General features: G+C 37.6%; 1 protein-coding gene across 1 annotated transcript; it reads right to left on the bottom strand.

Annotated features, from left to right (window-relative positions):
* Positions 1 to 21579: 21579 nt before the first annotated feature.
* TMEM47 (transmembrane protein 47) lies at positions 21580 to 50714 on the bottom strand. Its single transcript, XM_020887817.2, has 3 exons — positions 50394 to 50714; positions 35084 to 35224; positions 21580 to 24925 (listed from the first exon to the last, which is right to left on the bottom strand). Exons 1-3 carry the CDS (start codon positions 50617 to 50619, stop codon positions 24747 to 24749), a joined length of 546 nt encoding a protein of 181 aa, XP_020743476.1. The 5' UTR covers positions 50620 to 50714; the 3' UTR covers positions 21580 to 24746.
* Between the last annotated feature and the right edge of the window lie 21375 nt (positions 50715 to 72089).

The following is a 72089-nucleotide window of genomic DNA, read 5'->3' as shown; positions in this document are numbered from 1 at the left end:
TACTGCTTTTTGGGGGCAGGGGAAGATTTTTAAATTTATTTTAATCAAGGAGAATAAACCATTCAGGTTATTGAATAATGCTCCCTAAGATACCTGTAATCTGCAGTGTTGAATAAATATCAGAGAAAAATCCTTGAACTATGTTAGTGGTTTGGGTAAAATGAATTCAAACCTTTAAGTTACTTGGAGAGGGAATTTTCTGGCGGTCCAGTGGTTAGGACTTGGCGCTTTCACTGCTATCACCTGGATTCAATTTCTGGACAGAGAACTAAGATCTCACAAGCCACGTGGCATGGCCAAAATAATAATAATAATAATAAAATTCCTTGTAGCATTAGCCCACGCCTCTACATTTAACATCTCTTGAATAAGATATGATCATTTGCAAATGTGCTATTTCTGGAGGAAACACCAACTATTAGCAACTACTTGCAGTACTTAGAGACAGCAGATCAGAGGATTCTGACACAAATTATACGACTAGGCATGACATCAGTAATTCAGCATGGCAAGCTGCTGAAAACGTAGAGGAGATACTTTTTTTGTCCTGACTAGAATGTTAATCTCAACAAGGAAAGGTACGGGGAAATTCAGATGTCTGCAGCTTTCAGGAATTGGTTCATCCGTTTCTAAGCTAAGTGAAGTATTTATCAGTGACTCAGCACATCACTGGTGTTTGAAGGCATATTGCACAAATTTAAAAGTAGATTTTATTTATTTCTGCAGCCAAGAAACAAATCCAATTAAAATAAATAGTTTGGAAAGATTTTTATTTCTGAAAGTTAAAAATAATTTCTTCAGTATAAAAATTTAGTGTCTTCATTTTATGAACCACTTTGTACTTAGACTCCAATGCATTTTCAGTACTCATCTCTTCACATGCTAAATGACATGAACTACTATTAAATGCCCATGTGGTGTACATAAAAGTCTCCAAGACATTATTATTTTATTATTATTATTATTATTTTAAATTTTGGCTGCACCGTGTAGCTTTCAGGATCTTGCTGACCAGGGATTGAACTCAGGCCATGGCAGAGAGAGTGCTGAGGCCTAACCACTCAGGACCACCAGGGAACTCCCTTGAAAATAATAGAAAATAGAATGGAAAGCAGTTGAAGCCACACTTTCTCTTTCCTAACAGAACCTCAGTTTTGTTTAGGTATCTACTCTATTTCTAGCTCCACAAGGGGTTCCTATTTGCCAATGGAATAAGAGCAAAGAATTTCTCTTGCTCCATATAGTGGCGCAATGGTAAAAAATCCACCTGCCAATGCAGGAGACACAAGAGATGCAGGTTCAATCCCTGGGCCAGGAAGATCCCCTGGAGAAGGAAATGGCAACCCACTCCAGTATTCTTGCCTGGAAAATGCCAAGGACAAAGGAGTCTGGTGGGCTACAGTCCATGGGGTCACAAAGAGTCAGACAAGACTGAGAGATTGAGCACACATACGTACACATATAGCCATGTGACCTAAGTTGGACTCATCAGAATAAATTTTATTCCATGTTTCGTGGAAAAGTTACTTTCTTTTATTTTAGTGAACAAGAAAATAATCACCCTTAGTTGCCATTGGCATTCTCTTGAAAAGAGGTTGTTGTTAAGGAGGGCAAACTAGTGATAGATATTTTACTGAATCATTAAATCACTGATGTTTCAGTACTTGACTCTGTACTACCTCTAGTCTTCCTGGTATGCAAGGAAATGCATTTCCTTATTGTTTAGGAAAGTTTAGTTTTTCTTACCTGCCCCCCCCCCAATTTTTTTTCTTCTAAGCAACTTGGAAGCATCTCATTATCTGTACTTAGGCCTTGACTCATAGTAAAATACTTTGTCATTCCACTGAGTTTCAGGCTAAAGTAAGATATGCATAGTTCATGCTTGTCTACATACAAGCAACAGAAAATAAGTGACTATGTTTTATTTTATATGCTGTAGTCCAACTCTGAAGTAGTTTATCAAACCATCTCCAAGAATATCAGAAGATAGCATTTTTGGTAACTGAAAGACTCCAAAATCCTCTAAATTATGGAAAACTTCAGGACTTAAAAAAGCCTCAAATATTAAAATCTCTCACAAGATCCAGAGAAGCAAGCAACTATGGATTGAATCCGAGAGGACTGGACTGAAGGATAACAATTTTAGAACATTGAGATTCAAGGAGAAGTAATTCCTATTATATCTACCTTGTGATTTTTGAATGGTCATAGAAAGTAATGGCTTTATTGAAGTTTTCTGTGCTGTTAGGAAATTGTGATTAAATCCCATTGTGGAGCATGAGATGCTGATGAGAAACAGAATGGATATTATTTCTCTCAAATGTGAGAAGTAGGAAAAATATAACCTGTGCTTAAATTATCATCAATGCAGAGATAATTTTACAATGCAAACTTAACCCTCCAAGTTAAGAAGATGAAAATCAGTCATTACTAAGTAGGAAAGGATTTAGACTACTATAAGATGAACAGAAGAAAAGAAAATTGGAAAGAAAATCCTGAGGGAAAAAAAAGCAGAATCTTTATGATCCATGTAGCAGAATATCAAGCTTATTAAAGCCATTAAAAGGGTTCCAGTACAAGATGGAGACGTAGGAGTCTCCTGAACTCCCCTCCTCCCATGGATATTGGACATACTCATCTATAGCTACACACCAAGGAATTCTCTCTGCAAGAGATCTTGAAACTAGTTGAGCAATGCCTACACACTGGTAAATGATAAAATACCCATATCACCCACACTGAAATGTATAGGAAAGGCTGAGACACTCTTACACAATAAATCCCACCCCTTAGCACAAAGCCATATAATCTGGAAGGAACTTTCAGCTCCCAGCATCTCCCTGGGGAGTGAAGAGTGTGGCTCCCACATCTAGTGCCCCAACTTCTGAGACTCCTAACTGTGGAACAGGCCCCCAAAACACCTAACCCTGAACCTGTAGGGCTTGCACCCACAAGACCCAAGAGACTATAGCCAAAAAGAAACATTTCTTGACAGGCTTTTGTGAACTTGCCATTGCTTTTCCCCAGGGCTCAGCACAGAGGGAGCAGGCAATTAAAAAAAAAATCCATTTCCCAATCTTTCCCTGAGAGAAACCTATTTGTATTCCCTGAGAGAAACCTATTTGTATACTTTAATAACTGCCCCCTGAGGATCAGGCTTTATAATTTAACACATATCTAGAGGCTGACTACAGTTCTCCCTGTTGATCAGGAAGGCCAGAGACATCACCTTTGCCTTCTCACTTGAGCTGATATCCCCCTGGAAGGAGCTTGTATACAGATCTGGTGTACCAGCTTTTGTGGCTGCTCCTGAAGACTCAGGCCCCTGGGTCACCTATCACTGATACCCGCTGGGACTTGCATTCACGTCTCCCGCAGAACTGTAGCAGACAAAAAATGAATGGGTGCAAGAGTACCCCCTCCCACAGCTGCACACCTGGGCCTGGCACAGAGGGAGTAGGCAAAAAAGGCTATTTCCCAGTTTCTCCTTGGACTTCATGATAGAGAAACCTGACAAACACTGGTTCAGGCAGGTGTGCAAAATTAACCTCAACAGTGATAAGTCTTGTTAACAGTATGTACCCTGGCTGTGAGGTGATGAAAGTTGGAACTTAATCTCTGTGGTCATCCTTTCAAACCTAAATAACCCTAGCCCTGTCACGAGAAAAACACAAGATAAACCCCAAATGAGAAAAATTCGCTGAAATACCTGATTTCTCCTCACACTGCCAGGATCATGGAAAACTAGGAAAATATGAGAAATTCTAACAGACTCAAGGAGCCTAAGGAGACATGATGACTAAATGTAACATGGTATCCTGAATGTGGTCCTGAAACAGAAAAAGGACATTAACAAAAGTCTGAGGGAATCTGAATAAATTATGGACATTAGTTAATAATAATGCATCAATACTAGATCATTAATTATAATGAATGTTTTATATTAATGTAAGATTTTAATAAGGGAAACATTTTGTGGTATATGGAAACTCTGCTCTCTTTACAGATTTTTATAAATCTAAACCTATTCTAAAATAAGTTTATTCAAAATCAGTGAGAGTAGTAGAAAGAAGAAAATAAGACAGAAGAAATAAATGAAAAGAAAATAGGACAGGAGAGAAAGACTGTGTACTGACACCCCACAAGAAAGTCATTTAAGTACTACAAAAAGTAAGTTGTACCCTTTTAAAAACATTTCAAACATTTGCTTTTAAGTAACTTTAGGTATCAAAAGCCAGGATACCTTTTTTTTTTTTTTTAGTTCAACCTTGAAATCATGGATTCATTCATTCATTAGCTATTTTCTTCATGTCTTTGGTCACATTTATGTCCCTCTTACACCCAAATTCTTAAAATCCTTAAAAGTCCTATTGAAGAATTCCTTTGCTTTCTTCTGCCTTCCAGTTCAATTTTAAAACTCTCCGTAGCACACTGATCATTCTCCCATCTTTTCTGCATTCTTTGCCTTCACCCATTATCTTCTCTTCAATCCAGAAATAAACAACTATTTTCCTCTGTCCAAGTCTATCTTAAGACTTAGTCCTCATCGTGCTTCAAAATGAATTGAATATAATGCTACTAAGCAATTCTATTTGCAACCCCGTGGACTAGAGAGTCCATGGAATTCTCCAGGCCAGAATACTGGAGTGGGTAGCCTTTCCCTTCTCCAGGGGATCTTCCTAATCCAGGAATCGAACCCAGGTCTCCCACTTTGCAGGTGGATTCTTTACCAACTGAGCTACCAGGGAAGCCCAGGAATACTGGAGTGGGTAGCCTATCCCTTCTCCAGCAGATCTTCAAACTGGGATCTCCTGCATTGTAGGTGGATTCTTTACCAACAGCTTTCAGGGAAGCTGAAGACTTAGTCCTCATTGTGCTTCAAAAGGAATTGAATATAATACTACTAAGCAATTCAAAGCAGCAAGCTAGTGACAAATGTAACAAAATGGATGAATCTCACCAACAGTATGTTGAGCAAAAAGAGTCAAATCCAAATTGGCTGTGTCATTCCATTTATATTAAGTTCTTGAAAAGGCCAGTTTAAGTTATGGTGATTAGAATCAGAGCCACTGTTCCCTCCAAGGGAGGGGAATTGACTGAAACTGAGAATAAGACAACTTTTTAGGGGGTAATGAAAACATTCTGTAACTTGTTTGGAAAAAGTTATATGAGTGTATACACTTATCAAAATTTATTAAGTTGCATATTTTAAATATATATAACATATGTAAATTGCATCTTATAACTTTGAAGGAATGAGGGCTCAAAAGCCAACAAAAATTATTATAAATGAATGTTTAAGTGATTTTTTAAAATAGCAGCCCACATTTTCAATTTAGAGATCTGTGATTCTGACTTTTTATTGAAAATGGGAAAACCTAGAAACATTGTATCCACCTTCATACATAAGCCTAGACTCCATGACTCTGGTCTTAATCCCTTTCATTCATTTATGTTTTTTGTTGTTGTTGTTAGGTCCTTTGGTCTAAATTATAGTCCTTACTCCCAATGTGACTATCGTCCTTGTATTCAGACAAACTGACAGTACCCTAAGATTACAAAGTTTACCTGACAAAATATGCCATGGACCTAAGCAAAGTCACATCCTCACCATTGACCCAGAGACACTGGAACTAGATGCCTTTTATAAAGGTACAAAGATGCAATAAAATAATAAAAAAATACACATGGCCTGTGTATAATGAAGACACTACGTTATGAATGATTAACTTTTCCTGATCATTTCTGAGTTTAAACTTATAAGGATATCAAAACCTAAAGTCTATGTCATTAAAATATCTGAGTATATCTCATTCCACAGTGACACTATTCTCCAAAGGGCTTGCAATTAAACACAGAGCGTGTAAGTGATTTTATTAATGAGATTTTCTGCTAATTTCAAGTTATTCCATTTTTAAGACTGCCTGAACTTTTATAGGTCACAAAAATTTTTTTTCAAAGATTCCTTAATGGAAAAATGACTAAAATAGGTTAGATCAAGATAAACTTCACCTTCCATCAGAGACTAGGCATGAAATATTTTCATTCCAAAGGAGGATTTGGGGGGCTTAGGTTGACCTGATGAATGAGATATAAAAGACAGATTTCTACCTTTGCTGGGGAATTTTATTTAAGAGACCATATTCCTCTCATTTCTATTTAGTAGCATACCCAGTGAAAACAGAAACACTACAATTAAGTAATCATCAAGTTTCCCCATAAAACACACTGTGTTTCAGATAGTATCAAAAAAACATGATAAACAATCCCCAGGACATAGTCCCCAGGACTACCAGCAGAATGTTTTGAAACCCACTGTCAACAATATTTACTAGGCATGACTTAAAAGACAGAGAAGAAAAGCAGTAATGACTAAAAAGGTCTTTAGGCAAACACCTGTAGATTGCAATTTGAAAAGGAATTTTCTTAGAATCAAAAAGAAATTTTAAGTAAGTATGTTAATTTCCTCCCTGTAAACATCTCCACTGATCCACTTCTCTGGGTTGCTAGCCAACAGGGTCCCAGTTGCATTGGGCTTTATAGCATCTACAGTGCAGAAGATAATAATTTGCATTGCTAAATTAGGAGAAAATACAAATTAAATTAAGCTAAATTTCTGCTTCTCACACTAGTAATAAACAGATTGAGGTATGGTTTGAGATATGAGTTTTGATTTTGGTCGAGTATCCTAAGCCCACAGGGACGTAAAGGTCTAAGAACGATACAATTTGTTAGACACACTTGGAAGGTTCAGATAAATTTAAACTTTGATGCCTGTTAGGGAAATGAAGTAGGGTGAGTAGGGAAAAAAGAGAAGGAACAAAGTAACATTGCAATGAGTCCTGCACTGGTGTTTACAAATGTTGGCCTGGATTTTTAGAGCTTTTGGAAACAGAGTTAAATTATACTAGGCCAGGGCCCTGAAAGGTTTTGTGCAGTCAGGGCAGGCACTTGTCAAGTTCCAGAATGATGCTTGCAAGGCATTCATGGCCTTTCTCACCAAACTAAATCAATGGTGTTTGGACATTAAGTTTATTTTTTCATAGATATTAGACATCCTAAAATAATCTTTTATTTCTCTCTACATGAAGTAGTAAAGGGAGAAATAAATAAATTTAAGAATCTGAATTGTCCAGATCATTATCTAACTTTTCCGAATTTGATATAATGCAGTCAAATATGTTTTTCAAACTTTTATCTCTAATGCAATTAAAGATAGTGATTTGAAACCCCTAAGTAATGAGCATCTAGTGTACTTTGTGCTTTATATTAATTATCTGATATAGTCTTCACTATGTCTCTATGAAATAATGCTTATTTCTATTATAATTCCCGTTTTACATATGAGGAAACTGGGATTTTAATTTGTTCACAGTCTCTATGCAAGTAAGTGCATGATTTGGGGTTTAAATTTGGATCTGTTTTACTTCAAAGTATTTTAAAGCCTATGTTGTGACACATTGTTGCTGGGATACTGATTAAACTTTTTAAAAGTAAAATAATTACAATAGAACGAGGCAGAGTAGAAAATACTAGACAGCAACAGAGGTAGCAATAGTTCATGAAACTTTTATTTCAGGTGTGTGTGTATGTGTGCAGCATGTGTATTAATATGAGCTAAAATTAAAATAAATTTACTCTATCACAGTAAAAATAGTCTGAAAAATAATGAAGTCTATAGTCTTGAATCAAAATAATCTGTGGCAATTATAATATGCAAAAAAAGAAAAACCCTAAAATATAGTGCTATAATTGGAAGATGTGATTGGTAACTTTCTCAGCTTTAGAGGCTGTGTGGGCTATTTTTCATTTTTTCCTCCACTAGATATGTAAGCAGATATCTCTGAGATAGTTCTCTGGATTCTTAATGCAAATCAGAGCTTGACCAACAACTGTGTGGCATTTCAGTGTACACACTATCTCATCTGACGACAAGTAACTAACTGTGAGTTAAAGTTAGAGCGAAAGTACTCAGCTGTGTCTGACTTTTTGTGACCCCATGAACTGTAGCCCGCCAGGCTCCTCTGTCCATGGGATTCTCCAGGCAAAGAATACTGGAGTGGGTAGCCATTTCCTTCTCCAGGGGATCTTCCCGACCCAGGGATCAAACCCAGGTCTCCCACACTGCAGGCAGATTCTTTACCATCTGAGCCACCAGGTCATAGGTTAACAGTGTCAGCTAGGGTTTATACAAATATTAGATACAAGGACCCTGAACTTTTTAATAGATACCTTTCCCAAAGTCATCCAACTAGTACATAACAGAAATAGGAATCAATTTTGGACTCTCTGGTGCCATGTCCCCTTCCTTTAGGGGTCCTTCCATGTCACACTTCTCTTTAGATGGCATATGGAAGGTGTTAATTATACACACAGCTTTCAGGTTCAGAGCAGATACAGGATGCTTAAGAAGTGTGAGTCCTTAGGATGCCACTGGTATTGGTAAGATGCTATGGCTTTTTATACTACTAATAAACATACGTCCTTCCTGATTTGACAGCACCAACAAAATAAATCAGTGCAATCATTTAATTTCAAAAGTATTTAGTAACAGAGTTCTGCAGTTTTAAAATTATCAGTTTTTTGGAGAGTGAAGAATCCTTTGGTACTCCTGACCTTAGTGGCAACAGGTAGGGAGGATGCAACTGGGTCTACTGTAACTAAGATACTAACAGATAAGGAAACGATTTAGCAGCAAGACATGACTGATAATAAGCCATTTCTATAGCTTACTGCTCTTTATAAATATTCTCTCCTTCTGAGTTGTATGAAATATTATTTGTAATTGGAAGAATAATTTAATTTCGATGTTCATTTAATTGACTCATCTGAATCCATACATAGGGAAATCAGTTGTATCATAACTGGCTACTTACTAATGTAGTCAATAGACTGAGTAGAGACCATCCCAAAGATAATACATGGAACATCTCTATAAACATCATGATGCACAGTTTAGTGTTAAATATGTAATAGGCACATATGTAAGATTAATCCAAATGTATATTTACACATAATAGATCTGTTTAATTGGCTCAAATATAATGATATACAGGTATAAAATATATTTGGAAAAAGCACCACAGCCACTGTGGTTAGGGAAATACAAGCAAGATGAGCATGAAATAATGTATTTTGCTATAACTCACAAATTCTCAAGTGCTTTTGAGATGGCTTTTCTGAGAGTACTGATATAGCATTTAGCTACTACCAGCTTCATTTCTATTTCTAGAAGCTAGTAACCAGGAGATGGAATGCTACGGGGGTTATTGTTGGCAGAATACCAGGCTTTTCAGATATCAGTACTCATTGGCAGTGCATGAGTTTTATGAGGATAAAGAGTTGGGAAACTATGTTTCTGTGTTATATACAAAGCTGTGTTATAGTTAGAATTATTTATCTATCACCAAGCATCTCAAAATGCAGCTATAATATAAAAGAAGACAACTGAATTTAGAGTCAGAAGACTACATTGAAATAAAAAGCTAAAATTTACTAGCTGATTAACTTTGAAAATTAATTAGGCTTCAGTTTCTTCCACTGAAAATTATAGATGATAATTCCCTTTTACAGGATGTTGTAATAGTAATTTGGGGTTGAATCATATAAAATTGCTGATACTTGATCATTTTTATCTACAAAAATGACAGTTGCATTTAGATAAGCCTACTAGTAATAGCTTCACATTTATTGAATCCTCTCTCTTATATGCACTTTGCTATGCTTTACATGTTATAGTAGATTATAATGATGGCTTCGATTTTTTACCCATCCCTGTATTTATGTGCTTTGCAATATACATCTTTAGGATCTTCTCATCAAGAGTGGGCTGACCTTCCCTATCTCTGGAGTCTGGACCCAATGACTTTACTTATTTTGTTGGTGGAGTATCAGCATGGGTAAGCAGACAAAAGCGTGTGATTAACTTTAGCAACAGGGCCTCCTTCTTGTGCCGAGAGAATATGTCCAGGACAGACTGCTGGAGAATGAGACACATCTAGAACAGAGTCAAGGACACCCAGTCCATTCCAGCCTAGACTATCCTAGGTTAACTGACACAAAGCCAATTCCCAGACTTGCTCAGGAGACCAGGTGTGATTAGTATAATCAAACTCTAGCCAAACTCCAGCTATCAACTTACACTTGTATACCACTAAGGATGTGTATCCGTGCACATAACTAACAGATACAGAGAATGATCTCATCTCATTCACACAACAAATCCATAGGCACTATTATCATCTCACTGAACAAAAGAAGACACTGTAACCTAGAAAAGAGTCCAGCAAACTGTCCTGGGTCATATTAACAGATGTAAATGACAAAAGAAGGGTCTGAAATTAGGGAACCTCAGTCCAGAGGCCACATTCTAACCAGTACACAGAATGGCTTTGTTCTTATAAAGATGAAATGAGATTATTTTTTGTGAGATTATTTTTTGAAAATGCTTTGTCAATGTTAAAGCACACCAAAAATATGTCATTATTATGAAGCTGCAACTCCTTTTCAAAGATGCTGTAAAATTCCAGCTAAGTTTTCCTTCAACTCATAAAAAAAAAAATTAAAACCCCAGGCAAGCACTAGATGATTTAAAAATGCACTGTTCTTTGATATGCCAGTTACACAGGGAAAACTGATAAATGGAGAAATTTAACATGCCACCTTCCTTCTGAATCAGTGATAGACTGCTGCTATTTGCTAGGCAACTACCAAGTAAACAGAAAGAATAAAGCCACCGTTTTCTTGGCAAGTGTCATTAATAATAGATTAAGTTTACAGTAAATGTAATCTGTAGAATAGATCATACAGACAAAAAAAAACCTGACAGGGAAATGAAGGCATTAATAAGATAGTTCTTAATTTTATGAAGCGTTATACACATCAGACCACTGAACCAAAATAACCTGGGGAAATAGCAATGAAACAGGGCATTTATTCCTCAGCTTCGAGGAGGCATGCAAGTACAAATGGTGCAAAACAAGAAGCTGATTATGCCTGGAAATTGGAATAAACATAAAAAAGAAAAGTCTGGTGATGCTAATAGGCATTAAGTTCATGAGGTGTGACTTTATTTACATGGACTATTTTCTACAGGCATGAATTTTTAAAATTCCATTGAATTTTTCATTTTTACATATACTGAACCCCCCAAATTATTATTTTCTTGAAAAATAAAACAGAACTAGAATGCTGCACTGGGTGGAATGAATAATGGGGAGAACTGAAGGCAAACAGGACTCTGCGTGGAAGTGTGCACTGAAGTGGAGCCAGGCATAGCCAGAAGAGGGACTTCTTGATTTGGAAGGTTTTTGTCTGCAGGAGTCCTCTTTTTATAAAACAGAGAGATGACTTTTAAATAAGTAGAAATTTTAAAAATGAACTTAACAGAAGAAAAGAGGAAAAAAAAAGAAAAAGAAGCTCCAAAGAAATGCATTAAACAGAATAGGAAAACAGTTCTGTTTTGGAAAGCATATCCAAGATTGAAATGATTTATACGAAACCTGTTGTTTCATAAAGATCTCCCGCAAATCCTAGGTTTGATTTAACTGGCTCTTATTTTAATCATTTGCTTCTCCTTTGATGATTGTCATCTAATTTTCTTGGTCTTTCTTTGAATAAAAAGGAAATTTAGAGGGAAAAGAGAGAGAATACTCGAGTTTTATTCTTATTGTCACTTTCTCTAGTATTCTGCTTTGAAAACAAACTATTCATTCTTTCATTCATTCACATATTCATTCACCAACAAACATCTAGGGAGAAAAATGATAATTCCTTGTTAGGCAAACACAAGTCCTGCTGAGAGAAAGCCGATTGCACCACTTGATGTACGTTTAGATAACACTTATTTTTTCCTGACAACTACACCTTCAAATGGAGAAGGAAATGCCAACCCACTCCAGTATTCTTGCCTGGAGAATCCCATGGGCAGAGGAGCCTGGCGGGCTGCAGTCCATAGGGTCACAAACAGTCGGACACGACTGAGCAACTAAACCACCAAATCACACCTTCATAAGATCCCACTATCTTTTCCATGTGCAGTTCTGTGATACTTAGACTTCTTATACTGTACTTGCTCAGAAGATGTAGTTTTGTATAGTCCCCTGCTGAATTTTACCTTATTGTCATTGCTTCATTGTCCTAGCCTGTCAATAGTTCTTAACCCTGACAGCATAATCCTATAATGCTATTTGCAAATTTTTATGTATTCTTAAAAATCATTGAAAAATTTTTCTACAGGCCAGATGACTAAAAACAATCTGAAAAAGAAAATTGGCACTGTATTTATTACATGGCACCTGGGCATGCAAATTGATACCACTGCCCTGGAAAACTGCTTGAAAATACTTATTAAGTTGAACATGTGAATTCCCTACAACCTATCAATTATGTTCTAAGTATACAACAGAATTATGTGCACAGTTTTATCAAGGGGCTTGTACAAGAATAATCATACTAAAATATTTGTAATAGTCCAAACTGAAAGAAAACTATATGTCCAGCTTTAGTATAATGGATAAATACTGGTATCTTCATATAATGGAATGTTATACAGTTATGAGATGAACAAAGAATGACTTATATGCAACAATTTGAACAAATATCAAGAACATAATGTTGAGCAAAATAAGACAGAAACAAAACAAATACTCCATGAGTTCACTTTCCTGAGTTTAAAAGTCAGACTAAATGAAACTAATGGATAGCAATGAGTAGCTAGATGCTCAAGCTACTTTTAAAAAGGGCACAAGGAAATGATTATCTCTAGGGTGGAGGAACTCAGGGAACAGTGATGAGTGGAGAGTGAAAAATCTCTGAAATGCTGGCAATTTCTGTTTTTTGATCTTGGCTATAATTATACGGTTGTTTGCTCCATGATAAATGACTGAGGTCTATATATTTGTACATTTTTGTGTGCATTTTATTTCATAATAGAAAAAGATTAAACAAACAAACAAGTAACTATAATTAGAATGTCATGTTTGGAAGCATCTCTATAAGATCATCTGGTTCATCTCCATTTTAGCCTAAGTTTCTATTAAGCATCATACTTTTTTAATGAGTGCTTTTTTATGGAGCAAATCTTTCAAATAAATTACTCAAGGTCTTCTCTAATATTTTTCACCATTATTATTTTGTAAATAAATGATGTATTAGCTTGGAATTGCTAGGCTGGAAACATTTCAGAATATATACAGATGAGTCTCCCCAAATTAAAGAAATGAAAAAATAGTGACTGATATATGACAATTAAGTCTTCATAAAACTCAAAATATTTAAATCATAACTAAGAGCTAATTCTGAAGTGAAAATCTTTTGGTGGTGGTGTGGTTTAGTCGCTAAGTCATGTCCGACTCTTGCGACCCCATGGACTGTAGCCTGCCAGGCTTCTCTGTCCATAGGATTCTCCAGGCAAGAATACTGGAGTGGGTTGCCATTTCCTTCACTTACAAATAAGTAATAGCCATATTTCATTAATCCTAAAACTTATTTTCTCACATCTATGAAATCAGGATCCATCTTATAATCAACTGCATCCTCAATCTTTGTCAGCCTAAATCAAAGTTAAGGTCTTTCAGAGAGATTTTTCACTTACTTTTGCCAACCAACTTCAGGCACTACCCATCTGAGACCATTTTAAATTAAATTCTCTGCTTGAAGCTTTTTGGACCACACTGGAATTGTGAATTCAGACCTCAAACTTGCATGAGTACCAGCTAGTCGTTCAAATTCTCTACCCAATGCCAAGTTTGAGATATTAAGCTTCCCTTGCTGTTCTTTTCTCTGTGGCCACTCTATTGAATTGCTTAGTCTTAAACTGAAACTAATACAGCTTTTGGTGACCCAGTTTTATCCAAACAACTCCTGTTAACCATGTCTCCACCCAATCTTGGTGTGTTTTTTCCTTTCTTATTGGTACATGAATTCTTGCAATCCCTGGTATCTTAGATTATACAGGTAGAGATTTGCTTTTTTTCTTTTTTCCAAAAGAAAATATTTAGCCTAAGAGTGCCCAGAAAAACCCAGACTGATTCTTCTGTGTATCTGTTTAACCATTTTAATTTTGGTCAAAATCTTGCTACATACTCTGTATTGTTAATAAAATATTAGGTTGCAATTAACATTAGTGAACTTACTTTGAGAACTGCAAATCATATCACCATGTGAGGCAGAATTATTGTTTCTATGTGCACATTTTGTGTTTCCTACTTGAATTATAAGATCCAACCAAGGAAGTCTCAGATTATACCTTTATTAACGTCTCATTGCCTTGCACGTTATTGAGCCCATATTAAAGACAATAAAACTTAGTTTGGAGGGCTGAAAAACAACACGAGGTTTGCAAGAAACAAACACAACTTTCATAAATAGGCTGTGTGTTTGTCTGTGTGTCCGTGCCCGTGTGTGTATGTGTCTCTGTGTGTGTCTGTGTGTGTCTGTGTACACCTGAATGCAAAGTAAAAGTCAACATCTGGGCACAGAATCAAAGAAAGCTTGCTTGTTGGTCTTCATTATGAAAATATTTCAACTTTGCCAAGATTAGATATTATGGAAAAGTGCTTGGGAGGGGATTGGGAATCCTATCTACAATACTTGCTCCAACAGATTCAATTCACAGCCTTAGCAGGTAATAAAAGAAGCCTCTGGACCATGTAAGGGATTGCCCAGGCATAGCTAGGTGCATTGGTCACTTTATATATTAATGCCAATCTCAAATAAATCACTTTTCTGGTCTGCTGTGGAAGGAAAGAGGATATTTCTGTCAGTAAGTGAATGGAGGATTACTGACTTGCTGACCTTTCCTGACTGTGATAAAAGATGACTTCGTTCCTTTTAGCAATACTTCAAAAGTGGAAATTGCTCTTTTAAGTGTACAATGTGAGAATGAAGTAGGGAGCCCGCTACAATTCCATAAATAGATCTTGGCAGAGGGCACCCCTTGGGAAAGGGAGAAATTCTCATTAGGGTTATTTTCCTGAGAGCTGTCAATATGCATGTGTTTGCATTTAAAGAATGGAGAAAGGAGGAAGTGAGTCCTGACCGGATGTATTTTTAAGACTCTATTCTTATTTCTGCAGCATTTAAATATAGTGTGTAAAATACAGCACTCCTAAATGCCTCATGCTATGTTTGTTCTGAGGATTCTTATGTCATTTTCCTGATGAAGGAATCAGGAATGCAAAATTATTTTGCCTTAAATTGTTAGATCCAAATAAGAATAGAAAACAAGGCATGCGTTTTACCTTAACCCAGGATATGTGACAGTTGCCTGGTATTTCAAAAACAAATTGCTTTTGTTGCTCAGGCCACAGGAAAAAAGAATGTGTTAAAGGATTGGACTTGGTGTTAAATGTGTTTAAGGGTCTTTAAAGGCCTGAAAAATTTAACAAGTGAGAAAATGATGATGCAGAATATTTAGTGATGTCAAATACTGAAACAACTAAAATGACCCAGAAATCACACCATATCTCTGGAGTGTTCTACTCATTAAGTCTTAAGTGACCTTTCTTTCAGTAGTACCAATTGTCAGAACTAGTTTTTTGTTTTATGTTCTCTGTGCATCTGACTTCTTTGGACAATATGAAGGTATTGTTCACAAAGAGTGAGGATCCTGTGTTATACCAGTAGATGCTTCTGGTGATGAATCGGTTTTTCTTAAGGGCTCAAGGCCATCTGCTGTCATACAGAATCACAGAAAAATGTGAAAGCTAAAATCCACATCAATCAATAAAACTTTGTTTTGAAATTAAAAAGGAAAAAAAAAACCTTCTGAAAGTGAGTGACTTAGATGACTTAGCCCCAAGATGAAAGCTGTGTAGATGACAGGTAATTTGATTGCCTTCAATACTTAGCTCTAAGAAATAAAAAAAAAAGAAATCACGCTAGCATATTATTTAAACATCTAAATATTTTTGGACTCATTGCAAGAAAGAATAACTCTCTTTTTGAAGGTATTTTTCTGTGTCATAGTGCATCTGATATTGAAACACATAATATATCAGTGAATTTTCAAGGACAAGTAATGGTCTTTTCTTAAAACACACACACATGTGCCTTTGGAAGAATATAATAGCAAGAAGCAGGAGGGAGAGTTACTTCCCATCTCATTTAACCCCAAGTTGAGTTGGGAACACAAATGTGGGGGAGATTAAGTCCTTGACCTTAGGCTCAGTTGTCGTTGTTTGTGTATAACTGCTTTTTTCATATGTGAAACCACTATTTTAGCCAAAGGATGATCCAAGAATAATTGAAACTGTTAGGTTAACTTAAGCAGCAATATAGATCAAGTCTCCAGAAGAGTTGGACGAGTAGACTCTTTTACCAAATACAATTAACACGTTCACTCCAGCATGCTTGATCCTAATTGGTCTTGATTCACCTAAGCCAAAGTGGGAAGATCCCCTGGAGGAGGGCATGGCAACCCACTCCAGTATTCTTGCCTGGAGAATCCCATGAGACAGAGGAGCCTGGCAGACTATAGTCCATAGGGTCACAAAGAGTTGGACAAGACTGAAGCGACTTAGCACGCACGCACGCAAAGCAGAACCCAAGTGGAGGCAATTGAAACCTTGGTTGATCATATTGTGAGTGTGAGGTATTACACTGAAATCCTCAAAGGAATCAATTAAATGTAAAGAAACAGGCAAAGTCAGCAGGACTAGCCTTTTTGGAAAATACATGTGAATGGTGTTCTGCAGAGTTGTGCAGCATGACAGTTCTTATGGACTAAGGTGGATTGCCACTGCATTTGAGACACAAGAGGGAAAAATTACCATGAGTGGCTTTAGAGGTTCCAGGACAGTTTTCATGTCATCTAATAATTATTGATCTTTCCCCCTTAGCACATGACTTTGATCCTGGGGAAAATATGCACACAGAAGGGAGTGTTTACACTAAAATATTTTCACTTCATTACATTTTACTGTGACGAGACAACTGGGAGCAATTTCAATGGGGAAGTAAGTGTTAAGGCACCCTGGGGTGGGATGGGAAGTGTGTCAAGAAATCTTCATGTACTTTCCAATTCTTCTTTTTGAGATTTAGCACAACCTGAATGTTGAATCCTGTAACAAAGGGTGCTTTGTCTAACAAAAGGTTCTATTGGTCCAACTAAAACTAGTTTAATCAAAGCAGAAAATTATTGAAAGAACACGGAACACAAGGCAGCTTGACCTTACTAAGAACTAGGGAGGGCCACTCACTCTTCTCTCTGAATTGTATAGGGTCCCTCTTGGCTGCTTCTCTGTTCATATCTATTGCATTCCTTTACTCTCTGCAGTTTGTGTTTGCATCCCTGCACATACCCGCGAACTCCGTAGTTTATGCATCTTATTACTAGCTACATGCAGAGAACAATTCCAAATTAATGGGCAAGAGAAACAGAGGGGGCTAGCTTAAGGCAGGAACCATCTCTGATGTATGTAATCACCTCTGACCAGGGGTACAGGGTCATGTGGTGCAAATATGGCTGCCTGCCAAGCCCTCTGTTCTCAGAAAAATCATCATGGGTGGAGCCTAGACTCCAAAGCTAATCAACTATATCAGCCTTCCAGATTTCTACCCTCATAAAACTCCAGTCTTGTACCACACGGTTTTGACTAAATAGTAAAAACCAGAAGATCCGTTAGATCTCCTATTCCTGTGCGTAATTTTTTCCAATTCTTATGCTCACTTTGTATATTTTCATAGATTGTAAATAATTCTAAGAATGCTCTGATTTCAAAATAAAAAATACATGTGCAAAACATTCTAAATATAAAAACTCACAAATTTGTATTTATGCTCGTAAATCGAAACAAGCCTAACTTTAGGAAAACAGCATATTGCATGTGTGCATGTATTTTCGCCATCCAAACAGCGCAGTAGCCCACAAGCCTAACTGAAATCAAATAGTGCTTTTGACTTGAATGGACGTAAGAAGTCTTAATTGTTGACTCAACTTTTAGAGCATTTCTGGTTCAAGGATGTCATGCAATCAGAAGCAGCAGGAGGAGGTTGCCCTGTTTAGAATCATACTTGAACTTCCTAAAGCTTAAATACCTGCTCCAATACACACTAATGTTTATTGACTTTCTGATACAAATAGGGAAAAAATAATTATACCCATGCCTGAAAAAAATGTGGAACAAATAGGGAAAAAATAATTATACCCATGCCTGAAAAAAATGTGGAAAAGAAACTCAGAATATTCCATGTTTTTCAAGTTGGCTAGAAAGATGTGCTAAATATTGAGGTTTGCAAAGAAATATTCTGAGAATGGATTTTCCAAAATTCTGCTTCATTAAGAAGCATTTAAAAATGTAACTGAAAATTTTATATGAAAAATATAACTGGAAATTTTATATAAAACATTGTGCCTCTATAAGGATTTCTATATCAAATTTATGCAAAATTTGTTCCCATAGTGAATAGCACCCATAGCTTGGAGTTGAATGAGAAGCATACTTTTCATTCCTACTGTATAGCACACAGAACTATATTCAAAATCCTGTGATAAATGATAATGGAAAAGAATATGAAAAAATATATATCTGAATCACTGTACAGTAGAAATTAACACATTGCAAATCAACTACATGGGCTTCCCCAGTGGTGCCGTGGTAAAGAACCCACCTGTCAAAGCAGGAGACACAAGAGATGCAGGTTCGATTCCTGGGTGGGGAAGAGACACTGGAGTAAGAAATGACAATCCACTCCAGTATTCTTGCATGGAAAATTTCATGGGGTGAGGAGCTTGGTGGGCTAGTCCAACATAGGGTCACAACATCTCATTCTGCTTCTTTCACACACGCCATGACTCAAATAATTAACACAGACATAATGGCTGGATAATGTGTAAGAACAATCACCTTAAAGTTAAAAATTGGAAAACTTGTTCTTGATGTCAAGAATTGCCATTATTACCAGAGTAGTGATATGACCACAAAGGGGAAGTTACTCTCCAAAAATGGTTTGATCCACAAGTTTTTCAGGGAGAGAGAGCATGATAGCATTATTTGTATCTTCTGTTAAAACACATTATCAAAGTTGAGTGAAGCAGCGTTTCTCCTCCATTTAACCTTTGATAATATAATTCTCCATTCATAATAATTTTAAGAGAAATGTCTTCTCTTCTGCTTTAAAACAATTTCTTTGAACTCTTCATTGTGAACTATATTTTTACCAAAAAATGAAATAGGTTGTATAATATTGTTTTACCTTTATGATGATAAATTCAAAGCAACCAAGGGGCAGTCTTAGTACCATCATCACATATATGTAAAATGTTTTAACTCTATGCCTGTCTCTCTTTTGTAGTATAAGAAATGCCTTCAGGTCACCCACAGAACAGACTCACTCAAGCCAAAATTGGTATATAAACTTTATATACTTATATAAAGTATATACATATAAGCTATATATATATATGTATACACTATATACATAGTATATATATACTATACATATATAGTGTAGATACTATTTTCTTCATTGATCCATGTCACATGCAGAAACTGAACTGTTCAAGGTTTTTGCTGGTTTGATGACATTTTCCAGTACTTGTTCCAAGCTTCTTTTATAATCACTATTTCTATGAAGTCATTCAACTTGAAAATAATTGCTTGCCAAAACTGAGTTTCTCTGGTGAACCACTCAACACAGTTTTAGTTTCACAAAGAACACCATTCTTTGTGTGCTGTTAATCTTGGCTTTGAAACACCACATATTATCCTTCCCACTTGAACAGTTCAGCTCCTGTTCTCTTGGTTACACTTTGGAACCATTAGACTTACGGCTGGAATATCAATGTGAGTCACCTAGTTGGTGACTCTTTGAAAACAGATTTTCTAAGTATGGATATATGGATCCTCTGCTCATAGCAACATCTAGTAGTTGTTAAAAATGTGAGGACTTCCTGAACAGTTTGCAAACCTGCATTTAATCAGAAAAATTGCTGGCATTTATTACATGGAATTTTGTTACTTAGTCTAATTTTAACTTTGACATTAAGTACCTATGACATTGTGTCCCCAATACTTGACACAGAAGTCATTCAAGTTAAATTATTCAAATAAATTAGTGCTTCCTGTGAAAATACTAAGAGCTTAATTTTCATTTTTATTTGCTCCTTTAATCTTATCTCATTTAAGACTGCACTTCTAAAAAGCTATTAACAGAAGGTCATAACATGAAAATTTTATCAATAAATTAAAAATCCAGGTATTCAGTGGATTATTCTACAGAATACAAAGTAATTTCATTATCAGTTCATTTTCTAACCAAAGTGACTTAAAAGACTACCAAAATGGAACATTTTGTTGACAAACCATGGGCCTGACAAAAAAACAAACCACAAATTGACTATATGGCCATTATGGCAAAGCAAATTAAAACTGTTTTCCTATTTCATGTTCACAATGAAATCTCTGAAGGCAGTGAATTTTCCCTTGTCAAATCCTAGTGAAGTTATGTCTCCATGTCTTCCAAATTCATAGAAACTGAGTCATGGATAATTACCAGGCTAGACATGTTTGTAAAGGTGTTTTGGACATGAGAATTCTGTAGGAAAATGAAAGTGCTTTATAATGAAAATATACTACATCAAATGAATGATGCTACTCCATCAAAGTAGAATAAGGTCATTGAAAAGGAAAATTTCTACAATGGTAGAAAATTTGTGAAAGTGTTAGAATTTATTTGGATTGGCCAAATAGTTCATTCAGGTTTTTTATAACATCTTACAGAAAAACCTGAATAAACTTTTTGGCCAACCCAATATAACTTAAACATGCATACTTTTGAACATCTTATATTAAATATCTCATAGATTTACCAATTATTTATAATTTTTCAGCAGAATACTGTGAACCTGTCAAGATTTGAGGGTTCATATGAGACATAAAAGGATGTCTTCATGACAAAAATATGTATTTTTATTTAAACTGATTTTATCAACACAGAAAGTCTGCTCAATCATATATGCTTCTATTTCTATCTTCCAGAAAATTTTCTGACAATCATACAAGTAAATTTTTTGCTCTAATATAAATACCCTTCCAAGTATACTCACAATTTATTTAGCACAAAGGGTGATAGGAAATTTGAACTTAAAATTTATGAACTTCTTCACGTACACATACATGCATTGAAAATTTTAAGTGTCTAATTAAAAAAACAGAAATAATGCAGGAAAGTCTGCTTTCATATACACTGCAACTATTGAAAACTGAACAAAAACCAAAATAGAGGATCAAATCCTTCACTACTCCTCTTTCTAATTGTGCGCTAAGAGAGTAGGAAAAAGGATAACCTACACTCTATCTCCTCTCTGTGCCTTTTAAAATGAAAGTTTTAAAAAAGACATTTAATATCCTTTATTTTATTGCTCACATAACTCAGCTGCAGAGGACAGAAAGGATTTGGGGAGATAATTGAAACAAAAAAAGTTTAAAAAAGTTTTACACAAAATGAACATGTCATATCAAGCTATGTTTTCTAAATAAGATATATTTTACAAAAGAGAAAATGAAGTGAAGACATGTAATTTAGAAACCTGTTAAAAGAGTCCACACAGCATAAAAGACACAAAGTCAAACCACATCAGGGAAGCCACTTTTATTTTTATTTTTTCCACATAGATAATTTCATGTCAGCTACAAAAATCATGAAATGAAGAACTGATTGTGAAACTGCAAACTCAAAAACCACTAGAGTGATAAACAGGATCTCCCCAAAGGACTGTTAAAAAAATAACCAGAATACCATGAATTCATATTTAAGTAGTAAACATGTCATATATTTTAAAATAATAAATATAGAACAGCAGTAGAGAAACTAATAGCATAAACAGCATGGAGTATATTTTATTTTTAAGACAGATGAAATTTCTAGGCACAGTTTTAGGCATTAAAGAGGACACAGAGGCATAGGTTAGTGTGTGCTGCTCTGTACAAAAATACAGTCTGAATAAATTACATTGCTAGCCATACAATTAGACGTCACTTACCAGTCAGCTCATTGCATGTTTAATAATATACAGTTACATGCTAATCCATATATATCATTTATATTTCAAACACATAGGTCTCTCTATATTTATGTCTTTAAAATTTACATGTTGAACTTACAAAAAGCTAAATTGCTGTGCAAGAAATCCAAATAACTAGCCCTGCTGAGTACTTTATGCTGTATGTAGGTATGTGTATCTCTCTCTCCCTGACAAACAATGGGATTAGAGTTAATAGTTTGGCTAGTAAGAAAACAATAAACAAACCTAAAGCTGCAAAGACCTAATATTATTGTAGGTGAAAAATTCACTTGTGTTTATTCTGATAGACAAAACAGTATTTTGAATGAGCCATGATAACTTTCATGTTGTACTGAACTTGTTAGTAATGAAACACTTTCAACTATTAGTGATGGTAGTTAGCAAAGGGCTCTTCACTGGAAAGGGGAAAAAAGTAATATAAGAAATCTACTTTTCATTAAACTGCAAATATGTGTGCCTTAGCCTATACCATATTCTGTCACTTCCAAGTTTTTCAAATTGACAGAGAATGAAAACTTGATCAAGACTCGAGATGTGATATTGGTCTAACAGAACACTGCATCCTCTACTAGGACTAAGAAAAGTGCCCCATTGATGTCAGCACCAAAGTACTGTTCTTCCATTATTCAAGAATAAAAAGATCCTCTCACAACAGAGAGTGTTTAGTAGCCGAAATCCCTATCCAACAAATATCGTTATTTCCCATGCTGCTCTGATAATATGCAATTAACTACAAGACAGTCTGGCCCAGATCTTACTATTTCTCAAGAAAATTGCTTCAAAAGATTCTATAATAGTAATATCTCTCTGGAAAATGTCCACTCATAGTTTCTTACGATTCTATACAGGATTATATACTTTTATAAAGGTTTCTCTCTAGAATGCATTTAATTAGTTTTGTCTGTCATTGCTAAAATAAGCCTGGTTCTTCAAATTTACCTCATGATTCCATAGAAAAGTCACAAGATAAGAGGTTTTATTTTAAGCATTTGAATAATAAAATAGTGGGTTTTTTCCTGTTGTTTTTGGCAACAGTTCTTAAGAGAAGCTGAAGGCAGAACTCTGCTTTAGGAGGTAAAGGAAATTATTCAACACTATTGATGTAGTTCTGTTCTTAATGGATTTCACAATACACAGAACACAGGTATTTTTAAATGGTTTCTCCAATGCTTCTTTCTGCAAGAGGGCCAAATAGTGTCCTTGTTAACAAAAATAATTATTTATAACTTTTATATTAGAACTGTATATTTGCTATAAAAATATGTTTATAATTCAACTATCCAAATTTGTATATTAAACAGGATTAACACAAGTTTGCAGTGTAAGATTCGCTGCAAACTTATTCCCTATTATTATTCCTTCCATTTGAACAATCAATAAATGATTCCCTTACCATAAATCCATAATTGTGTGCACAAATCAGTTAGCCCATTAGTTAACTTCAGAGGACCAGGTGATAACCAGATGAAAACCAGATGAATTCTACTCCTCTACTGACAATTATATAAATCTATCACTATTCCTTTTTTAATGAAGACATTTAAAATACTTGGAAAAAAAGAAGCCTTCTATTTTAATGACTTTTAAACAAAATGACCATCCTAACTGCTACACTCTTTTGAACTACAGTGCTTACAAAAGAATCATTAATTTTCAGATTAACACCATTTCGATTTTTCTTCTTATACAATTCTATTTAACACTTTCCAATGAGAACATAGAGCAAAAGCTTTAAGGTATATGCACTTTTGTACAGTAAATAAGTGTGAATACCGATCTAAGCCTCTTAACAACGTGTACAAGGTTAGTGTTCAAATCACTTCACTAGAGCAAATATTAATTTTATGTGCAATAGGCAAATGCAGGTGTAGGGTTAGGGAACAACTTATTACCATTTATACTAATGGCTCACCTTCTATAAAAATACTTAAGCTTGTTACATATGCACAATTGTTTGCTGTAATGTTTGGTAAGTGATTTAAAGGGTACTTAGGACAAAAGCAATCATGCATATTTCTTTCTAGTTGCCCCAGGGAAAATAAAGATTCTCAATTTTTCCTCATTCTAGATATGGCTGAGGCACAATTTCTAACCACACAATGAAATGCACATGTCTCCAAATCTTGACTACCTTCCCAGCGAGATGCTGATTGCCAAAACATAACCTCCCATTAAAACGTAGGTGGAATATGTATCATTAACCCAGTTACATTCAGAACCCCCATTAGATGCTGAAGGGAAGTTTACTTTTCAAGAGTTCACTCAAGCAAATAACCAATGTAGTCATTGGATGGGATAAGCAGGCGATAAGGACTCTAACAGTGGAATCCTTGTCAGCACAAAGGAACTTCTAAATGTTGCTTATGCCAGCTGTTCCCCTGCAGGCAATAGGAGATTCAGGCATTTCTCATTCCAACTAGTTTCTCACAATGGTTGCTGTCATATAGACCCTTTGCTTGTCAAGAAAAGTGACATGAATATATTGGAAGTTTGCAGCATTTGCCTATGTCTAATCAGCTCTCTTAATTTGTGCAGGTCCCTAAAATGGATGTAAAAGCTGGTTATGATGTTGACAGCCAAAAGGCAAAAGATATTAAATCAACTGAGCAAATTGTTTGATGCTCCATAAGTGTTTTAGAAAATGATGAATTAGAAAAAATGCAGACGTAATCCTTTTGTTGGATGGTTGACTTTTTTTTTTAATTTGAGACTACTGGTTCTAGTAATAGTCTTCGTAGTTCTTAGGGTTCAGGCAATAAAGGATGGCACCCCCAAATGAAAATATAGTTGCACCCCAGGCCAGGCCATAACCCCAGTTGAACTCATGGTAAATTTTCAAGCTCACAGTTTCAATGAACTTGATTGGGTAAAGAACCAGGCTGCAAACCTGTAAAACAACTGAAAGAAGAAAAACAAATCAAAATTAGGAAAATGTTATTTACAGGAAATAAAATGATATACAAATATACATATGTATGAGAATTACACTTTAATCAAACAAAAAAGTCAAAAAATTTGAAGCATTGCTTATTCTAGATGGTATACTTTAAAATACTGACAACTTTTTCTGTTTAACACTACTTCACAGTACAGTAAGCATTACTCTAGTAATAATCAGCAAATTACTATAATAGTATTTGATGAAATAATTAGTGTAATATACTAATTTATATGAACATACAAAGTAGTGATTATCAGTTTACAAACACATATAATTATCACTATTACGGCAAGTAGTACTAGTTTAGGTAAACTGTTTTACTATATAAAACTTGTAAATAGCTTCCCAAGAATAGTGACCTCAAATACCAGCTAAAAACCTTTGTTATTTATTTATACTCTTGAGAAACTGGGGAATCTGAATTCATCTGTACTGATTAAACTGGTGTACTTGTGGTTCAAGGTGTACTTCTGTTGTTGTCACTCCACAGTATCATCTAACTCAGCCCAGTACTCGAGAAAATCCTACCTTGATGTCCTTACTTATATTACTGTTTTTATTATTTTCTTCTCATCTAGTTTATAACTCTCATCTTTTAAAATGGGTTCAAAAGCCATCTTTGTCAAGAAGCCACACCGACTCATACCCTATTAGATATAATAGATGACATTTATATATTTATACCTCACTCATTTTCAAAAAAAGAATAAAGTCTCTGAAGGCATGGAACATAATCAGACTAGAAAACCTAAGCTAATGATGTCTATCACAATAGGACACAAAACTTAGCTCTTACTTCTTAGTTAAATCTTAGTTCTGAGTCAGGGCTAACAGGAAAATCTGATGAGTCATACTTAGTAAAATATTTATATGAGACACTGGATTACACAAGAGATAATATCTTCCAGTCAAAATCATAACCTTCTATGACATGTAACATTGCAACTGCTACATAATTTCTCTTTTATTTCAATCAATTTAACGAGAATTTATGGGATGCATCTGCCTTATAGATCCATCTCTACTATATGATGGCCCCCACTCTCAAGAGACAATCTTCTCCCTGAAAACTCTGAGATACAGTAGTATGTGAAATGGGCTGGCAAACTACCAAATCTGGTCTGCTTTTTTTTTTTTCTGAAAAAGTTGTACTGGAACACAGGCTCATTCATTTATGTGCTGTCCATACACCATGGCAGAGTAGAGTGGATGCAACAGAAACCATGTGGCCCACAAAGCCAGAAGCATTTACTATCTGGCCCTATATAAAAAAAGTTTGCCCACTCCTAATATATAACATAAATTCTGGGTTAAAATGATTCTTATTTAACTCATCTTAAAAATACCATAAATTCCAAAAATGCAACAACAAACATGTGAATAATGTGTACGAGGCAAGAATAAACTTTGAAAAAGTAAAAAATGATACCGTTTATTACATTTTTTAAAAAAGAGCAGCAGGATGGATAGTGTGTTTAATTGAACTGGAATTTCATGCTTTAAAGTCTACTCTCATCTATTCTCAGTACCTGTAAAATATCATTATTACCAATATGATTAATGTTCCTAGAAAGTCTACATAACAGTCATCTGTCTCTGGCATAAAACTGATGAAATACAGGAAACTCATGAGGACATGATTCCTCAAAATCATTACTTTCGATAAGGCTCAGACTTGGAGTGGCGTGACCTTTCTGAAATCAGATAGAATTCCAAACATTTTTGCTATGTAGCTCAACACTCCTCTGGGCCAGCACTGGCCTACCTACTTCCACATTACTACTGAACTGTTGTTTGCTGTTTAGTCACTAAGTTGTGTCCGACTCTTTTGCAACCCCATGGACTGGAGCCGCCAGGCTCCTCTGTCCATGGGATTTTCCAGGCAAGAATACTGGAGCTGATTGCCATTTCCTTCCTTCTTGTGTTCGTCTTTCTTGTATTATCACATCTCTTAGCAATACCTGCCATATTTTGTATTTCTTTACTAATAATGGACTGCCGAACCATGAGCATAGCAATTTGTGTTACCAATGCCTTAAACTGCATCACTTTAGAAACATGCAAGTATTTGTTGAACGAGGAAATGAATTTTACTCATTTACTAAATGAGTAAATATACTAAATTTACTACACATTTAATATTTAATTTGATCCTGACCTAGGGATTGAACCTGTGTCTCCTGCATGGCAGGCAGATTCTTTACCCCTGAGCCACCTGGGAAGTCCTTACTACTGAGAGTGGATAGATAAATAGGTCCATATAAAAGGAGAATCTCTCAACATTCAAAATAGAAAGCACACTGTATTTATAGTTTAAAAATCTCAGAAAAAGTTTTAAGTCATTGTTAGAACAACTAACAGCATATTATATAATCTACACTTCTATTTCCAGCCAGTAAGTGCTAAATGTGTATTAATTTAAAAACATTCAGCTAGGTCTGTGCCTTTGTGAGGGAAAGGGTGTTTTCATGTTTTAAATGTCTTAAAATTAACAAGAAGTCAATTAGCATCAACTGTGAAATACAGAAAAAAAATATTTCAAAATTACTAAGTTGAAAAGAAAAAAACAACGCTTTTCTCCTTTGGTTTCTATACTCTGGTCACTAATCAAATCATGACTGATCCTGCCAGGATATGATTGAAATGTGAATGTGCATTAGGAATAGTAAAATTCATTTACTCATTCAACAAATATTTGAATGTTTCTAAAGTGATGCAGTTTAAGGCACTGGTAACCCAAGTTGCTAACCCTCATGGTTAGGCAGTCCATTATTAGTAAAGAAATACAAATATGGCAGGTGTTGCTAAGAGACGTGATGATACAAGAAAGCAAGAACCCAACAGAGAGAGCTGCAGGCTGCTCTTTTAGGGGAGACCTGAAGAAGTCCCTCTGGGGAGGAGTCATTAGAACACAGACTTGAATGAAGTGAGGGGTGCGGGTCAATACAGTAGGAGGTGAGTGATCCTGGGGAGAGGGCACAGACAGATAACAAATGAAGGAGCACATTATGGATAGTGGAATATCAGTAAGGATGCCCAGATATGGTACTGCAGTACAGAGGGCAAGGAAGGGAACAGCATGAGATGAGATGGAAAAGACAGCCAGGAGACCATTCAGGAGTGGTCTTGTGAACCATGGTCAGGGGTCTGGATTTTGTTCTAAATGTGATGAGCAGCTCCAAGAGGAGTGTGAGCAGAGAAGTAATATGATCTGAATTATGTTTTAAAAGGATTATACTGCTTGCAATCGGTCAGTCCCTGGAGTGAGGTGTTTACCTAGCCTGCTTTTAATATTCATTTCAATGTGTTTTATTTAGCAAATATTTGGCCTCCATGGTATAATACAAAGATATGGTTTCCTCTAGTGGGAAAAATAGAAATACAACTCCATTAGGCTTCACTGGCCTCCTCCACTCTTCTGAGCAGCTTTCTTAGAGACAGAATTTTATTGTGTTGTTTGCCAGATGAAAATGACCCTAAAACGCTTTATGCTTCTTAATTATTTTTACTCTCTTTGGAATCACTGAGAAAAATGTGTGTAATGCAAAATTGAGAAAAAAATATAAGCCTGCATTTGTAAATGATTTTCTTCATTTAATACAATATACAGATGCAGGTTAAAATGTCTCCTTGACAATCGGGTGGAGAGGGAGGTGGGAGGGGGGATCGGGATGGGGAATACATGTAACTACATGGCTGATTCATGTCAATGTATGACAAAACCCACTGAAATGTTGTGAAGTAATTAGCCTCCAACTAATAAAAATGAATGAAAAAAAAAAATGTCTCCTTGCCTTTTGGTGAGCTGCAAAGGAAAAAACAAACAAATCTAGAGTCCAGAACTCAAGAAAATACCACCATACTCTACCACCAACCAATGAAACATAACAGATGCTGGTTGTGTGGTATTTTCTATGCTCTATCTCAGAGGCATAAAGTAAAGTTGTGTAGCATTTTAGAATTTGAAGGGAATTTGAGGTTCATTTTATCCCCTCACCCTACTTTTTGGAAAAGAAGCAACAAAACTACCAGCCATGAAATTGTGCAGACAGAAACAAGACAAGAACTCAGAGGTTCTAATGTTATTTCTAGTTTTCTTTAAGGGGATCTTTTTCAATGTTTTCAATACTGAAATTTTCAAAACACTCAATATTGAAATAGTCAATATTCTCTAACATGGGGATATTTCAATATTTCAACAAATCTTTATTGGACGCCCACTGTATTCTAGGTGAAAGGGATAAGATAGATAAGGCACGGCCCTTGTCCTTTGATATTTCATACCCTATCATGGACACAGACACACAGATACAAACAAATGTGTTCAACAGTAGTAGTAGAGGCATGCTCACTTATAATCCATTCATCACGTTTATTGAGCTCTAATGATACTCCAAGTACCACTTCTGCCTGGAGAAAGAAGGGAGGACTTCAGAGACGAAGCACTATTTGAACTTGTTCTTGAAGAGAAAGATGAAAAGACCTCTAGGGAGAAAAGGCAGCTTGCATAAAGCTCAGATATAAGACGGTGTGCCTATAGAAAACTCGCATGGATAGAATGAAGGGCACAGTCACACGGAGATGTTTGGTTTAGACTGTAAAAGGTTTACTGTGTCATAAAAATAATAAGACTGGTTTCTATAGGGAGACATCTCAGAGGTTATTTGAACTATAGATGCTGTTGGTACCCTATCCATATACTCTCATTCTCATCATTCCGGTACATGTCAGCCTGACTTCCAACTGTCAGCACCTACACTTCTTTGCCCGACTTTTCCCCCGGCCACTAAAGCTACTTTGACTGTGGGGCAGACACAGTGTTCTGGGAAATTAACACTACTGTTGCCCCATCATCATCATCAACACCCCTTACCAATGACTATCAAAATTTGGTTTATAAATACTCCAGTTCCATAATCCTTCCAGTGAGATAACTCTGAAGGGCATGTTCTACACGGGTTTCCAAAATTTTTCTGGGAAGATGAAGCTCCAGGTGCTTACAGTGACAACTGGTTTGATAATGTACTGTTTATTGGCTGCCTTCTCTTCCCTGTCTCATTTTTCATATCTGCTCTTTTACCTCCCAGATTAAGTACTTGCACTTGATTCGTGCCTTAGATTCTGCCTCTGGGGAAACCAAAAGAGCAAATGATAAGACCAGATTTGTATTTCAGAACTATACCTCATGTGTTTGTGTGCAAGACAGACTAAATGGGAGGAAACTGGAGAAGAACAGGTCCCTAGGAGGTGAGTCTGGGCATGGATACCTGTGCAAAGTGATGATTAAGTAATGTCAGTGGAAAAGGTCAGGGAAAGAAAGACTATAAAAGAAAAACTGAGTAACTGGATTCTAGGAAAGGGAAAGGAAGGACTCACATACACAGTTTTAAGTAAACAGAAAAATAAAACAAATTACGGGGAGATTCAAATTTGGGAACTGAGACGTTCCACTTGAGGAAGAGATATCCTCTCAACTATGGCAGTAATGGTGGTGTATAAAGAAAAGCTACAGATTCAGAAGATAATTTAAATGCAGAATTGATTGGACTATCCAGCCAAGTCTTCTATCAAATTTACATAAGGGAAACAATCATTTGGAAAAGAAAAAGCATTTACACAGGAAAGGTTAACATGAAGCTATCAATTTCCTTCCCTTTTAATTTAATGTGTTACTACTTCAAGGTAAGCAGTATATATGAAACGAATTATTGGTGGTGATACTGTAAATTGTTCTAACCAAAGGGTAGTTTGATATGGATAAAGATCTGTGAATGGAAGAACTCCTTTTTAGTTTGAAATATAAGCTGGACACCGATTTGTCTGTCAAAATCTAGATTTGAGATACCTCCAGCCATCTCACTTCTCCTGATAGGATAGCGTGAAGGGCTGCAAAACACAAACCTTTAGTCAGAGATGGAAAGCAGGTGCAGGATCCATCCCCCCCCCAAAAAAAATCCCCATCCTGCATAAACAATCATTTACAGGAGGCTTCCTGCAGCAAAAACAGAAAGGAAACATCCTTAACAATACAATTAGTGGGGATTCTGTTATTTAAAATCTGGATTATGAACGACTCACAATTTTCTGCAACTTATGTTTAAGACAAGTTTTCTTTAAGGCCGTGGTGGAGGGGGGGAAGGAAACACTCATCCTAACTCCCAGTGGGGCAGGGCCTAAAAAGATTCACAAAACCAGGCAATAAAAAAGGGGCCAGAAAAAGGCAACCCTTCTAATTTCACTAGGTTTTTAGTGAGAACTAGATGTCAGGTATATCAGAATCTCATCATGCATTATCTGTCACTGTCAATTACACAAAAAATAAACATGCTGCAAGTCAACTGTACAGGACACGTGCACAGTTTCATGATGTTCCAGGGTTCAGTCATGCTGGACTGACTAGTCTGTGATCTTTAGCACACTCTGAGTTGCTGCGGTCCTTCGGGTGTTGCTCCCAAGAAGATGGAGTAACTCGAGTTATAAGATGGACTCCAACTACAGTACACAGTTGACAGCTGAATTGAAAAATTCAAGGCTGATTCAGCTCTTGTTTTTCTATGTGGTACACATACCCCAAAACAGATGACTTGTGAAACTTCACTTGGGCTCTCAAGTCAGAGTGACACCCTGAATTGAAACCCTGGCTCTGTGACTTACTAGTTGGACAACTCCAGAGAGTTACTTAACCCTTCTGATCCTACTTCTTCACTGATAATATGGAGAAAATAAATACCTAATCTTAAGACTGTTATAGCACAGATAGGAATGTGCCATGGGTCTAGCAGTATGACACATGGCAGGTGCCCAGTTAATTATCATCATTATCAACATTATTATTATAAATAATATATTATTCTGAACTCTATAAATTTGTAGGATCAAAAAGTGGAAGAGTTGTAAAACACAGATATTTTAGATGGGTTGCAGCAATGTCTAGCTCTTAGCTCTTCTAGCCATTATTCAAGCAGGTACAAGCCCACCCTAAACCAAGGACCTCAGAGAAAAAGAGAGGATGAAAGCCTTTACAATTTGTTTGCCGGTGTTTATAAGACTTAATCACCAGCTGTTAGTAAAAACCTTTAAGAGTATATTATCTAAGGCCAGGATAGTGTAGTTGCATACTATAGGCACCCACCATATATTTGTCAAATAAATGAATGAAAAATGAATATATGAAAAATAATTTCCAAACTATTACTTTTCTGAGCTGTCTTGGTCTTAAATTTGTGGTCACAGGAAACTTGCTGTTTCATAAATTCCCAAGACAGCAATGGATTAAGGAAAACTGATTTATAGTTAGCTAGTTGTTTTCATGCCTGTCTTTTCCTATCAGATTATAAGCCACACACCTCAATCGTCTTTCCATCATTCATTCAACTATTTACTGAGTGCCCCAGAGTACCAGGCACTGCATGTGGTACTGAATTAATGATACAGTTCTGTGTAGAGATGTTTCCAAGTGGTAGTGCTATGTCTGTTTTGACTTTATGTACTGCATGTCTTAGCAGAAGCAAAAAAAAAATATTACTTCTTTGTTGAGGTAAATATCATTCCCTATGTGTGTGAATGCCAAGATAAGGCTTAATATTATTTGCAGAAGAAAACATTGTGAGAAAAGCAGAGAAACACAAACCATTTTCAAGCAGACCATAATGAGTAAAAAGGGGAAATAGGCCCAAATATACCTTTACAAAGAATCACTAAACTGGTGAGACAAGCCAACCACTAGAGTATGTTTCATAAGAAGCAAGCAAGATAGACAACTGTGATTTCAGGTAGCATTGTTTCAAATAGGCAGATTTTCCAACTTTGTTAATCTTAACACCCAAATCATAAATGCATTATTATGTGTAATAAATATCTTTTCCAGAAAAGATAGGCAACTCTCACAGCTTTTGCAGATGGGAGAGAGAAACCTTTCCATGACATGTTTCAAATAACCAGTAAGTTTTACCTTGCTTATATGCAAAGCGAACACTAAACTAATGGGTATTTCAAAGAAAGCTTCTATAAGCACAGTCTCAAAAGAGAATGAGTAAAATTAAATTTCAGCACATGTACATTTTCAAAATGTAGCAGTATAATGACCATTTTAGGTCTCAGCAGGTAGAATAACATATGAATACTGCTGTAGGACTTTGTCTTACTATTTTATAATTTACTAATATTTGTGGCAGTGAGAGCTAAAGCAAAAACTTTTTGACCAAATCCATTACCTTTAACTTATATTCATTTACAATGTTTTCTGCTACAACCAGTACTTTCACATTTTCATAAATTTTGCTATGTGTGGGAAAAAAATATAGAACTTCTGAGAAAAAAACTGGAATTTCTAGTTATTTCTGTAAGGATGTTTATAATAGGTACGTTAAACAACAGACTTCTTTATAGTTCCTGCATATGCCATTATGGGGTAAGTTAAAAGCTAAAGGGGATGGTAACTAAGTAGCACAGTAATACTGGATATTTACAAGAGAATGCCTACCATGCCTCTAAAATCTTCATAAATTAGAAATATATGAGTATTCTAAAAATTGTTCAAAACATAATTCGTTTTAAAGAATCATATCATTTCAGAACAATGTATCAAATAATTCTATTATGATCGACTCTCTAATCACTATGTTAATAAATCCTAGCTGCAAAGATAAACATACTACAATTAAAATATCTACTTTATTTCATCCTAATAATAAGAAAAGAGTCTTGGTAAATCCATGAACTGAGAAATAAAGTGGAGAAGAGTGGTAGAATCTTAGGGAGAATCTTTATGGTGTTCACAATAGAGCACTTTATTACACATGAGATGAACAAAATAATGATACTGTGGTATCTGCCTAAGAATTCAAGATATTTTTTGTAATAGTGTTTTCTACTCTATTAGACAGTATCTGCCGAGCTATTTAGCCAGTTTTATGGGTGTCACAATACAATGAACAGTCCATAACAGGCACCAAATAAACAGTGAATGAATGAATGAGGGATTCAGTAGTGAATGAACCACCAGTTTAAGATTCAGTAGCCTCCTAGCCCCAGGTCCACCAGTAACTACTATATGATTTTGAGCAAGTCACTTAAGAGATTTTAACTAGATCTACTTCTACATTCTTTCAGTCCTGTGGAGGTTTGTTTTTACGACCTTGGCATTTTGACAGGTCCTCGTGGGTGTAGAAGATGAACACGAACAGCAGGGGGCAGCAAAACACTTCGGATTTTATACTTTTCGATCCAATGACCCTTCAAATCCTGAGAAATTTCAGCTATCCCCATCTTTAAACAGCTTTAAAAAATCCATCTAACAGGCTAGATGGTTCTGTCAGTGTCTTCATTATTGAGAGTCAGAGAGGCTTATTTTGCAGTCTTCAAATCAGATATGACTGACAGGGTAAATTGACGGTACCACAAGAATATTTCAGCTGGAGTCATTTTTAAGAATATTTAAGGAGATTCTTATAAATGAAAATTAAACCCATATCAAATAATGTGCTGGGCTTTTAGCCTTATAAGCCCCTTTTCTAAACAGCCCCCTGACTTTTAGTAAAACTTTAGTTTTACCTGAGTTGATCCAAGCTGTGCTTCATAGAAAGATGGTTGCTAAATAAATATGCCATTGACCTCACACAACTGAATTGCCTGACGGTTCATGTTATATATCATGATTTTTCAGTATAACTGTGTTTATTTCAGAACAGGTGTATACCTTTAAGGGGACACATATTGGATTTCTCTTTTGCAGCTTTATGTCAGAAAAAAAAAATAACACTGCCTTAAGATCATCAATGGGGACAGTAAAAGGAAGAAAAAAATATTAGATGTGAAGAAAGACTATTGGTAAATACACCTGCTGCAATTCCTAAGGCAAGAGCCCTAGCAGGAGACACTATTTATTCACGTTTTAGTTAGAATTTTAGAAATTGCCACTGTGTTATGTGAAATGCTTTAGTACACTGAAAACTGATACTATGATAAGCTTTAGCCAATTTACCCTAAAATATAACAAATGCCTCTCAACCTGTAGATAAATATAGCAACCACATATTGCTTCTTCATGAGAGGGGAGGATAGTAGAAAGGTTCATGAAACTTTAATACTGGTTTGAAAGTAATGAATATATTTACCTGCTGCAAAAAGCATGACAGCAACAGGTCTATAGAAGCGTCTTCGAGATCCCACGCAGATGGAAATCAAACCCACCAGGAATGCAATGAGAATGATGGCAGCACCACCCAAGAGTAAAGCCAGAGTAGCAATCTGCCAGTCTGCAAAGAAAAAAAGAAAAGCATTGCTTTTTTAAAGCAGTAAACTATGCTCAGCAGCAGTCACCTTGCTACAGCTAAATAGATGTGATTTTACTGCATACTAAACATCCTCTGGGATTTGAAATGTTTTGCAACAAATATTACTATAAATGTCCTTATTCAGAAGTCTCCTATGTTAAGCAAAGCAGTTTTTAGACCATGGGTTTGCCATGATTTTCTTCCAAGGATTCTATTAAGCATTCAGACTAAATTTGATGCCCCTTCTACAACCTATTTTCATTATTATTAAATTTTCTATTGAGCTATAACATGCACAAATCATTAAGTACAGAAAGTAGGGAACTTGATGAATTTTATGTATACTCATGTAAACACCATCCAGATTAAGATATAAAACATTTCTATCATCCAGAAGGTTCTTTTGTGCCCCTCCACAGTCAATAATCACCCTCCCAACTGGCCGACAAACCAACATTATCTGTGTATTCAATTTGATTGTTCTTAAACTTTACATAAATACTATCAACTCTTTTATGTCTAGCTTTTAACTCTGTGATATTTATTTTGGGTCTGGCTTTTATGTCTCTGATTCTCATCCACGTTATTGCAGTGGTTGTAGTACTTTTTTTTTTTTTTTTTTGCTGTTCTTTTAGAAATCCTTCTTTGGCACTAAACCCCCAACTCCCAACTTTTTATTTGCCTTTCTCTCCTCCCTCACGAAAACAACTCCCCCAGCAAATTAGCATCAGGAAGATTTGTTGTTTGTTTTTTCCTCCCGTCTTTCCTTCCATTCTAATCTTACTGTTATATTTACCACCATAGGGATGGTTTCTGAAAATCAGTATTTCCAAGGTGGCAGAATGGACTCTAAATGGCTCCTTTCTTCATTCACACATATTAACAGTAAGCATATACTGACCACTTACTACATGCAGGCCTCTGTACACAGATACTTAAGAGTCTACCATGCCCTGAATGAAACATAAACCTCGCTGAAATGTATTTGTCACTTCTTATACAATAAAGATTTAGAACGAGTATGACAGAAAACTGGCCCATTTTCCATTTTATAAGGGCAGAATGTTCTCTAAGAAGTAGAGTGAATATATAAAAGCACCACTCAGCTTAGGAAGCATCATAGAAAATGATACAGTGAACACTCTTCTGTGGGATTTGTTTGGAAGTTCCTCTTCTGACTCTCACCTTAATGTATGTGCAAGAAAGAAAAATAGACTTTAATCCATGGTTAAATTGCAATACAGTCAATGTAAAGTCAAGACCTCATGATATTTTGATGCTGCACTTTGAAATTATCCCTCCAGAAAGCTTACGAAGTGCGCCCTTTGCCACTGCAGGATAAGGGGCAAGTAGAGAAACCTACAATGCCCTAAGATTTACTTCTTTTATTTACACTTACATAACCCTGCCTCAAGCATCCTCTTCCATATCCTCTCCTCCTAATAAATCCTGGATATATAGCTGGCACTGAACTAGAACTTGCACAGCGTTCAAGAAACAAACAAACAAGGGGAAAACAGAACAAATCCATACTCCTTAAAATATGAAGATGAATCACCAGAAAGTGGAGAGCATTTTTTATGCCATCTATTTGTAACAAAGCAATATAGCTTCAAACAAAAGTTTACCTGGCTTTCAATTCAAGTTTAAAAGGATAGCCATACTATGGGGTTTTTTTTGTTGCTGTTGTTCCATAAAAGCATCATGTAGCTTTGAATAAAAATAAAAATAATAATAATAGTTCTTACATTTGGAAGTCTCTAAATTTCTTTCAAAAAGTTTATTCATAGCATTATTTTATTGTACTTTAACATAACAGAATACCTTCTGAAAAGTTGAAAGTTGAAATTTCTGAATAACAAATCAAATTTTCATGATTATCCAAGGGTTTGAGGTACAAAGAAAATAATAACATCAATCTATCCAGACATCAATCAAATCCCTGGCGACTTTAAGAGCCAATGCTGAACATTTTCTTGCTGGAATATTATTTTCATAAAATGATTATTGCTTTTAGTAACTTTCTCCAATTTATTTTAAATAAATAAGAATTTTGACAGTATCAATTTTGTTTAAATCAAGATACAACTAAATATTCACTCACTTTAAAAATATCTTAAAAATATAAGCACAACAGACTGCCTTTTTCTGATAAGCTCTTTCAAATAGCCCCAAAGGCATAAATTGCCATACATTTGACTATTTCTAATTTTCAATCCAAAATAAAGCAGGAATTTTGATCACTTTTCTCTACTTTAAATATCCTCAAATAGTTAAAATATGTTATTTATTTGCATTTTGTAAAAAACAAGACTAAGGAAAAAAAACGGCAAACTTTCCCCTATAAAGGGCCAGATATTAAATATTTTCGGCTTTGCAGGTCATGGCCTCTGTTATAACTACTCAACCCTACCATGCTGTGTGAAAGCAGCTCAAGACCGTATGTAAATAAATGAGCATGGCTGTGCCAAGAAAACTGTATCTACAAAAACAAGTGGGAGGCTGGTTCTGACCCTCAGACTATAGTTTACTGACCTCTGGTCTATGCCTGTGTATCATTTTAAAATGCTAAACTTTCTTCTAGGGCTCTCAAACATAATTTCAAAATGAAGTCAATCTGATAAATAGACTAGTACAGGAGTACAAAGTGGTGCTTATCCAGCATAGCAACAGATAAGTGCAAAAAAATCCTAATCTCATATAATGTTCAATTTCCTTAACACAGTAATACTTTATTTCATATGGAAAACCAATAAAATGCAATAGAAGCTATAAGGAGAATATGAAGTATTAAAAGGGACTAGAACCTAATTAGGAAGAGAACCTCTTACAGCACAGGAAATAGTTTTAAAAAGTAGATGAATACAACCAGTTCTGATTTTCTTCTATATGTCCTACATTCACTCCAAGTATTGAGGTTGTAGCTAACGAGAAAGTCACTTCAGACATAGTGAAAAAAGAGCACCATTCACAAGCATCTCCACTGTTGTGATATTGCTACCCTTCCCTTCGGGCCACAACCATAGCTATGTCTTCTCAGGCAGAAAAGTCATTTTGATTTTCCGAGAGAGACTAGAATTGGGCCACATATGTCTGCCACTGTCCTGGCCAGAAGCTGAGGCTGAGACTGAAGCACTGAGGCTGCATCCCTGGTGCACGGTGCCAAGTTTGGGGATTGTTGTCATTATAACCATTTGGAATGAATCACTCAGGCAGGTTGCCCAGGACCAAAGCTTTAACTCACTGACCAGTTGAGTATCAATCAATAGGTTGAAAAAGTGCTTTGATATGGCTACCATAGTTAAGAAGGCTCAGGGCAGTTTTCAAGGTCTAGCACTAGTGTCGCTTTCAGTAAATAGCAACAGAATCCATTGTCCAAATAATTAGGACCTGCCTCATAGATAAAGTCAAGGGACTATGTAGATTGGTCTGATACCATTTTCCTCTTTCTTACTGAACAATAACTAGGAAATGGGGAATAAAACAAATCAAAAATACTTTTACAGATAACTACTAATGGCCATTAATTAATAGGTTGGGATTCCTGTTTACAAAGATATATATTTACTTACCTAGCAAATGTAGATTTAATAAGAATATATACATATAAAATGTTTTGTTATATACTATAGGACTTGGGCAATTTTACATTAATAGCATAATAAATGACCAAAAATCTCTATGCAAATTGCTTTTTCCATTAGAAGGTTTGCAGACCACAAATACTTGCTATCCCACATTCAGTATCTGCAAAAAAAATTAAAATATCATAAAATTCTCAATTTTCAGCTCCATTTCTTCAAAAAAAATCATCTATTTTAAGTTCTCATAATTGGTTAATTTCTGTATCAATCTTAGTTCCCCAATTTTATAGCCCCCACAGTATTTAATCAGATGAAGTGTTAAGAGTCCTTAGAGATTTATTACCCTGCATTAGTTTTATACATTTCTATAAATGATAAACTGATACTGTAGTGGAGCTGTGAACATAAACCACCTCTGCAGAACATCAGTGGCCATAGTACTGTTTCACAAACTGCAGTGCTCTGTACAATTAAAACTGGTCCTTGATCAATGTCAGGCCAGCTGATTTGAAATCTGAGTCTGGTTTCTAAGACCTGAGAGAACAAGCGATAATCAGTTTTGAGGAAATAATGTACAGCCTTGGTCCATAAACCAGCAGATCTCAAACCGGCCGGAAGGGATGCTTTGGAAATGGAAATACAACCTGAAATGAGGCTGCCATTTCAGGTTGAACTTCCACCTAAGAGTATTTTGGCAAAACTGACACAGGGACACTCTGGAGGCATTGGCGCTGCACCTACAAAAGTCAAGGCTTAAGGTAAGTATGCACTCCCCTGTGAGAGCTTTCTCTAACAGGGAAAAAAAAGAAAAGGAAAAAATAATAAATAAATATACATATAAAAGATACACACAAATGCTATAATTTCCCTTGTAGTAAGAGAATAAAAATTGGGCAGTCCTTATATCATAACATCAAGTCCAACATTAATATGCAACTCAGGAATTAAATTCAAATCCTCTTTCAAGGTATTTTTATTAGCTGGTGCCAGAGCCTCCAATGTCTATAAATGCTTTAGTATTCTGCAGAATTGTGCTGACTTACTTAACAGTCTAATACATGAGGCTGGCCTGAAATTGCTACTGCATTATGAAAATTCTATGGGCCACATTACAGCTGCCAAACTGGAGACTTCACATTGCCTTGGGGAATTTATGGTCAAAATTTACTTCCGATTTTCGGGAAAGGCAAAATCTAAATAATGATACATTTTCCACACTTTTTTGAGCCAAGGTCAGTGTACCACACCAGTGCCTAAAACTTTCCTCCACCTGTCTCATTTCAAAACCTTTACCTCATCAAACACTGGCTAATTTATTTAATTCTGTAGGTATTGTTTATACACTAAGATGAGTTCTACATATGTAAATGCCTGAGTACACAGTTGCCACTTCTTTAGCAAATTAGATATAATTAAAAAGTAATGAAGAAACAGATTTTTACCCTTATAAATTCAACTCCCACAGCTGGACTGGGTAATACTTTCCCAAGTGTATTCTGATGTTTTAATGCACGATTTCTATAATTCTCATAGAATTATAATTCTATTTCTATAATTCTCATCGCAAAGTAAATTACTGATTTTAATAACTTTTATAATTACATTCAAATTTGCCAGACAGGCACTTATATATTTACCTTTGAATTCTGCAAAAGAATATTAACCAAAATGGTATCTATAACTGCAATAAAAACCATTGTCTTCAACCTAGAAGAGTATTCTCTCCTATGATCTTGACACTGCTTCACAAGTTATCCAGAAGTTCTCCCTGAAGTTTAGTTTGCATTTGGCAGATTAAGTGGAAAACCAGAACCACTACTGAGGGACTTTAAACTTTGTTTTCTTGGCTAAGTTGTATCCTGACCTAAATCCGTCAGCATTGCATTAATTTTCCACTGTTCCATGAGATACAGACACAAACAAAGGCAGCAAAAGAAGAGTCTGGATTCTAACTTCAAAAATTAAAATGACCATCTCTTTTCTCAAGCAACTAATATCAAAACTAACATTCTTCACGTGCAAACAAATATTTACGGCCAATAACTATGTGTCTTTCATAAAATGACAGAGTTTAGACACTGTGTGCAGCGGGTTGCAGAAAGTTAAGTGGAATGTCAGAAAGAAGCACCGACTTTAAAACTCATGTTAATCAAGTTGGCAACAATACAATTTAAGTCTTACTCTTTAGGCCCATTTATGGATTAAAAAAAAATGGGTCAAAAGTACAGTACCAACCTGATTTTAAACACATAAATGACCCCAAGTAACCATCAAAATGTGTAATACAACAATTCTAATGACCAAAGTACAGGTCAATTTTACTAACATTTTGGTGGTAATTCTGGTGGTCTAAGAGTGTCAAACAGGCTATCATTTTCAATCTGTGACAGTTACATTCAAGACTTTTGAGTTGTTTTGTGTTGATGCTTGATGAACACACATTCTTTTTTTTTTTTTCATAAAGGGGCACTTCAGCTGCGTCACAGAATTTGGCGGAAATATGATTTATCATCTAAATACCGTAACATATGGTGTTTCTTCCCCCAAATAAAACCATTGTATACAGTGCTTAGCAAAAGCCCTATTAGAGTATGTTTCAGTATTTAGACAAAAAAGAAAGACACTGTTACTGCTAATGAGTGCTGTTTCTTACCAAGTATTATATCAAAAAGCTTACATCTGCATTTGATGGTAACTAATTTTAACTAATGGGTTCTGGTATTTCTCAGCAGTAATTACTAATCATAGTATATAAACTTGTGATGTGTCTGTTACATCAAAGATCGTTTCTTCTCCATTCTTTGGAAAAATGCTAAGAAAGTTACAATTTGAATAACTTGGTTATTTGGAAAAACAAGAAGAAGAAAATCCATGCCAAGACTAGGAGTTGGTGACATGCCTCTAAGCAACTAAAAAGCTTTTGTGATGGGTTTAGCGTAGCTAATAATAATCAAAGAGCAGATGGAAGTCAGCCAGCCAGTCACCCACGATCAGTATTAAGACACCCCTAGTAAATATGGAGGAACAAGTTTGGCAAGCTAGTGCTCCCACCAGTTTCCTGTCAACAAGCTTCTTTAGATGAGGGCCCTTCTTTGTCCCCCTGCAAAAGGTGAATTTATATTTTCTCCTTCATACTACTTCGTACATTTATATTATTTCATTAACTTGTTTAAAAGAAGCCGTTTGTTTCATTAATCACCTTGCTCTCACCACCAGAAAGACTGGCTGACTTTGTACCAGGACAAAGCCCACTCCCTGCTAGGAAATCAGTGAATCTGTTTCAACGAAGTTAACTCCTTGGATACATAAGAGGAGATAGGAAAGACCCTCCCTGGACATTTCTCTCTTTAAGTCACCTCTTAGTGCTAGGAATAGACTCCAGGTTGCATTCACAAAGTGCTATGCATGACAATGAACATTTGGTTTAAGGACCATAAAACATGACAGAAAAATCCTTCGATGGAAATATGAGTTCTTTCGTGGGTGTGCTTTTTCATGTATAGAGACTATTTGACTTGGGGTCCTAACTTCTATTTTGTATCATCATTTTGCCTAACACATATATTTTATAAAGATAGAATCAAGATATGTGACATTGTCTTGAAAATATAGCTCATTAAACTATCATTTTAAATCTCACAACGGTTAATAAGCTGTTAGAGACAAAATAATCTAGATTTTTTTTTTCCTGTTTTCTGGGAACCATGGATGCTTCATTTTTGTTGGGGTTATTGTTTTATTAATAAGAGTCTTTGGTGCCAAAAGCAACACTACAATAGAACAGAAAATTGATGGTCTACTAATGTCTCAAAAATCCCAAACAAATATAGCAGCAAAAAAGGGTAAAGAAGGTGTCCTTGTCTAATTTTCAAGGGAGATGATCCAATACTTTGAAAAGACTGGTAAGATTTAACTGTCCATGACCTTTGACATGTGAGGATGAAATTCTGCTTAAGGAAAAATCTGTCACTTGATAAATAAGTGTATCTTTTCAAAAATAAAACTAGAATGCAGTAATAAGTTGATCTAGTAAAATTTATTTGCATAGTCAATTTAAGAAACTTGCATGGCTGGCTTCCAAAGGCTTTTGGAAGTGGTTTTCAACTTAAAATTAAGCAGTTGTTTTAAAGTAGACGATCGTGGAGAAATTTAAAGAAAAAGAATTTTTTGTTGATTTTTAAGGACTAGCCACAGCAACTGTAAAATTTGATGATACTAAACATCTAAAACCTAACGGACTTAACATATATGAGTTAAATTTAAATTTAAATTCTATAGGAAAATGAAATCTTGGATGATAAATAAATAATCTTATAAAAAGTAGACACCTATTTTACAGTAGTCCTTAACTTCTTCATCCAAAGCTCCATACATGATGTGCTGTGTGTGCCAAGTCGCTTCAGTCGTGTTCGACCCTTTGTGACCCCATGGTCTGTAGCCCCCCCAGGCTCCTTTGTCCATGGGATTCTCCAGGCAAGAATACTGGACTGGGTTGTCATTTCCTCCTCCAGGGGATCTTCCTGACCCAGGGATCAAACCCACATCTCTTGTCTCCTGCGTTGGCAGAAGGGTTCTTTACCACTGCCACCACCTGGGAAGTCCTTCCATACATGACAGTAGTCAACAATCCTTCACACACCTAGAGATAGCTATCCTCAATAGCACTGGAAATTCTGAAAACCCATCCTGCAAAAATACTCTGGCTAAGTACAATCTCTCTATTGAGTCTTTAATATTTTGTCTCACCTCATTTTTTTTAATCTATGCAATAAATTCCATTGGGCAAGATTATTTTAAAAGATCTTTTCTAGTCCAAATGTGCTATGATTCTGTGATTCAACATATGGGCAATTATCAGAAGAATCATGTTACTAAAATAATAAAAAAAACAAGCAAACAAAAAACCTCTGCAACTCTCATACCTTTCTAGCACTATAAAATTTAACTACTGTCTAGAATTTTTAACTTTTCAGCATTGTAGTGTTCATGAACAAACCATTTCATCAGACTCATACAAAACTTTCTAAAATGGCAAAAATTTTATCATGCAACATAAAGTATCAAATTAAGAAGCCAGATGGGGGCTTCCCAGGTGGCTCAGTGGTAAAGAATCAACCTGCCAATGCAGGAGACAAGAGTTTGATCCCTGGGTGGGGAAGATCCCCTGGAGAAGGGAATGGCAACCCACTCCAGTATTCTTGCCTGGAGAATTCTGTGGACAGAGGAGCCTGGTGGGCTACAGTCCATGGGGTCACAAAGAGTCAGACACAACTGACCATGAACACATGCATCCTCAATCAGTTTGATACTTTTGAGATTATAAACCAAAAATGACTTAAGTTGTTTGTTTATATATAGACAGAGAAAAGCATTGTTTGTAAGCAGGTTAGGTTCTTGAGTTCATTACCTTCCAAAATCAGAGTGATCCCATACAAGTGACTAATCATTAAAGCCATGTGTTGGTCGAGGGCAGCTTTCACCCCAGCCAAACATTATTTATATAATTGATTCAAAGTTCTCAGGAAAGGATCTATGTAGTTGTCTTTGTTCTTCAGAAGCAATAAGAAAGAAGGCAGATCTGTAGTTAGACTCTAGTGTCAGACTAGCAAACATGGCCCAACAGCATCTCCTCTCCTACATGCTTTTCTACAATGTGACCTTGCCACTGCTCCATCAAGAAATAGCACCCAGTTCTCTTCCCCTGGAATCTGGGCTGTACATATGGCTCCTCTGATTTCCCAGGCTGGTTCTGACAGGAGACTGGTTCTTTTCCAACCCTTGCTCTCAGGAAAATGACTCATCCTGTAAGAAGTCAGCTATCCCAAGACCACCATGCTAGACAGGCCAGTCCCAACTGAGTCCAGCCTCCCAGCCATTCCCACCAATGTGTCAAACCTCGTGAAACTATTTGGAAGAGGATCCTGCAGTTTTGCATGTTCTAGTTTCCAGCCACTCAAATCACCCTGGCCCCCAGCTCCAGACATCCAAGAGCAGAGAGACAAGCCATCCTCATCACATCCTATCTTAATTCCTGACTTTATAAAGTCATGGACATTATAAAATAAATGTCATTTGACACCACTAACTTTGGAGGTGGTTTGTTTTCCAGCTTTAATAACTGGAACACTCTTGGAAAAAACCTGTCTCTACCACTGATTGAGGACTTGGTAAATGTTACAAAAATGCCTGGAAAATTCTATGGATGGAGGAGCCTGGTAGGCTACAGTCCGTGGGGTCACAAAGAGTTGGACACGACTGAGCCACTTCACTTTCACTTTCACAATAATACATGGGGTAGCATTACCTACATTTCAAATTTATTCAACACTGGGAATAAGTGAGATGTCTGGACTGGAATAGTACTGAATAAAAGGTAGATAGTAGGTAATCATTTTGTGATTAGGATCAACCAAGAGCGCTGGGCGAAGTGAAAGTGCTCAGTTGTGTCTGACTCTTTTCGACTGCATGGACTGTAGCCTACCAGGCTCCTCCCTCCATGGGATTCTCCAGGCAAGAATACTGGAGTGGGTTGCCATTTCCTTCTCCAGGGGATCTTCCCGACTCAGGGATTGAACCCGGGTCTCCTGCATTGCAGGCAGACGCTTTAACCTCTGAGCTACCAGGGAAGACTAAATGCTGGGTAGTACCTTTCAAAATTTAAATTTGAGATGAACAACATACTTAATCATCTGGTGCGAAAAAAAAAGTTTACCACCTAAGGAAGAAATAGTCTTCAACTAATGAAAAATAATATATCATTTTGGGTTTGCTTCTCTGAATATACGATAAGGAAGAAATGCAACCCTAATGAGCAGGTATGTATTATGTTTAATCTTCATGGCAAACCATGTGAAGATGTGAAGTTTTATGAGGTCATATGACTGGGAAGTGGCCAAGTTCAGGGCAGTTTGAATCCAAAGCCTCCCTCATGTATTCTTCACAACACTACTCTGTCCTCTTTCAGGCTTATGCTATAATTTAGGATAGTTCATACAAATGTTGCTGTGATATTCGGGTTATGTAATCCAGGGACTTATTTGGAAACAGTAGTCCATAGGGTCTCAGAGAGTCGGACATGACCCAGCAACTGAACACCACCACCAAGCCCACTTGGTGAATTGGTGGTGTACTACTAGACATATTAGTGAAAAGGACTGCTGTTGTGGCTGATGTTTAGTCACTAAGTTGTGTCCGACTCTTTGTGACCCCATAGACTACAGTCCGCCAGGATTCCCTGGCTTACTCACTATTAAACTTGAAAGTGATTCTTCAAATTTATTCCTGACAGCAGGCAAAATCTATTGCTTGAAATATGCTTTTGTTTGTTTTGGTTTGGTTTTGAAATGTTTTATGAAAGACCAGGCTTCTCACATACTCATCAAATCCCTTAGCTGACAAAGATTGATCTAAATGACCCCCTGGGGATTACAATCATTCTATAATTGTGAGCAAGAGAGGAATTATATCTGCCCACAAATTAAAATGTCCTTTGTAAAAGTCAGTCTGGGGAACTTCAGAATCTTAGGAGACCTAAAATCACCAGGAGGATCTTGAAATGTTATACTTCGTTTTCTCTGGATTATTAAACAAGAAAGTTTCAGTGCTAAGTGCTGCTCTTTGAACAATTTTCCATCAGTCTATGCTGTATAGGTTAAATAAAATTCTTTTGTTCTAGTTCTGTTCTTTTTTAGGAAGCCAGAACAGAGTATAACTATCGTGACCTTCCTGGCTTGCTGAGCTATTTGTAAACATGCATCAATATCAACTCATTTCAAGCAACAAGCTGAACCTTCCCTGGAGTAAATCATATTGTGAAATTTTCCAAGGAAATTCAGCTTCCCAATTAAGGTATGGATTTAAAATATGCATACATGATACACATGTGAACTCAGAATCACTGTACCTCAAGTTTTCTAAGATTTGCAGGTGTTTAGACAGGTTTTCTTATAATGCCTTTTAAAGTGGATTTTTATATCAGTTTTTAAAAAGTGAGCTACATACAAAGCACTCTCAAAAGAACCCTTGTCAACTGAAAATAATAATATTCACCTGTTATTAGCATACAGTGCACTGCCATTTCAAAACTGCCAGTGACTCATGTTACAAATACAGCTATTTTTAGGACAGTGCACGGATAATGTTAACAATATTGTATGAGAAAGGCACTAACTATCTGATCAAGTATTTTGTAGATAGAAAGATAGATAATTGCCACTTGTTATATTCCAAAATTACTCTCAGTAAATTGTGTTCATTTGGCCATCTGCACATACTTGCATTTTGCTTAGTCAATAAATAACACAGACATCAAAAAAGCAATTTAATTTATATGAAATAGCTATGTATTTATAAATTTTATAGAAGAAACATAAAATCACCCAAAGAGGTTATACAGTATGTTTGAAGTTAAGTTTAGGGTATCAGCATTCTGTATACACTGAGTAATTCTACTTGCACTAAGGATTTCTCTTGTAATAGCTATGGCTGTGAAACTCTAAAAATTATATTCTAGAAAAAAAGTTATCGAAACTACAAGTGACTAAGCAAATGTCTAAAACATTACTATCATTTAAAATAAATATTTAAGATGTATTAAAAGACTGCCAAAATCAGAAGTGGGGAAAACCATCCTTAGAAATTCTGTGGCCGACAGCCATGTGAGGACTACCTATTCTAAACTTCCTAACAAGCATACTTTATCTTTTTCCTTTTTTCTTTTCGTGTTTTCACTGTGAATGCCAGTCTATTAGCCATTTTCTCATTGGTCTTTTTGGGAAATTTATAGCTTAAAGATGAATGCCTGGGCAGTCCCCCATAAACAGAACTGGGACACCAGAGAAAAGCATTACGGTTGACCGACACCCACTGGTTCATACTAGAAGTGCTGACGCAACCTTCAATACACCAGGACAAAAAAGGCATGGTTCTGCTTTTGCTTAAAACCATAAAACAGGTTATCAGCAGTAAACGACGTATATTTGGTACCAAAATTAAAAACGCACCTGTAAAAATAAGGGCTGAGAGGAAAGTTTGTGTAAAACTGGGCCTAAGTAGGACATACTGTCATCAGTAGAAACATTCCTGAAATTTCCCTTCTGTATTTACAAGCTTGCCTCTTCACGGCAGTTTTAATTCTAATTAAGACAAAGGTTTTTAATTAAGCCCTGAAGATGCTGGTAAAGGGCCTTCAGTAAACCTGTCCTTGGTGGTTCCTCCTGAGGTAATTCATTTCGAGACACAATGAAGTGGATCTCTTAAAATCTTCAGAGAAGACATTGCCCTCCCTGCTTTCTGCTATTCAACACAGCAAACAGACTGAGAAAAGCTGCCTGCCCTTTGGAACGGGCAAGAAAAGAACTGCTCGTTTCACTTCAAGCTTCCCCCCTTGTTTCAGAATACTGGTGAACAGAAGCTTCAAGTCCACCAAACACTCTAAGAAAACAGACTTTGTAAAGTGGGGAGATGGAGCAATTTTCCATATTGTGTTTCCTTTCCTCCTGCACCCTCCCCACCCACCACCGTGGGGAGGAAAAACGAACTGCTACTACATAAAGCAAGTCAAGAACTTGTTTCAGATAGCCTCCAACCAAACCCTCTCCACCACCCCCAGTTCGCTTCTGAGGTATCCTTTTCTCTCTAGGATGAAAACTATTTTCAGAAACGAAAAAAGAAATAAATGCTGGAGTATAAGTTTCTGCAAGAGGATAGAATAATGGGCTCAGAGGGAAAAAAATAAAAAACTGTACCAGTCTCTGATTTTTACCTTGGAGTCCTATTATCACTATATTTGCATTAAGCTTGTGTCTCCCTATTTCCTAGCTTAGAGAGGAAAAAACAGAGATAAATGGGTATGGAGCAATTAAGGAAATTAGCAAACACTGCAGACGCTCAACAAACTCGAGCTGTCCTCTCCCCATTCCCCACATTCCTGGTCGAGAGAAAAGGATATGGGCCTGAAAAGAAAATGAGAGTTGAAGCTCGTCTCTCTAACCTATCTGAAAAGTCTTTATGCAATCAGGGGGTTATTATTTCAGGAGACAGTGAGAAAGGGGCAAAAGATTCACGTTGCTAAGGAGACGTGCTGAAGCTGGCATTCCTACATAAATTTCCATTTCTACTGGAGTAGAAAAAGAAAAGATATTCTCTCCAAAGTTTATTTGGATCTCCAGGTTACTGAAGAAAGGCATTTTACCGATTTATTTTATCTTTAGTTGTAAACAACCAACCCTGAAAGAATTAAAAGACCTAAATGTTGACCTCCCGCTGCCAACCAGTCCCCTCCACAGTGAATTAAGTAACAAAGACAAAATCCTTCAATGGAAATTTTGAGGTAATATCAAAGAAAAAAGCCTTTTGTAAACACAATAAAATTTATGAAGAAACTAAAGCAAGTGAACTAATTTCCCTTATAACAAGAAAAGAAAGACAAAAGTAAATCTGATTTTTGTGGCTTTTTTCCCTGTTTTAACTTGCCTAGAACTTGACACGTTTTCAGTAAAGCTTTATAAACAGTCCCAGAGAAGACATGAAACTGTCACGAAGGAATTTAATGAGTTTCTCAGAGGTGCACGAGTAGGTGTGTTAAATCACAGCCAGGTCCTCTTTCATTCCCCTTTCTCTGCACTGACACCAGCAGCTGAAGAATCAAGATTAGCAAGGAATAGCGGTTTCCAGGAAGAAATCCGAAGTTTGGCAGATTTCTGCTAAGGGCGTATCTCGAGTGCAGGGGAAGGCAACCGGGGCTCAAGACGGTAAGGCAGCAAAGACGCCCCCTCCCCCGGGGACTACCTTCTCCTTTCTCCACCCCATCCGTTTGCGGCTTCCACAACCGAAGAATGCCTGAATAATCCACAACTTTCCAGGCATCTTGTGAGTACCTCATGCAGAAGAGAAAGATCTGGAGGACAGAGAAGGCATTTGGAGTGGGAAACAAGGAAAAGCAACTCTTAACCAAGGACCGTGTCACCAAAAAAGGAAAGGAAATGAAAGCCTGTCCGTCTCCCAACTTTCCACATCCCTCAGAAATTTAAGGAACTAAAATCCAAACCGAAACTCATCGGGGACAAGCCAGATAAAGTGGAGGACAACAGACAGAAACGCGGGCACCAAGAGGTAAACTCAGGCAAATTTCTCCTAGAGAGAGGAAAGTGGGGAAGGCAGAGAGCCCACAGCATCCCGGTGGAGTTGGGGCGCTTTCGTTTTTTCTTTTTTAAAACGGGGGTGTGGAAGGCGTTGCATTTTCAACACAACCACACGGTTCTCGCCTTAAATGATAACAATTTCCCAGAATGGCATACGTGTTACTCCAGAGCCCGAGGAATGGCCACGGAGAAGAGGGCGTGGGGCATCGCACTGGGTTCGGCGACTCAGACTGGGGAGAGGGGAGAGGTGGGGATCGGGGAGGTGGCTGGAGCCCGAGGATCCGCGAAGGGCCAGCAGGAAGGGGGCGGACGAGGGTCGGGGGAAACAGAACGGGGGGTGGGAGGGAGAGGAGGCAGCCGTGCAGGCAGCGGGGCGCGGGGCGGTCCGAGGCGGGAGACAGGGGTGGCGGCGCGCCGGGCTCTCACCGCTGCTGAGTGTGGACTCGCAGTGCCAGATGTCCAAGCTGGCGGGCTTCCGGCAGGACTCCCACAGGGACAGGTAGTACTGGTGGTCGGCCGTGACCCAGGCCGGGCTCAGCACGGCCCCCAGATCCAGACACAGCGCCAGGAAGATGCACACTAGCCCGACCAGCTTCAGCGGGGTCAACACCGACACGCGCACCTCCTCCATGCCGCTGCCCGCCGAAGCCATGCCCCGGGCGCCGCAGCCGGCCCGCCCCGCGGGAGACGAGGACGCCAGGCGGGTCCGGAGAGCCGGGGGCCTGACCTCCCACGGAGGGAAGCAGTCGAGCCGCCGCACGCGCGCGGGGACTCGCTCCCTCGGAGCTCCGCGCGCTTCCCGCCGCGCCGCGAAGGTGGGTCTGCGGAGCGGGCGGCCGGGGACCGGGTCGTAGGCAGCCGCAGCGATGCCGATCCCGCCGCGGACCCTCGCAGCCGGCCCCGCGCCGCGTTCTGCCCGCGCCCGCTCCGCCCCGGCGCTGCCCGGCTCGCTCGCTCCGCCCCGGCCCCTCCCCGGCTGCGGGAGGCGGCGCCGAGCGGGGAGGGGCAGCGGTCAGCACCCAGGCGGCGTCAGGCTCCGGCTCCGGCTCCCGGCTCCCCGCGCGAGGCTCGCGTCCGCCCCGCCAGTGCCCGGTGAGCGCGGAGCGGATCCCCTCTCTCTCGGCCCCGCGTGCGCGGCGCGCGCTCAGCGAGTCCTCCGTCCTCGTTTGCTGCGCGCCCAGAGCCCAGTGCGATCCCTCCGCCCCCGAACCGCTCCGCCGGGCGATTCCTCGAAGCAGTGGGGCCCCCGGCCCCGCCCCTGGCCGCGCTGGCTCCGGGGTCGCCTGCTTTCCCGCCCCCGCCCCCGCCCGTCACGTGTGCTGCCTTTTCTTAGGGAGCTGGGGTGGGTCCTTTTCTAGAAGGCGTCAGCTGTAGATTCCTAGGTTTCCTGGGATGTGGCCACTGGAGCCTAGGGAGGTTCTCTCAGTGATGTAACACGCCCCCTCCCGCCCCGCCAATTTCTCATCCCGGGGATTTGGAACACAGAGAAAAGTAACAAAAGTACTCTCTTTTCAAACTCAGGATGGACCTAGTCTTGGAGCAAGTCATCTCCCCCCCACCCCCCAGTTGTCCCTATTTCCTAACTTTCCCCGCCGGCTTACCGGCGCTTCTATTCTCTGAGCTCGCCTATTTTCGCGCCCCCTAGGAAGGGCGCTTGCTCAGGGAACGAACGCAGGAGCTAAAATGGGAAGGAGAGCTTCCATAAAATGTGATGTAAACCCTACTTGCTCACCGGCTGCTGTGTTCTTCGCGCGTTGTCTAAAACCTTTATTCATTGGGCTTTACATTATGCCAAGTTGGATCTGAATCTGTAAATGGCATTAACATTTTCCTGTGCCCGGAAGACCTGGCCCAGGGCCTGGCATAGGAAAAGGGGGATATTTTTAAGTAATCAATCTATCCGCGTTTACTGTGTGCTTGGGGCTAAGGATTCAATCCGATTCGACTGGATTTTTAAGGAGACGCTTTCTGTTTTTAAGGAGACCCCCCCCCCCGCCAGGAATAGACTCACCTTGAAATTGAATTTGCAATTCTGTGATTGGTTCAGCTTGTAATGGTAGGTTATCTGTCTCTTTTATCTCTTTAACTATTTTCCCTTTTTCCTATAAAAGAAACAATTTATTGAATAGTTCGTTGGGGGTAGGGATGTTCCCAGATCTCTCACTATCTGGGAAAGTTGGGGAGAAACCCAAAAATACTGGTTTAGAAAGGAAGACAGGATATACGGAGTGAGGTAAGTCAGAGAAACGCCAATACGGCAAAAGAGACACAGATGTAAGGAACAGACTTTTGAACTATGTGGGAGAAGGCAAGGGCGGGATGATTTGAGAGAATAGCATTGAAACATGTATGTTACCATATGTGAAATAGATGACCAGTGCAAGTTCCATGCATGAAGCAGGGCACTCAAAGCCAGTGCTCTGGGACAACCCAGAGGGATGGGGGGGAGGGGAGGGGGGGGGTTTCAGGATGGGGGACACATGTACACCCGTGGCTGATTCATGTCAATGTATGGCAAAAACCACCACAATACTGTAATTAGCCTCCAATTAAAATCAGTAAATTTTTGTTTTAATTAGGAAGAATGGAAAAATGGAAAAAATGCTTTCTCTCTCTTAATGAAACATCATCCTTTCCCACTGCAGGAGTTACTTTTTATGGGTAACTGGGTTTTTGTTGTTTGCTGGTTTTGTTTTATTTATTTATTTATTGGCCACACTGGGAGGCATATGGTCTCTTAGTTCCCTGACCAGGGGTTGAACCCATGTGCCCTGTAATGGAAACTCGGGAGCCTTAACCGCTGGATCACCAGGGAAACCAGGCAAGCCCTGACAGTTTATTTCTTTTCTTTTAATCACATTTTTCCATAGAGCTGACTACATTTTGACTGAAGCAACAATTTGAATGTAAGAAACAGTTGAGTTAGTATCAAATGCCTTGAGAATAAGAACCAATCCAATGTGAAATAAAAACCCATGGTTTTCTTACATTGGGAAATTAGAGAACTGGCAACTTCCCCCTACCTTTCCATCATGATATTTACTGCCCTTAACGAAGAGTGCTAGAGCACTCTGAACCCCTTAACTTCTAACTTCCAACAGACTTTTTGGCCTCCTAGCTTTCCAAGGAGAAATAATCTTACCTGCTTATCCTTGAAAATAGTTCCTAATGGAACACTGAAAAATTAAAAACAATGACGATTAATAGGGATGACCAGACCTGGGATATTTTTCTATTACCTGGATATATGTTCGCAGGTTTAAAGTGTACATTTGAAAATAATATTTTTTTTAAAAAAGAGAATAATATTTAAGAATATTTCTTGACTATGCTGTCAAAGTTACCTTTTTTCCTCCAAGTTCTATCACTTTCCCTTTATCCCAGTCAGCCAGTGTTTTTCTTTGTTCATCTAATTTGGGCTTTCTTCTTTCTCTACCCACCTCAGCCCCCTAAACCCCATGCTCCTTCTGCTTCGTTTTCCTTCTGGTTTGGTCTCAACTGCTTACTTGAGTGACTCCATCCTTCATTATACCACCTATGAATTTGTCTTTGTACTCTCAAAAGTTAAAAAAAGAAGGCATTTTAAACGACAAATAACCAAATTCTCCTAGAATACCCCATTCTCTTTTAATTATGTCAAGTTTACAGAGCATAATACAGCTCAACAATCCTAAATCTTCATTTTCATAATACAAAAAGCTCTCAAGACAGAAGGTTGGGTTTTTGTTTTTTTTTTTTTTTTCATAAGTTTGTAGCAAATTCATTTGGTTAAAAAAAAATACAAACTGATGTGAGGCTATTTATGGTTTTGGTTTATTCCACTTAGTGTGAATAAATATGGAGCCGCAAACCTTGTTGAATATTGTCTGATTTACAGCATATGAGCCACAGTATCATTCAATGATATGAAAAAGGCTGAGTTCCTCAACACAGCTGGCTCCAAAGGTTTTATAGTATTTGGTGGACCTGCATTTACTCTAAAAATGGAAATAGTGAAGCAGGGATTCTATCGATTAGTAAACACTGAATGAAAACCTACCCAAAAAAAAAGATATCTGGCTGGAAGTGAGGTGGGAGGTGACAACCAAAGATGTGTGTGTGTGTGGAGTATAAACAAAAGTTGAAAAGACCCATAGTGAGAAATGAAATGGGACTACATTGAACTGTGAAGAAAGAGTCCCTTGCTTAGGCAAATTTTCAAGAGAACTGTTAGAAGTGATGACTTTGTTGGCCCTTCATTATGATGCTACACAGACGCCAGAGACCCCTCTTTCACCTGAATCTAGCTTGGGCATCGTGTCACCACAGTTACCCCTATTCCTGGACCTCAGGGGGGCAAAAGCTAAGGGCCCAAATTCTATTCCACAGTCTAGGAGTTCCATGAAAATTGGAGTCAGAACTCTGACACGTAACTTTGCCTGAGTTATGTAGCCAGGGAAAGGCAGGAAGGAGTCATTCCCAGACTCTGAAGTAAAGGAAGAGATCAGACTCAGGCTTGAAACAGTCAAGTCAGAAAAACAGGCAGCAATATGTGAATATTTTAACTTCAAGCTACTTCTTATTTCATAATAGTACCTATGACCATAATAATTTACTTGCCCACAAAGAAAGGAAATAAATCATGAAAAGGAAAACACAAGAAGCCACTGGAAATGAAGGATGATAAGTTTTAAAGCAGAGATTGATACGTTTATTGTAAAGAAAGAAGTGTGTCAGATGCCCGGAAAGTAACAATACAGGGAAAATTAGAATATTCCTAGTGGGATTAATATTAAATGTCTCTTCCATCTTTTTCAAACTTCTGTTTTCTTAAAATCACTTATGGCACAAATCCTATTGCATATTTATATTTTAGTTCTATTTGCTCAGAGCTTTGTGGAAAAATGACCAAGTATAAGCTCTTCGAGTACTTCATGCATACTGTGCGAAGTTGCCTCGATTGTGTCCGACTCTTTGTGATCCTATGGACTGTAGTCCACCAGGCTCCTTTGTCCATGGGATTTCCCAAGTGAGAATACTGGAGTGGGTTGCCATTTCCTACTCCAGGGGATCTTCCCAACCCAGGGATCGAACCTGCATCTCTTACGTCTCCTGCACTGGCAGGCAGGTTCTTTACCACTAGCACCACTTGGGGACTGCATTTAAAAAATGTTTTTATTGGTGTATATGACTGCATTTTTAAACTTCTGGTTTCTTTGTTTCTACAACTATAAATCGAACCTTTTGGTTACCCTGAAGCAAATGGATGCCTACCCACGTATTCTCATCCTGGTGGCATTTCAGTTACCCTTGGCCATCGTCATCAGGATACATCATTTCTATATCTCTCCTGGTGTGCCCCACACTTGAGGACTAAATTGAAATTGGAACCGTGGAAGCCTCAGAAATATTGGGGTAGAATGAGCAGGTTTAGATTATGCTCTGTGAAGCTTGAAGGGGATTAGTGTTGAATCATGACTTGGGTGTTGGCTTAAACACAAATCAAGGAAATTAGAGTAGAGATGGAATCATCATCATTAGGAATCACCCTGAGAAATTGTTCACATTTTCCATTGCTCTCTTTGGAGCTCATAAGCTAAGCATTCTCTGTGACTTTAGATTTTAGTCTAAAGCCATCTTCGTGTGGGTCTTCCCTGGTGGTCCAGTGGGTTTGATCCCTGGTCAGGGAACTGAGATCCCACATGCTACAAAGCATGGCCAAAAAATTAAGGGGAAAAAAAGCCATTTTTGTACACTTCTTGCTGAGTTTTCAGAGAGATCTTTTACTCTTGGACATTTAAATGAAGATACCCCTGACTTGATTAAAAAATTTTAAGAAGTGCCTGCTTAGAACCTCCCCTCCCAAATTAGACTGCAACAATGTCAGTTTCTCATCTCAAAAATAGTTTCATAGTGCATGATGGTTAGCACTGTTGTATCCTCTCCCATGTGTTTATTTTGTGTAGCATAGATGGTCTCAAAACTGTTGTAACTGGAAGCTCTTCCAAATGCTCTCCTGATAGGTACTATATAAGAAAGTTCTCTTTCATTAGAAAGTGTTGGTCCCTTCTCTCCTTTGTGGCCTGAAGCACTCACACTCACGCTGGAAAAAAATGAACCCCAATTCATACATCTTAAGTATAGTGATGGCTCAAAGTTAATTGAAGGAAAGGCTGAAATTAAAAAAGGATTAAGTAGAAAGGGTACCTGGAGCAATTTATATTCACACTTCCAAGCAGAAGAATGCAGCTAAGCTATTTCTCTCTGGAATTTCCAAAAGGTGGTCTTAAATGTCAGCAATGCTAGGGGATTGAGGCTAGTGGAAAAAAAAAAAAGATCCTCTTAGGAATTGTATTTCAGTGTAACTCTCACCTCTAGATTTCACCTTTTAAATTTTGCCTGTAAAGTTAGTGAGTAGTACTGCATGCATGATTCATCAGTAGTCTGTCAAAATTCAAAATGTCAGTTCATTCAGGGCCAAACAGATATTGGTAGAAATATCAGAACAATATGAAGATCAGAACTTTTTGTCATTCCCTGAATCATTTTTTTAAACTTTTCCTTAACCTATCTGTTTCACACTTTCCCGTCTTTCCTTTCAAGCTTTCTGGTCTTCAGTAAACAAGAATAGGTGTTGGTTTGATTCAGCCAGACCAAGGTTAAGATAATCACTCTGGAACCTACTGACTATATAGATTTGGGCATGCCATTAACCTCAGATCCTTCCTTTATAAAATAGGGTTATACCTATATCACTGAGTTGTGAGGATTAATGAGGAAATTTATATAATGTGTAATGTCTAGCATACAGTAAGCACTAATCATAATTATTATATTAGCATAATCCAGATGTCAGCTTCAAGCCTTCTGATCCCTAGGAGATTTAGGTAAACTTTGTTTGACTCTATAATTTCATGATCCTTCAAAATCCAAAATCCTTTTCTAAATCCTTACTGCTTCTGTTCTTCTCTGTATCTGGTTCTGCATCTAGTCAAATGCTCAGTTCTACCCCTAACCAATCTAGATGCAAATATCAGCCCTCACCAAATTTCCAGGAAAAACATATCCAATAGCACTACATAGTTTTGAATTTATGAAAGTTTCCTGACTGCTTGAGACATCATGAGGAAAGGGTGCTACACTGTAAAAAGGAAAGCCTGCATGTCTTGCTTACCTCATCAGAACCTGCATCTATCCTCTCTTCTCTGTTCAGTCCTGTCCCTTTCTCCTCTCTGCATCTGTTCATTCGGTGGGTTCCATCCCTACAGCTCTAAATCCTTACTCTTCAAAGTGTGGTCCATGGGTACCAGCAGTATTGGAGTCACCTGAGAGTCTGCCGGAAATGCAGGTCCTGACCTCACCCTCCCCCCACAAAGCAACTGAGTGAGTCTGAATTTGTAGTTTAGTGAGATCCATCAAATTAAAGTTTGGGAAGCACCTGATCTCCATCTACTCAGACCTCTTGGGGCTCACCCTCTACTGCAAGTAGCTGTGTAAAAGCAGCTACTAACAGAATTATTTTTAAATGCACCTTTTCTTCCTTACTCTTCAAGGCCTTGTGCGGTGACCAGGAGAATGGAGTTTCATTCATGTGCACTTCACGGCAGGCTCTAATTGTCACTGATTTTGATCCCATTGGCAATGATTAGTCAGCGTTGTGTAAAAAGGTCATCAGTGCATTTCTGATTCAGTATTTCTTCATCACTTTTTTGGTGGTTGTTTTCCACCTTCCTCTGAGAGCGGTCATTCTCAGTGCAATTCCAGGAGTTGGACATGTTAATTAACTGATGAATACAAATGATGATGCTTCTTCAATTGCACATTAAAAACCAACTTGTAAGACTGAAGTACACTAAGAATGACCCCTGGCTTCTTGTGAATTCACTGAGATATTTATTACAACTTCACATTACATAAATAAGCTGCTGCTGCTGCTAAGTCGCTTCAGTCGTGTCCGACTCTGTGCGACCCCATAGAGGCAGCCCACCAGGCTCCTCCGTCCCTGGGATTCTCCCAGGCAAGAACACTGGAGTGGGTTGCCATTTCCTTCTCCAATGCATGCATGCATGCTAAGTTGCTTCAGTCGTGTCCGACTCTGTGCGACCCCATGGACAGCAGCCCACCAGGCTCCTCTGTCCACAGGATTCTCCAGGCAAGAGTACTGGAGTGGGTTGCCATTTCCTTCTCCACATAAATAAGCTACTAGGGATCAAGAAGTAAAAGGCAAAAGTTCAATTATCCAAGTCATCTGAAAGAGCTTCATGGAACAAAGTAGAAAAGAATAGCTAATCCCCACTGATAAAGACCATTAAATACAGAGAGTCATAGACCTGGAAATGGTACCTGTAGGGAAAGGAAGAGGATGAAGCTGATTGTTGTAGTTTCAAACTCAGGCCACTTTGCAATTGCTCTCCAAACTCTTTTTAAATTCCTTATCTTTAGCCAACCCAGTTATTAGATCTGAGAAACTCACATATACTGGTCTTAATTGAAGAAATGGCAAACATAAAGTGGTGCACCAGTTAACAGTGTTGAGACCATAAGCTGGCTGTGCAGTCGAAAGTAAGCTACAGATAGCATTTGGGAAAATTTATCCAGGGGACATATAGAGATGTACAGAGTGAATGGACACAGGATTTTTCAGTATGATGAAGAGAAAACGAAAGTGAAAGACAAAATTTCCTTTAAAAATTATATAAAGCTCAATTAATATATGAATAGTTAGCAGGTCAGGAGAAAAAAATAGAAGATAAAAAATATTGATTATTAGAGTTGACAAAACTAGAGGTCAGGCTAGTGATGCTTTTTGGAACCAACTTTTCATTGTTGGCGTAAAATTAATGTGATTGACGCCACCATTCTGTGTTTTGATATCATCACCCTACTGTGAACTAAGCTGTGATTTCTGATAACCCTTCACTATTTCTTAACAAGATATCACCAATTTTGATAAAACAAGACAGATAAAGCAGATTCCTAAACACATTCGGAGAAGTACATTTTTTATAATATATTCTAGTCAATATCTTTTGCAGTTTTTCTCAACATGTTTTGAATCATTTTACCAATTCACTGTCACTTTCACTTCAGTCTCTGGACACTTCTTTGTGTCCACACATTTCAATACTTTGTGTGTCCAGGAGGGAGAGCACATATTTTTTGTGTTGTGTGTTCTTTGGGTCTTTAAGTCTTTTTAAATGTATTTTTTCATTGACTAAATTAGTGTGTGCTACTGTTTCTCTTGCCTTTCCTGGAGTCCATTTCTTTCTTAGAAACAGGTTTTCTTTTAGGAGAAAACCCAGATCTACTTTTCATTCCTTGCTCAAGTTTCTGAATGTAGGATCGAATAATATAAGAAAAAATAAATACATTAAAGTTGTTCTTTGGAGTTGGCAAAACTAAGATAGAAATTCTTTTAAAGGGTGTGGTTTTAATTTGTGATAGACTTGAGCAAAATCCCTTCTGTTACTCCATGCATTTTAATTCTACTCTCATTTGATTCTACTCTCATATTCTTTTAAATTCATGGTGTTTTCCCATAGTTTGTGGTATTTACTCCCTTTCCCTAAATCCAGTGAGAAAAACAGACCCAGAGAGAGGTTAAAGCAATCAAAAGGCATTTCTAAAGTATGTATACATGAGTTACCTTTTCCCATTTTAAAAATCTTTACCTCTTTTTATTTCTTTTTCTGCTGTTGTCATAGTCTCTCACATGATCCACATTCTGCTTTTTTTTTTAAATAAGCAAGCAGTGAATCAAACTGGCTTCCCAGGTGGCACTAGTGGTAAAGAACTCACCTGCCAATGCAGGAGACATAAGAGACATGGTTTGATCCCTGGGTTGGGAAGATCTCCTGGAAGAGGGCACAGCAACCCACTCCAGTATTTTTGCCTGGATCTAGGTACGTGACCACACCATCGTGGTTATCTGGGTCATTGAGACCTTTTTTGTACAGTTCTTCTGTGTAGTCTTGCCACCTCTTCTTAATCTCTTCTACTTCTGTTAGGTCCTTACCGTTTCTGTCCTTTATTGTGCCCTTCCTTGCATGAAATGTTCCCTTGATATCTCCAGTTTTCTTGAAGAGATCTCTAGTCTTTCCATTCTATTGTTTTCCTCTATTTCTTTGCATTGTTCACTTAAGAAGGCTTTCTTATCTCTCCTTGCTATTCTCTGGAACTTTGCATTCAGTTGGGTATATCTTTCCTTTTCTCTCTAGTCTTTCGAGTCTCTTCTTTTGTCAGCTATTTGTAAGGCCTCCTCAGACAACCATTTGCCTTTTTGCATTTCTTTTTCTTTGAGATGGTTTTGGTCACCACCTCCTGTACAGTGTTATGAACCTCTGTCCATAGTTCTTCAGACACTCTCTTACAGATCTAATCCCTTGTATCTATTCATCACCTCCACTGTATAATCATAAGGGATTTTATTTAGGTCATACCTGAGTGGCCTAGTGGTTTTCCCTACTTTCTTCAATTTAAGTCTGAATTTTGCAATAAGGAGCTCATGATCTGAGCCACAGCTCCAGGTCTTGTTTTTGCTGACTGTATAGAGCTTCTCCATCTTCAAAGAATGTAATCAGTCTGATTTTGGCATTGACCATCTGGTGATGTCCATGTGTAGAGTTGTCTCTTGTGTTGTTGGAAGAGGGTATTTGCTATGACCAGTGTGTTGTCTTGGCAAAACTCTGTTAGCCTTTGCCCTGCTTCATTTTGTACTCCAAGACCAAATTTGCCTGTTACTCCAGGTATCTCTTGACTTCCTACTTTTGCATTCCAATCCCCTATGATGAATAGGACATCTTTTTTTGGTGTTAATTCTAGGAGATCTTGTAGGTCTTCATAGAACCATTTGACTTCAGCTTCTTCAGTATTAGTGCTTGAGGCATAGACTTGGATTACTGTGATGTTGATGTTGTTGGAAACAAACCAAGATCATTCTGTCATTTTTGAGATTGCACCCAAGTGCTGCATTTTGGACTCTCTTGTTGACTATGAGGGCTACTCCATTTCTTTTAAGGGATTCTTGCCCACAGTAGTAGATATAATGGTCATCTGAATTAAATTCACCCATTCCATCCATTTTAGTTCACTGATTCCTAAGATGTCAGTGTTCACTCTTGCCATCTCCTGCTTGACCACATCCAATTTTCCTTGATTCATGGACCTAACATTCCAGGTTCCTATGCAGTATTGTTCTTTACTTTCACCACCAGACACATCCACAACTGAGTGTCATTTCTGCTTTGGCCCAGCTGCTTCATTCTTTCTGGAGCTATTAGTAATTGCCCTCCACTCTTCCCCAGTAGCATATTGGACACCTGGTGGGGGGGTGGTGGTGGCTCATCTTCTGGTGTCATATCTTTTCATACTGTTCATGAGGTTCTTGGAGCAAGAATACTGGAATGTTTTGCCATTCCCTCCTCCAGTGGACCATGTTTTGTCAGAACTCTTCACTATGACCCGTCCATCTTGGGTGGTCCTGCATGGCATGGCTCATAGCTTCATTGAGTTACACAAGCCCCTTCACCACAACAAAGCTGTGATCCATGAAGGGGGTGGTAATCATTAATGGTACTTTAAATAGAAAGAGATCAGAAATAGAGAAGTTTGTCTAGATTAAGTTAGAGATGACTATGCATGTATGCATGTGTGTTAAGTTGCTTCAGTCGTGTCTGACTCTTTGTGACCCCATGGACTATAGCCCGCCAGGCTCCTCTGTCCATGGGATTCTCCAGGCAAGAATACTGGAGTGGGTTGCCATGCCTTCCTCCAAGGGATCTTCCTGACCCAGAGATCGAACCTGTGTCTCTTATGTCTCCTGCATTGGCAGGTGAGTTCTTTACCACTAGCACCACCTGGGAAGCCCAGAGTTGACTATACTTTGAATAATTTGACAACAATTCCATAAGAAAAAAAAAGTCTGGAGAAGTATTACATAGAAAGAAAAATACAAAGCTTCTTTGAAACAACCTAGATATGTGATATTAAAGAGTGAATATTTGAAAGATTCCACCATTCAAGTCTGTTTGGGAAAAGAATATTCAAAAGACAACTAACAAATGTAGGATAGTGGTTGGCAGGGGCTGGGAGGAAGGGAGGAATGGGGAATTACTGTTTACTGGGTTTAGAGTGTCAGTTTTACAAGAGTTTTGGAGATTGATAGTGTTGATGGTAGCACATGATTATGAATGAATTTAATTCCACTGAACCACACACATATAAATGGCTAAAATGGTAAACTTTATGTTACGTGTATTTTACCACTATGAAAAATTGAAAGAAATAAAAGACAACTTCTTTTCTTTTCTTCAAATGTCTCTTTAAACATTTTTAGTGTGGGGTAATCTTCCTCCACTCTTCATTGAAAACTCTTACAGAGTTCATGGATGTCTGTTCACTTTCATGTAATAGAGAGTCCTGTGGTCAGTTTGGGGCTTCTCTGGTATCTCAGCTGGTAAAGAATCCACCTGCAATGTGGGAGACCTGGGTTCGATCCCTGGGGTTAGGAAGATCCCCTGGAGGAGGGCGTGGCAACCCACTCCAGTATTCTTGCCTGGAGAATCCCCATGGACAGAGGAGCCTGGTGGGCTGTGGTCCATGGGGTCACAAAGAGTCAGACACGACTAAGTGACTAAGCACAGTGCAGCACGGCACATGGTCAATTTAGGTGGCAACTAGAGTCTTGATTCAGATTAGAAGGCCCAGCTGCGCTGTATTAATCAAATTCCAAACTTCATTTAGCATTAATTCTTTGTAAGTCGGATGTCTCATGGACAGAGGAACCTGGCGGGCTACAGTCCATAGAGTTGTAAAGAGTTGGACACGACTAAAGCAACTTAGCACACACACACAGGTTGGATGCATAAAGCTACTCTTTTATAAAGAGATGCTGCTTCTAGTCTATGTCTATTTTTATGTTGTTGATTAGGATGAGGAGCTCAAGAGATGGACCTGGGTCTACTTTATTCTTTGTAAATAGGTAATTGGAAGAAGGGGTCTCTGTCCCCCTCACTCTGGCATGTCGATATCTTTTCTATTTGGTATCTCATTTAAGTTTGAGGGAAGGAGAATTCCACTATAAGACCCTGTTACCATGTTCTGTCAAGTTTGGCTAGTAGGTTGGGAAAGAGAGAAAATACTGTGGACATCACTCAGATGACTGATCAAGGACTGTCAAAGACTTAAAAGTTGCGACACACGAGTATTAATACCTAGTAAGTGAGAAATACAGGTAGCTCCAAATCAGATTTTATTACACATCATTTTATTAATATTATTAATTATAATTTTTGAGCACCTATCAACTGCTAGCAATTTCTAGGTGTTTTACCCATGCTTTTTAAATTTATGAAATGAATACAATCACACAAAGTGGAAGGTGACAGCACTGCTTTTTAGCTGAAATAACTGAGTTGCATGAAGTTTGAGTTACTTACCTAAGGCCTTGCAGTTAAGTAGTAAAGCTGAAATTTTCCTCTTATATCATCTGAAATTGATAGAACATCAAGATCACTTCATTATCCCCAACTAATGTTTTTATTTTTAGAAGGAGGCCTAAAGCTACATTATACTGAAGGAACAAAAGTTTACAAACACTGCTAATTGCCTTTGGTTCTATTCCTGCTAGTAGGTTTCAGCTCAGGACTGACGCCCCCGCTCCCCTACACACCACCAATCATTCACCCTTTTTCTTCCTCTGGCATTTCTAGTCGCCTTTTTCTCCAATTTGAGATTCAGTTTTTCAGACTAAGTAGTAGTTATAAAAAACACTCACCAAGCTCACTTTGTGTGAAGCATGATCTGAATACCAATACAAGTCAAAAATTTGTAAGATTACTGTGTTTACCAGGGATGAATGATGTCATCTCAAGTGAAAGATAATATATAGGGTCACAGTGACTCCTAGTTCATATATCTTTTGTACTTTATATGTCATTTTTGGGGGGCCACCCCACGTGCAGCTGTGGGATCTTAGTTCCCCGACCGGGGATGGAACCTGAGCCTTTGACAGTGAAAGTGCCAAGTCCTAATCACTGAACCACCAGGGCATGTCATTTTAATGTATCATGATCTCATGTAAGAAACCTACTTCTATTCAACCAACTAATCAAATTAACTAACAGTCTCTACTGTCTGGGGCTTCCCAGGTGGCGCTAGTGGTAAAGAACCTGCCTGCCAATGCAGGAGACATAAGAGACATGGGTTTGATCCTGGGTCGGGAAGATCCTCTGGAGGAGGGCATGGCAGCCCACTCCAGTATTCTTGCCTGGAGAATCCCATGGACAGAGAAGCCTGGCGGGCTACAGTCCCTAAGGTTGCAAAATAATCTGACACTACTTGGTGACTGAGCACACAGGCAGACATTCCACTGTCTCCATAAAGCAGGCCAGCTGATGCCCAGGGCAGACTCAAGACTCAGAGCTACTAGGTTACTCTATTATAGCCCCACTTGCTGGAGAGATGAGTGTTTACCAATACTTATTTGTTTGTTATGATACTTGTTTATGGTGCTTGCCCACATTTTGGTAATTGTCAAATTAACTATGGGAGAAGCAATGGTCAAAAATTGAAAATAATTAAACAACATTCTAGCTGCAATTCAACTCCAGAATAGCTCCTAAGTGTCTAAGCTCTCTTTGTCCTTAAAATAAAACCAAAAGGGTGGGAGGGGGGACCGGGATGGGGAATACATGTAAATTCATGGCTAATTCATTTCAATGTATGACAAAAACTACTGTAATGATGTAAAGTAATTAGCCTCCAACTAATAAAAATAAATGGAAAAAAAAATAAAATTAAAATAAAATAAAATAAAATAAAATAAATTGAAAATACATACACATGTGTACACACATACATACACACACACAAAACGAAAAAGTTGGAACCCTAGACCAGGATACTTCTTTGTCCCACAAATCACCAAAGGCGTCACCTCAGTAGAGGACGAAGAACCATCAGACCTCAGAAAACCCAAATCCAACTGTGACTCCATTCGACAACACCATAGTATTAGATCCAGACTCTAGCTCTTTGTGTGGGTCGATTCTGGGAGAAGAATTGACCATGTAAATTCTCCTTTTCTTGATTAATGCAAGCTAAAGCCCTAAAAAGGGAAAAATTGGACACAATGCCAGTAAAAAGATGAGAGGTTTTAATCACTTTGAAAAATAAGAGATATAACCTTGTTTATGTCCCAATGCACTGAAAAAGGTCATAAACTTTAAACCTCATTTTAGGAGGTATTGTTAAATTGAGTATTAAATGATTTAGCTATCTTTTCAAGACAAGAAATGCATTTATTTAATATTTGGTTTTTTGCAAATGTAAAAAATTAAGATTCCAGACTTCTTGGTGGTCCAGTGGTAAGGAATCCACCTGCCAGTGTGGGAGACACAGATTTGATTGAGGAAGATCCCACTTGCCATGGAGCAACTGAGCCCATGCCCTAGACCCCACACTGAACTGCTGAGCCCATGCGCTGCAACTACTGAAGGCTGCCCACCCTGGTGCCCATGCTCTGCCACAAGGAAAGCCAACACAATGAGAAACCTGCGTGCCACAGTGAAGAGTAACCTCAGCTCACTCTAATTTCGCTTAAGAGGTACATATCTTAGAAAAATTCTTTATAGTTGTAATATTAACATTATTGTTCTGATATTGCAGTTGGACCAACATTTACGCTCAGTTCCATCCAGGTTACTTGTTTTTTGCATCACAAAAATTATGAGGATATGCAGTTAAAAAGCTAAGCTAAGGAACATTCCATCGTACATATGTACCACATCTTCTTTATCCATTCCTCTATTGATGGACACTTAGGTTGCTTCCATGCTTGACTATTGTAAACAGTGCTGCAATGAATATTGGGGTCATGTATCCTTTCACACCATGTTTTTCTCCAGATATATGCCCAGGAGTGAGATTGCAGGATCATATGGTAGCTCTATTTTAATTTTTTTAAAAGAAAAAATATATAAAAAATATACTGTTCTCCTTAGTGGCTGTACCAATTTACATTCCCACAAACAGTGTAGAAGGGGTCCCTTTAAAAAGAAAGAAAGAACGCCATTTTCAGCAACATGGATGGACCTAGAGATTGTCATACTGAGTGAAGTAAGCTGGAGAGCGACAAATATATTATGATACCGCTTATATACTTATATGCAGAATCCAAAAAGCAACGATACACATGAACTTAGTTATAAAACATTAACAGGCTCACGGACTTTGAGAACATGAACTATGGTTACCAGAGGAGGAAGGTTAGGGGGAAGGGATAGTTAGGGAGTGTGGGATTGACATGTACACACTGCTATATGTAAAATGGATACCAACTAAGGCCACTCACTGTTTAGGAGGGAGCTTTCACAGGCTCTCCCATGGCCTAAAGTTCATGGATTATTTCTCAGCTAAGAACATATTTTTCTGTTTCCATTGAGTTTGTGTACATTATTCTAACTTTGTGGAGACACTACTGATCTTGGGTGAGGTGAGGATAGATATTGGAGCTCAGTTTAACTATGTCCCTAGGAGTGGTTTTGTCCAAATGACCATAAATATTGTCAACTATTTCCTCTACTCTAGAGAAGCAGGTCTACATCTTACAGTCTAGCTCTGAGCAAAGTACCAACTGTAAAACTATTTTTCTTCAGAGTCACATTTTTTTATTATGAAATATAGCATATTTGCAAAAGGGAGGTATATCAATTTAACCGGTAGCAAATTACCTGACACCATATTTAGAGTAAATAAATAAACCAGTCAATCCTAAAGGAAATCAGCCCTGAATACTCATTGGAAGGACTGATGCTGAAGCTCCTCCAGTACTTTGGCCACCTGATGTGAAGAGCTGACTCACTGGAAAAGACCCTGATGCTGGGAAAGATTAAAGGAAAGAGGAGAAGAAGGTGGCTTCTTCTTGGTTAGACAGCATCACCAACTCAATGGACATCAATCTGAGCAAACTCCAGGAGATAGCGAAGGACAGGAAACCTTGGCCTGCTGCCGTCCAAGAAGTCGCAAAGAGCTGGACACGACTTAGAGAATGAACAACAACAACAAATGTTTAGAATTGAATAGTAGCAACTCAGAGCCCCATGTATGCTCCTCACTGATCTCCCCTTCCTTTCTTCAGCCTGAATACCATGGTCCAAAAATTTATATTATCCTTTCTTTTACTTTATATTTTTACCACATAAATAATCTAGTATTTAGCTTTATCACATTTAGTGCTATATGAATGAAATTCTATAACATGTCTTTTTCTGTGACTTTTTTTTGAACTGCGTGAATGCCAATACATGTAGCTGCTATTCTTTCATTTTTTTCTCTGGCATAATATTCCACTGCATATTTATATACCGTTTGGACTGATTCATATTTTGCCTTTAAGAATAGTGCTTCTCAGAACATTCTGTAAGCACTGCTTAAATCCTATGTGCAAGTGTAATGTGCTAAGGAGTGGAATTGTGGGTTGAGTATGCACTTGTTTACTTTTATTGGATTTATACTTCTACCAGCAGTGCATTAATATCTGCATTAAAACCCAGACATGATCACTGATTGACCTGAAAGCTGGACCCAGTTCAATGAAAGAATCCTCACCAACCCCTGGTGTCCTTGGACTTTCACTCACTGTTCCCATGCTAGGAGCTGTTTCAAGGACACAGCCTTGAGAGAGTAATGTGTTGTTGAGATCATTTGGATGGTATATGTGACTAAACCCTGTTAAAGCTTCTGTATAGACTTTTAAGATTCTGGTGGTTGAATGCAGAGATCTGCTCATCTTGCAGCCACCTACCAGTATGGATTGGTCAGCTCCTTCAGCCTCTCCTTGCCCTTGTGAACAGGGTCCCGTTTGCAAACTAAAAATGAAATATATTTTCTGCTGCTCCATCTCTTCATGAACACTTAAAATTTCTGAAGCAACCTTGGAAAAACACATCAAAACTGTTCAACTGTGGGAAGAAGGAAGAAAGCACTGATTGATACTTTTTTTTTTTTGCACTATTGGCCAAGGTGAACTCTAAACTTTAGTGTTAGTTACTCTGTATTTTTACGTTTCACATGCATAAGTGCAAGTGGGCTCATGCAGGTAACCCTGGCCAGCCCCTTCCAGAAAGGGACAGGTAGAGAATACAGCCCCTGGAGAGATAACTCCTGAAAGTAACTGTGGACAAACTCATTAGAAGCAGCATGGAAGTGGTTGCTGCAGCAGGAGATAAAATAAGAGTTAACACACAAAAATTTATAATTTTTGTAAGTTGTTGTTCTTGTAGATGTTGTTTATCAAGTTGATAGTTCCTTTTCTAGTTTTGTCAGCTTTATTGAAGTAAAATATGCACAAAGTAAAATTCACCGATTTTAAATGTGCAATTTAATGATTTTTAAAATTTGTTTTTATTGAAGTAACATTGGTTTCTAACATTATATATTTCATGTGTACCACGTTGTATTTCTACTTCTATATAAACTATGGTGTGCTCACCACCAAAAATTTAGTTTCCCTTCTTCACCAAAGTTGACCCACTTTACCCATTTTACACTCTCCCTCTTCTCCTCTGGTAGTTACTCCTGTGTTCTCTGTAGCTATATATTTGCTTTGTTCATTTTTGTTGTTGTTGTTTTATATTTCACATATGAGTAAAATCATACTATTTGTCTTTCTCCATCTGACATTTCACATAGCATAATACCCTCACGGTCCATTCACATTGTTGCAAATGGCAATATTTCATCTTTTTTTTATTGCTGAGAAGTATTCCACTGTGTATACACAGCATATCTTCTTTATTCATTCATCTGTTGATGGACACTTAAGTTGTTTCCATATCTTGACTATTGTAAATAATGCTGCAATGAACATAGGCATGCACCTATCTCCAACTATCCCACTTGTAAGTATTTATCCAAAGAACATGAAAACACTGATCTGATTTTTGACTAATGCATATATTTGTGTAACCTCTACCATTATCGTGATATAAAACACTTCCATCACTCCAATAGGTTCCTTTGTGTTCCTTTTGCAGTCAATCCCTCCTCACCACAACCCCACCCCTACCCCTGTCACCTAGGCCTTAGCAATTGCTGATCTGCCTTCCATAGTTAATAAGTCATGTCTGACTCTTGGGATCCCATGGACTGTAGCCCACCAGGCTCCTCTGTCCATGGAATTCTCCAGGCAAGAATGCTGGAGTGGGTTGCTGTTTCCTTCTCCAGGGGATCTTCCTGACCCAGGGATTGAACCTGGGTCTCCTGCACTGCAGGCAGATTCTTTACCGACTGAGCTACCAGGGAAGAGGTTAAAGATTTCCTTTTATTTCTACTTCTATAAAAATTCTTATTAGGAAAGGATGTTGAATTCTATCAAATGTGTTTTATTGATCTATTTATATGATCATTTTTCTTTCCTATAGTCTCTTAATGTAGTAAATTTTATTAGCATTTTTAGTAATATTAAAATAACTCTTGGGTTAATACCAATTTGGTAATGATGACTATTTTTTAACAAGACTATATTTAGATTGTTGTTAGTTTGTTGATGAGTAGTGCATCCATGTTCATTCAAAAATTGTTCCTATAACTTTTCATAGAGTTCTCTTTGGAAGGAAGTTATGCACAGTCCACAATTAAGGAGTGGAGACTTATGCTCTCCCTCCTTAAAGGAGGAAGACTTACATAAATTATTTGGAATTCTTCTGTACAAGAGATTTTTTCTTCTCTCTTAACTTTTTGTTTTTGGCCACGCCCTGCAGCTTACAGGATCTTAGTTCCCCAACAAGGGATTGAACCTGGGCCCACAGCATTGTAAGTGCCAAGTCCTAACTACGGGACCACCAAGGAATTCACTAATTATTTATTTATTTATTAATATGACTGTGGACTTGTGTATATTTATTTTATATTTTGAGTTATAATTCAATACTATGTTATTTATTTTGCTACTCAAATTCTGGCTTCTGTGTTCCTTTGGCATACCCAAACCATTGAACTATTTTGTTTTGTTTCATTCTTTTTTCAAACACTTTCTTTCAGGCATTAAATGGTTTATTGTGTACATTTTCAACCCCAGTCCTAGAATCAGCTATTTCTCCAAGGAGCCCAGTTTCATAACTTTTTAATACACTATTTAAAAGTTGCCATTAAGGTTATTATGTCATCACCAAATGATCTGGATTGCTTCTTTTCCTCTACTGGAAAATTTGATCATTGGAATTCTTTGTTATTTCGCATTTTCCGCAACTTCCCTGCAAAGCCATCTGGTTCTAGTGTGTTTTCTGATAGGATAACTTAAAGTATTGATTTTGTATTTCATGGGTTTCTGTTTGTCTAATTGAACCAGTGTAGATAGGTTACATTTTTCTAAAAAATTTTTTTCCCATTTCACCTAATATTTTAAATTTGTTAACAGAATTATTCAGAACATGGTTTTATCTTTTTAATCACTGTCGTATCTCTAATTGTGTCACCTCTTTCGCTCCTAATATTGCTTCCTCTATTTTGTTTTATCTATTAATATGGTCAGAGATCTGTACAAGTAATTAGTCTTTTCAAATAATTGTTTTGTGGGGATTTTTTGGCCTCTCTTTTCCTATTTTATTTATTTATAATCTTTATTATGTATTCCTCACTGTTCTGGGGAGGTATATTATGTCATTCTTTTTTTATTCTTAGGTTGGATGCCTGGTTAATTATTTTTAAATGATTCATCTTTTTGAATAAACATACCGAAGGCTATAAAGTTTCTCTAAGTACCACTTCAGCTATATTCTACAAATTAGATATGTGTGATTTTGTCATATAGGTTGAAATATTTTATAATTTTATTATGATTTTTTTCTGACTTTAAGATTACATCAAAAATACTTTTAAATTTCCAGATTCCTTCATTCTTTGCTCATTCAACCATTATTTGTCACAAAACACCAGGAACTGCTCTAGTCACTAACCATATGACAATAAATAAAGCAGAGTAAAAGTTACATGCTCTAGGAGTTTACATTCTAGTGAAGTGAGAGAGATTATAAAATAAATAATGCTTTAGATGGCATAAAATGATTTAGAGAAAAATAAAGTGGGGAAAAGGGATAAAGAATGAGTTATGGATAGGGTGTTGAAGGCCTCAGTGAAAAAAGTAACATTTGTAAGGTGACTTTAAGGAGATGGAGAAAGTGTTAAAATATCTGCAGGAAGGAACCTGACAGAAGAAACAACCAGTGTACAGTTCAGAGATAATTCAATCTCTGTATTCAGGCTTACTATATTAATGGAACAGCCTGTGTACCTGGAACACAGTGAGTGAGGAAGAGGGGGGGAGATGAGATTGGAGAAATAAAGCCAGCTTGGAAGGGTAGGTATGTAGGCCTTGTGATCTACTGTAATAACTGTGGATTTCAGCTTTCACTTATAGCATGATGTGAATTCATTGGAGAAATTTGAACAAAAGTATGACTCATCCAGGTTAGGTTCTCCCAGGATCTTTGGGGTAGAGTTGAGAATAGACTGAATAGAAACCAAAGGGAAGCGAGAAGACCAAAAAAATGGATTGCCATTCACTTTATAGATTAGAATATGGTCAATTTTCATAATGTTCCTCAAGTTCTTGTAGAAAACATGCATTTTTCAGTCACTGTATATGCAGTGCTACATATACATTCTTTAGATCAAACTTGTTTGTCGTGATGTTCAAGTCTTCTGTATTCTCACTAAATTTTTATCTGCTTAACCCATTAGTTACTACAGATGTGTTAGTATCCCAATGTGATTTCTGTAATTTTCCATTTAATTCTGTCAATTTGTACTTTATATAGTTTAAGGCTTAAATATATAGTTAAATATATAAACTTACAGTTTATATAGTATTAAGCCCATGAGTTAAGAATCATTATCTTCTGGCAAATTGAAACTTTTGATCAGTATGTAGGCCTCTCTTTATCTTCAATAATGTGTTGGTCTTAAAATCTACTTGGTTTGCTTTCAAATATATTGAGACAACCTTTGTTTTGATTAGTGTTTGCCTGGTGTGTCTTCTCTATCATTTGACATTCAATCTTTCTGAATTTTGATAATTTAGGTAGGCTTCATGCAAACAATGTAAGACTAGATTTTACTTTATTTTGTATACAGTCTGGAAACTCA

This window comes from Odocoileus virginianus, unplaced genomic scaffold, assembly GCF_023699985.2.
Source record: "Odocoileus virginianus isolate 20LAN1187 ecotype Illinois unplaced genomic scaffold, Ovbor_1.2 Unplaced_Scaffold_10, whole genome shotgun sequence".
Lineage (NCBI taxonomy): Eukaryota > Metazoa > Chordata > Mammalia > Artiodactyla > Cervidae > Odocoileus > Odocoileus virginianus.
Note: the sequence above shows the minus strand (reverse complement) of the source record. Positions and strands in the feature narration are given on the sequence as shown.

Coding starts and splice junctions, on each gene's coding strand:
- TMEM47 (XM_020887817.2), bottom strand. CDS start 50,619: ATGGCTTCGGCGGGCAGCGGCATGGAGGAGGTGCGCGTGTCGGTGTTG. Junction 35,225..50,393: donor CGAGTCCACACTCAGCAGCG/GTGAGAGCCCGG, acceptor TTTTCTTTGCAG/ACTGGCAGATTGCTACTCTG. Junction 24,926..35,083: donor TGTCATGCTTTTTGCAGCAG/GTAAATATATTC, acceptor TTCTTCTTTCAG/TTGTTTTACAGGTTTGCAGC.